This window comes from Pocillopora damicornis, chromosome 1, assembly GCF_964200805.1.
Source record: "Pocillopora damicornis chromosome 1, jaPocDami1.2, whole genome shotgun sequence".
NCBI lineage: Eukaryota > Metazoa > Cnidaria > Anthozoa > Scleractinia > Pocilloporidae > Pocillopora > Pocillopora damicornis.
Window position 1 is genome coordinate 32130732 of NC_142670.1, and position 70788 is coordinate 32201519.

Here is a 70788-nt window from a genome sequence, read left to right on the forward strand (position 1 = left end):
TCACTCTTTCCATTCCTCTTGAGATACACGGATCCAAGATGGTTATTGGAACGCACGGCGCGAAAGTTTTGATCCTGTGCCCATAAAATTAGCTAAAGCCAATTGAATATATCAGAAGCTATCTTTAAGCAACAAGATTCTTTTGTTAAATCGTTTAGTATTTACTGTTTCTTGCTGTCATTTATTGTTCATGAATTTTACTTTTCTAAAGAATCAGTACACTATGGTGGAATACAAAGGCGCGTTGGATGTGATTAGTAAGACTTTCAGGTAAGTTGGAACTTGGTATGAGAACTTAAAGTTTCCGATACGTCACAGACTAGTTTTCCATCTCTAGTTTCAAACCCTCTACATTTAAGAGAGGTACATTTTTTGCCCGTTTAAAACAATTTGACAAAGAAGTGGACCAAAATTGGCGGAGAACTGAAACCAGCCTGTTTGAGTACTGAATCCAATTTTCGGATTGACTTACAGCTTAGTGGTAAAGTCCACATTTTCATGAAAGAAGGTATTCTTCTTTTTCAGGCCTCTTCTCACGGCAGGTTCTTTTCAAAATCTTAGGCATGAAGGAGTAAGAGGATTTTACATAGGATTAATTCCCAGTGTCCTCAGATAAGGCAGAATGTTAAAGATAAATTTGATGATACAACTGAGACTTGCTAATTAGTTTTATGTGTTAAACCGCAAGGTATAATCTAGAATTGGCCAAGAGGGCTTAGTGGGCTCCCATCTTTAATTTTAGGTGGCGCTTTGTAAAGGAAAGGGTCTTAAAGGGAGGGGTACCCCCATAAGGTGTTTGAACTTATTTGCACATTCTAGTCTGTGAGAAACTGGGAAGAAGAGACAGGCAATACTGAGATACATTAAGAGGCTATAAAATTCAGAGTAGGTGTCATGTCATTGTTTTCGTCAGCTATAATTATGTTTGAATACTGTGACATAATTAAGATACTTATCGTTATCACAAGTATTTGTGCGTCAGTGTAAGTTTTAGCGGTTTTCTGTTTTTTTTTTCAAATTTCGGGAATCCAGCAAAGAAGCCCTGTAGAAGAAACCCTGAAACCGTAATCTTTGTAAAAACGTTCATTGTTGACTTAACTGTTTATCGAATGTTTGATTGTTGTTGTTTTTGCTTCTTTTTAGAGTAACACCAGCATGTGCACTCACATTTGTGATGTACGAAAACGTTATTCACTTTCTTCTGCCGGACAGACGACATTGACAGGATAAAGAATGCAATCCGGCAAATGGAGACGATGGGCAATATAACAGCAGATGGTTTTATCACCAGGCTTTATTCTGCAACAGTTCGGACGGATTCATTCATGGAAAAAATATATTAACCATGCGAAGTTAACCGCCCAGTTTGTTTACACATTTTATCGGTAACTTCATTTACCAGCAGCATGTGAATAAGATTTTTTTCAGAGAAATTTATGTACAACAATGCAAGAGGTATCCATTACTATTCTCAGGTCCTAAGGATAACAATGATTTCTCCCATTGTTCTTTTATGAAGAACCCCCCCCCCCCACTTGTCTCTTGCGGGTATCAAATTTATGTACATTCTCGTAGCACTAACAAGGGCATGAAGTACAAGAGATGCCTTTTTGCAAGTTTTTTTTATTACTATTAACTTCAAAATTATTCAAACAATGCTTGTGAAAACTACTTGCAATTAATCAAGAAAAATGTTCAATATTAAGTTAAAAATTACCTTATTTTCCTTTTTCTATTCCTTACGTTAAAATCTTTTTCAATAACTTTCTCCATTTGTTACTGAATCGTTGTGATGTAAAGTTAAACCCAGTTTTGATTTATGGCTCTGTTTTTACTTCACTGCAACATTTCCTTGTTGTGGTTATTATTTTCCCTTGGTTATTGACACCAACTCCAGTAAAAAATGGTGAAAGCTACTCTTTCGCGATTGCTATCACGTGAATTTGAAGAGTCTTTCACAATCTTTCAGCAGATGAGTGGTATAGAGAACCTACTCCGACCCGTGGACTACACTGCCCTCAACGTTTACTGTCGCGTTCGTGTTATGAAACTGAGGTGAGAATAGTCCGTTTAAGGTAAATGTATTTACAAAGAGATACACAGTTTTTGTGAGATAATGAGATAGCATACACGATCCTTCTATTTACACCACTCAAGAATCTGAGCCACAATTGACCTAGCTCATATCACTTTGCTTTAAAAAGTCCACCGACGATTTTTTCTATATTTTGATTCGTTGTTAATAAACTCGTATTGCTTTGCCTCATTTGCTTTGTGTTCAGATCTTTTCTTGTAAACAAGAGACACTTGAACATCAAATGATTGGAAGACTAATCTTAGCTAGAATATTGAAATATCATGCAGTAGCCTTTAGGGATTATGGTGGGGGTGGGTTTCTTTTCTACGCTTCTTATTTTTCATAGGATTCTTTGAATATGTTTGCATTATGAAAAAGGAAAACTTCACAGTGAGAAACTGTGATATTGATTTCAAATCTAACTTTCCTGTAAAATATTTTTGGTGATGTACTTAAACGGTGTAAAAAGTTATTTACAACTTATGTTTACCTAAGCTACTCTAAATACTTGTTTTTAACACATCGCAGTTCTGAATACCTTTCTTTTAGCGTGTAAATGTGATGGGCAAACATTAACCGTTGTAAAATAGGTCAACTTTTAAAAGCTACATGCAGCTTTTAAACTTAATAATACACACATAAATTGCACTCGCCCTACTGCTTCATGCAATTTTTTTGGTCGTTGAAAATTTTCTCGTTCTGTTTTATCCTAAATTGCACTGGAAACACGTGATTATCTGTATAAAATTATTTTAACAAATTTCGTCAAGAATGAATGAAGTACCCGTGCGCTTAGTTAAATAAGCTGTATAGGGACACTTTGAAGCCATTGCGTAAAGATCTTTAACTTGGATTCAAAATAAGCGTGAGATTTAAGCGATCCAATAATTTCAAATGAATTCTGGTCGATTCGGACACATTTAACACACGGTTACGCAGGCTAAACTATTGAATTTTGCTGACTGTGTGTCTGGAAATTGGTTCAACGTTTCAAAATACTGAGTTACTATTATCACGTTAACTTTACGTAATTTCATAGGACATCGGATTTTGACTGTCATCACTTTTTTTTCTACGCCTATAACGAAAGATAGCGCCTTTTTGTATTCCACTGACCAACACTAAAATAACCATGGTTTATAATTACAGCAATAGAAGGAACAAACTAAAAAAAAACATAAAAGGCTCAAAAACCATAAGCTTGAGAGTTTGTGTCTTGCAGATTTTACTTGAAGATTACTTTAAAGATCCTTCGGGCAATTCTCTCTTCAATGACAAAGGCTATCCGATGAGAATCAACATTCTAATGAAATAAATACTTGTTTGCCACCAAAGTTAAAATCTGCTGATAATGTTGACGATAGAGAAGAAAAGTTGAATACGTCGCATGTCAAAACCTTGTACACATGTATTTGCTTTGCATTCAGTCTGTACCACAATATCGTAAGTTACAACTAAATGGGTTTTTAAGTTCGTAAATGAAGTTGGATCCACAGTTTTTTACAAAAATATTTGTTGAGTATCTGCAACCAGTAAGGCGATCACTAAAGCAGACCGTCCTTTGAACCTCACCATCTTCCACTGTGGGATGAGCAGTCATCAGCCAGCCTGACCAGTCTGTACCACATCTGTATGCTGGCACACGTGTTGTTGGCATTTTTGTTCCTGCAGCTCCCACAAAACGATACCATCCCTCAGGGAGTTGTTTGTCACACAATCCTGAACCGTCAGGTGTTACGTAAGTTATCTTTCTATCGGCATCACTTAGGTTTTTATAATGAAAGCAAGGATCGGCTGCGAAGTGAAATGAAATTTGCAAAAGGACTGTAGGTATTAAAATAAATGGTTCAAGATCTTTTCTAAAGTCTTATAATTCTAGCAGCTTGTCAATCAGTGGTGAAACTTGTACTTAAGAAGAAAACTTTACATTAATTAAGGGGCTAAGTAGTACATGTCAAATCCCGGTGTAGCGTAATTGTTCTTTCTATCGTCATCACTCAGGTTTTGATGATAATAACATGGGTCGGCTATTAAAATGAATAAACATTATAAAATGTTGCAGTACCAATGATAACATTTTTTTGTTGTTGACATTTTTCAAGTCAATCAGTTCGATAACAACCAGATAGGACTAGCGTGTTACAAGAACAACTATGCATCAGTAAATCAATTTCAAAGAGAATTTTGCGTTGAACAATAATGATGCACAAAAGAACTAAAATGAAATGATAGTATTGTAAAGAATTATCTTTCCTCTTACTTTAATCGCCCATCAAAGCCTGTAGTTGTTTGTACCTCAACTGAATGCTACCAAATGCGCTTAAGACATTTTTGATCCTCACCTCCCACACAACGATACCAGCCCAGAGGTATTTGGTATTAACACAATTATTTTGCCATGACTGTGTAAGAACTCTCTGCCTATTGGCATCATCCAATTATTTATAGCCATATCGCAAATTGGCTTGCAAAAGTCAAACGAATTTGATTGATTATACCTGTTATTATGGGGGAATCTTTTAAGGTTAGAGTTTCTTAACAGTTTTTTAGTTCCACGTAGTGTGTCATGTCTACATCATGTAAAAGTTCGCGTAAGGTTTTAAAAACATAATCAAAAATTACAAACATTGAAGCGATCTTCGCAGTTTTGAACACTACTAAACTAGCAGTAGCAGTGCACATATATTATTTTCATATGATCACATTAATGTATTCACCAATCAGATGGTTTATTTGTAACCAGCAGCTCCCAGTTAGCCTGTTAGCTCAGTTGGTAGAGCGTTGCACCGGTATCTAAAGGTCATGGGTCGAAATCCCGTTCGAACCTGAATTTTTTCGGGCCTTATTTTCACTACTAGTTCAGTGGTATTCATAACTTTGAGGATCGCCTCTATACTCGTTTCTTCAACCGCAGTGCACATGTATGATTTTCATATATTTATAGTCATGTGTAATCAAAAGTTGTTTCGTTTTTGTGCACAAGGGAGCGTAAAATTATGCCTCCTCGATGTGAATTTCGAATGAAAGTCAGGTCTAAGCCAATTTACTGCTACGTTTAACGTGGGAAACAAAATATAGATTTCATCGCTTTCATGAAAAAACCAAACGAACCTTTACATTCAAAACCATTCCCAATATATATAGGATTGCAAGAACAGTTGTATGAGACCTGGGTATTAGTGCAAGATGAATTTGGATGGAATCCGTTCATTTTGACGGTATGAGCCTTGCTGCATTCGTCAACGTCTGAGAGAAAACAAGTAATTTTCTATGGGTTTATAGGTGCAATCAACGATGGGTTTTTCATGCTTTTGTCAATCATTGATGTAAAGTTCAATTAATAGTAGAATATCAATTATATCAGTCACCAAATTTGTTCATTCAAAAGTCAGGAACATTACCTAAGAGGTCCTTAACATGAGAAAGGGCTGCTTAGTCAAAACGAGTTATGACTGAATGATCAATTATCTTATTTTCTTGCGACGCGGCTGAATGATGCGGCGCTGTTGTCGAACGTATCATGCAGGACTATTATAAATATTATAGCCAAGAAATTAAATTAACCTGTGCAGTTTTGTCCATTTCCAGTATATCCAGGCTGACATTCACATACATGTGATCCAAGGGTGTTATTGCACTTAGCTTTCACATGACAGGAGTGATTTCCTTTACACTCATCAATATTTGAGAAACCCTAAATGCATTTTGCACTTTATTTTCGTCACCTAACGATTTGTAATTACTTTAATCATTTCAAATAATAAGTAAAAGCTTTCACTTTTTCGTCTTTAACGAACTAGACTTTTGAAACGTGCAACCTAGATATTATATTCTCTTCTCTAATGTTTTTTTTTTAATTTCCTAACATAATTTATGGCTCTGAAAAAAACCGGATGTAGATCATGGTAGCTCCTTGGATAAACATGTATGGGTAATGCTGCTCAAAAAGACAAAACTTAACAATAGTAGGACAGTAGTTCCTGCTAAAATTGCGTTTTTTAATGCTAAGGCTTCTCTGATATAGCATACGAGCTATTATTGGTCTATTATTCACTCACTCGATTGCAGATAGCTCAAATGTAAAACCAGTGCTTTTTCGACGAAAAAAAAATTAAGTATTTTACCTCGGCATGTCTATAACTAATTTACCTGAGCACGATGCACTGAGCAGGTGCAATTATAAAACCCAACAGTATTGGAGCAGTTTGCATTTTCGTCACAAACGCTATTGCTGCTTTTACATTCATGGATTTCTAATTGGAAATTAATCGAAGAAAACACTGAGACAAGGTGAAAACATTTCACAAAAGGCAAGGGTAAAGGTAGACCAAACGCTGTGTAAATTCTGTTCTTGGTATACTGACTTACCTTCCAAATTCATGTCGCAGTAAATCAAATTTGAACTCCCGACATTAGTTGGATCCAACCAGTAGTTTTTACTTATGCGGTCTTTACCTTCACTTAATTTTATCTCTTGGCACGATAACACTGGTAATTTAGGAATAGATCCTAAGGGGGCTAATATATAGACATGACTTCATTAATGGTTTAAGGGTAATAGAAGTTGCAAAACAGATTACATCTGAAAATATGTTTGTCCAGGCAAGATAAACATGGAATAACAATAATTAAGAGCGGAGAAGTTTAGCTGTTATCAGTGTATGTATGGAAGGCGAATTTTGCTATAAGACACTGGCCCTATTTAATAGCAAAGCAATCGGACACCAGCTCTCGGAAAGTAGCGAGGTCTTACTAGGAACTCACTGAGAAAGATTTGTATTTAAAATAAAAAAATAAAATAAAACCGGATACATACTTCTACCACTAATGCGTCCCATGTAAAAGCGTAAATCATCTGGTTGAAAATTAATTTAATTTCTGAATTTTCTCAAACAATTTGTTCGTAGTGAAAGAGCGTGCGAAGTTTTAATTTCAGTTCGACAATAAATATATGTGCTTGGTGAGTCTTTCAAAGTCCGTTCAATTTGGACATTTGGACCATAAATTGCACAACAGAAACTGAAGGAATGATTGAGAAAAGGCCGCGTTAAATCCCCTTGTGTCCTGTTGGAGTGTGCCGTTCGAATTTTGTTTTTGTGGAGGAAAGACCAGATTTACATACGCCGTTGCAGCAAACAAACGAGAAAACTCTCACAACTTCAAAATAAAAAATTTGAATTTACTCACAATGACTTTCCTGGCCGTTTACTTAATGAACAGAGGTAAATCTTCGTACATGAATGAATCGTCGATGAGAGTGAAAAATACTTTCAGTTATATCATTGATTGTTTTTGAAGAAAACATTGTCGCGACAGTCCTTGCCAAACTAGTTCCGTTGTTTTTCAAATCTTCTTGCGCTTTTTTTTCTTACGCGCTCTCTAATTGACAGGTGTCAGATTGTGACAGATACTTGTAAAAATAATGTTTCAAACTTTGTTTGGAAGCCTTTTTAATCACCTTTATTTACGCAAGTGAAAATGTTTCAGAACAGCATCTCTCCTTAATTTGTATCACCTTTACTTTAACTACCATTTACTCGCTCAGAAATTGTTCAGTTTATGGAAGATCTTGCCGTATTTATAGCCCTAAATCATTGGGGTTCTTTCAGAATGTGTTTCGTTAAGTTTAAAAAAAAATGTTATTTACCGGCTAAGGGTCGGTCCGTATGGTGAAAAACTGTGACCTCGGCCAGCATTTTCAAGACCTCGGTCATAGTTTTTCACCATACGGACCGACCCTTAGCCGGCATATAACATATATGTATCGCGATATTATTCAATGCCCAAGCACACCATTTCGATCTCCTGCTGCTTCAAGGTAACGTTGTAGCGCTCTTTTGTATTACCAAGCCAAGAAAAAAGCTATAAGCTATAAGTAGACTTGACACACGTAAACAAACTGAAAAGGCTAATATGTCTAAATTTCGAGACCAGAACACGATGTCAATTTTTACAATAAACCGTGCGCATGGTGAAAAGTCAATCATTTCAGAACGGCGCGCGCAGCAAAAATGCCGAGAAAAAACTGGGTCGAGAACACCGTCGCGTTGTGTTGAAAAATGACTTAGCAGTCGTTTCAACAAACCGTCCACGTTATATTTGTTCTTGAATATCCTAACCTTGGCTTTTTCGGATCATTATTAGCCTTGAATTTTCGGTTTCATAGACCACTTGAAGGACAACGAAATTATCCTCTTTGAGAGTGTAACAACAAGCACAAACCGAGGATAGTTTACTACAAGTGAGTTGTTAATATGAATCCACATGGGCGATTAAACTTTGAAATTAGTTCATTTCAGTTAAGTCTCGAGTCTGCAGATTCATCTGTCAAATTTTGAAGCCCACTAAATATTTTTTTTCTAGGATTTGTATCGCTGTCATTTCGTTTCGTGCTTCTAGATTTCAGCACTACTCGTTTTTCTTCATAATTTTGTAAAGTATAATTTGGAATTGAAATCGTCGCCGTTTTTTCCCTTGTTTACTGAATATTCTTCTCAATCATGACAGTACACCTCTTTTAAGCAGGAGTCATGGCGAAACATGTAGTGATCAAGCGACCCAACGATGGAGTTGTTTACAATGAGTTCCCGTTTAACCATGAACGAATGAAATGCACTCAAACTAGTCACCAACGAAACGGTTAGACTGAGGAATCAGACTTCGTTCCCGTTTTATTTATTTATTTTTATTTAATTCTTTTAACGAATAAAGTCGTTGAAGACTGAATCAAATTAATAGATTAAGAAAACCGTGCCGAAATCAAGTTGATTGTTATATTCTTTCGTAGATGACTTTCTTGTCTAAGTTTTCACCGGCGCTGATCAAAACTAAAGACATAAAAAAGTGCAGCCCGAGCTATTCTCAATTTTTTTTTATCTCTTACTTCGATTCGCAGCACAATTTTTAATCACGGTTAAAACGACAATGACAACAAATAATACTGAATAATATGGCAGGTAACCTTGGTGTTGTTTCATTTTGATAAACTTCAACATGAAACAAGTTTAATTTATTGATGAATTCATTCACGATAAAATTAACAGCACCCGTTCTTAGAGTTTTCATATATGGTTTAAGAAAGGTATCAAAGGAAAGCCCTAACGTTCCTTAACGCCAATTACAAAAGGTAACTAGGCCCTAAAATCTTAGATCGCTTGCTAACGATCGTGTTCTCTTTCGGGAATCCAGAATTAATGTGGCGGTAAATTTTCACAAACTCACCGAATAAAACAAAGAAAGGAACCTGGTTATATGGAAATGAGTTCTGAAATCATTCCAAACAGCATTATCTCGTTTATAAGTGCACAATTAACGCAAATTCTCGGCGTTTTGATCACGACGGGAAATCAGCGAAATGACGTCCTGAACTTGATGGGGAGAACGGCAACGCTAACACCGGAAGTCGAAATAGAGTCGTGTCCAGATTATCTGCGCGCTTTCCTGTTCTGAAATGACGTTCCCGTCCTCTTGCTAAACCACTCTAATATCTGAGAAACCGTAAATACATTTTGCACTTTATTTTTGTCGTCTAACGATTTGTAATTACCTTAATCATTTCAGATAATAGGAGAAAGCTCTTTCTCTTTCTTTTTCTTTAACGAGCTTGATTTTTGAAACGTGCAACTTAGATGTTATATTCTCCTTTCCAATATTCTTTTTTATATCTCCTAACATCAAGGCTCTGAGACAAACCGGAAGTAGATCATGGCAACTCCGTGCATAAGCATGTATGGGTAATGCTACTTAAAAAAACAAAACTTAGCACTGGTAGGACGATAGTTCCTGCTAAAATTGCTTCATTTAATGCTATGGATCCACAGATATAGCATGCAAGTTATTATTGGTCTGTTATTCACTCACTCGATTGTAGATGGCAATTGCTTAGAATTAAACATTGTAACTCGCATGTCCTTAACTACTTTAAGGCTTTGAGACTAAAACAGTGATATTGGAGATCCAGATAAACTCATCAGGATCCGAATTTGAGCTCCTTCTTTTTCAGACAATGCATTAAAGGACAGCTCTAGGCAGACTTAGGGCACAACCGGTATCGTTTACATATGAGAAACTAATAATATGGCCACCTCAGCAGCTTCAGGTCACGCCGGGGATTTCTGGCGGATTTTTCGGCCACATTATTTTCCAGTTTTTTCCCCGCCGCCATGTTGGCCGTGCGGAGGTCTGGCGCATAGCCGGGAAATGATTAACTTTCCAGGCTCTCTATGAACTGTGGTTAAATGAAAGCGCGGTAAATTTGGAACCAACATCTAGATCCTCGCAAGAGCTTTTATTCAATACCAAACAAGGCGAAATAGGAGAAATATATTTGGTTTTCCCTTGGTTGAAAAGAGGAGACTGTCATGGCGTCGTGAAGCAAAGCATATTTTTGAGGCATCTTAAAAAGATTTAAGCTTCAAAATGACAAGACGGCCAGAAGCTAGAGACAAAACTATGGAATCATGCGTTCATTGGTAAGGACTTCTCCGATTCAGAATTTTTGATTTTTGTCTCGTTTCCTTGATATCTGAACTTTTTAACGACTACCATGACTAGACTTTCGAGCATTTCGAGGTTTACTGAGCGAGCTACTCTCCCTTTGTCAACAGAATGTGGATTAAGACAGGTTGCAACAGAGTGCAGCGACATGCCACCAAGAAAAGGACAGAAAAATCGCTTCCCTTTGAATGAATATCTAGAGATTAAACGGAACCAAGATGCTCTTCTTGTGTCTGCCCTTGCCCGTGATAAAGAGTTTACGAAAAAGGCAAGGAAATTAAAGCGCCTCGAGTCAAAGGTAAACAACATCGAATATCAAATACTTGAATCTCCTGAACTTGCACGCATACATCTTCAATTGTTGTTAAGAGAAATAAAATATAAATCAGAAGGCAGTTAAATTGCCTTTTACCTCTAAATACGTCGAAATGAGCAAATATTTTGGAAATTTCCACGAAATGACTCGTTTTCCTTTGATTTCAGTTAAACTCGGCTAATACTGTTGTGTTTTAGGCAAAATTGGTGAATGAGGATAACAAAAATGTGAAAGAAAAGGTCAGTACCTTCAATTCATGTGTACTATTTTGAATATTATATTCTTGGAGAAAGCTTTCTCATTCCATGCGAACAGTTTATCAATAGAGTAATTTATGATTTACTCTGGCTGTGAAGTTATGCATTGAAATAAAACTGAAGATTTGCATGGTCAAAATTTTTTGTCTTCCTCAGATCTCTGTTACAGACAACATTGTAGACAGAAGGACCCGCTCTCCAACAATTTTGGGAGATGAAGGGAAGATCTCTGGCCCTGGCCGTAGCGCTAGACGAAGGAGGCTACAGACATTAAATGCTGCAAAAATGTTGCATGGAGCCACTGCTGAGAATATGACACCAGCTTATGCAGGTCTCATAGCAGTTTTGAATGAAAGTGCTCCAGTGTCAGTATTGAGTGATGCAATAATAAAATGTGCTAAGTTCACAAAGAAAGTCATTCCTAAAATTGTGAAACAGAAGATTAATATTTTTGAGAAAAGCCAAACAAATTTTATTAGAAGTGTAAATATTTTGTACAGGGGTGGCATTACAAGCAAGCAGAAGTATAATTCAATAAGGTCATCATTAACAATGGGCTTAGATGATGCTGGGGTTAAAAGGAAGCATATTGAATTCATGAGCAACATTCCAGTACCAAAACTTCTTTCTTATAAAGAGGTACTTAAAAAAATTAATGAAATAGACATAGGTGATTTACATGATGTAGGGGAAACACTTTGTAAAGGGCTCAAGGAAGAAGATATGGTTGATGGGAAGTACAGGGACCTTTTAAAGCTATTGTTGAAAATGGCACAGTTTTATCTCAGTGCCAACAATTACAGGAAGGATAAGCTTAACTGGTTTGGGAAGCAAGAGGGAACTTTTAAAGTTGCCATAGGGGGTGATGGTGCACCCTTTGGAAAGGATGACCAAGCATTGGCTTGGTTAGTTAGTTTCCTAAACTGTGGTCAGCGTGTGTGTAGCTCTGCAGAGAACTTTCTCTTAATTGGGGCCAATTGCTCTGAAGACTGTGAGCCTGTTCGCAGATATGTGGTTCTGCTTGAAAGGCAAATGACTGAAATTGAGGGGAAAATGTTTTTAGTAGAAATTGATGGTAAGGAGAAGTTTGTGTCCTTTCAATTTGAACTGTTACCATATGACATGAAATATTTGGCTTTTCTAGGAGGAGAACTAAGTATATCTGCCTCTTATTTTTCTCCATTTGCAGACATTAACAAAAAAGACATTGCCAACACTCAAGAAAATTTTGGTTCAAAACCACAAGACAAATGGCATCCATGGAAATATAGTCAAAGACTTAAAGTGGCAGCTGCTGTGAAAGAGAAGAAAGAAGAGGTAAGTAAAACAACTCTGAAACCAGCCACAAAGCGTGAGAAAATAACATCTTTCATCTCACAGAAAAAATCCAGGCAAGAGTTTCTTCCTTTGGTTGGTAAATTTATTGATAGGGCCAAAGCAGAACCCCTTCATTTGAAGAATAATGCTTGGCAACAATGGAATTCATCTGTCTTGATGTATTCTTTGTCACGCAGTCATCTTGGTGAATGTGAGTCTATTTCAGATGTTTCTCCGAACAGCTGTTTTGGTAAGTATTATCATACCATTAGATTCAATGTGAAAGCAACACGCTTGGCAAAAAAGATCAGGAAGTGGTTTGCAGGTGACAGAACAAAGAATAAACCCTTGGAATATCGCTTTACAGGTAAAGAGTCGCGTCTTTTTTGTCACAATTTCATGTATATCGTCAAAAGTCTGAAAACTGATGAGGATCAGAATGTTCACACTTTCAAGTTACATGTTTTTGCCTACACAGGTTTGAATCTAAGAGATTCAGTCTCCCTTTTTAGTAGGATCTCAATGTCAAGTGAGCAGGTCCAAAGTCTCAGTCAAGTTTGTTCCAACTATTTCAGAGCTACTGCACTCTTTTTAAAGAGTACCCCTACTTCCTGGACAATTGGCCATGTAGTGCCAGTTCATGCCCAGCAACTCCAGGAAACATTAGGTTTGGGTTTGGGAATAAACACAATGGAGGGAAGGGAAGCAAAGCATGTTACTCTTGCCAAATTTACCAACAATGCCCAGTATAACAACAGATGGAGTCAGGTTTTTAAGCATGAGTACATTTCATTATTCTGGTTACGAGAAAATGGGTGTGATGAAACTGTGTACAAACACACTTCAAATGTGTATATACCTAAAAGGTGTTTCACCCATGACTTTTGTTACTGTGGTCTCCCCAAAGATGGTAATGTAGAGAAGTGTAGTTTTTGTTCCCAGCACTTTCAAAAATTAGTTTCAGACTGTGTTCTTCAAGGGAAAACCACACTTGAAGCTAAAGAGGCAATTAAATAACTTAAAGGTGGCCTGTTATGTAACAGTTTCTTAGAATTTGCAAACTACAGACAAAAATGTAACTATTTTATTGTTATGATAATGTACTCAATATATGGCTACTTATTAGATACTCTTTATATATGCCAACATACAATGTTAAAAGGAAAACAAATTATATGAATACCTGTGTGATAATTTTTCAAATGTTTGCAGATCAATTACCAAAATCAAAGCAGATTGTTCAAGAAAGTTACTTTCTATCAAATGCCTTAGTGTCAATTATCATAAAGGATATGTATCATCTACTAAGCACATATGTTTGGAGTACTGAGAGGAACATAAATTTTGTCTCAATTCTCAATAATCAAAATGATTTCCAGGGTATTGAGGATATATAATTTTATGAGTGATTCAAATGGAAGCAAATTACCAGTAATGCATTGAATATCAATATGAAACGTTTATATTAAAAAAAAAATATATATATATATATTTGTTATAGATATATTCAGAGATTACAAAAGATAATTTACTATTTCAATTTTGCTATTAATATCCTCTAGTGCATTTAATATCAATATGAAGAGTTTACAGAAATATATAGATATGTATATTATCGATATATACAGAAATTACAAGAAAATATTTACTATAATCTCAATTTACATTACTATACAAAACGTTGCGTGCTGAACGTATTGCCATCAGAAATTATTGTTTTTTTGAATGTTACCATTACAATCGTTGATATTAAAAGTATTATACTATAAGGATTGATCGTAGTTACTGTTCATTTCACACATGCTGCGGCCAGTCATGCTCATTCCAGTAGCCATAATGAAAATCAATGGTGATTAATTCTTTTCTGTAAGAATATTTTATTCCAAACTGTTTTTCATAACTAATGATTGCCTCTACGCGCTTGTTGCCTTTGATTTTTCTTTTCAAAAAGGTATTTTTACTCAGGTTTTGATCGGTACAGTCAGAAAATACCTTTCTCACTCTGTCACGAGAGGTGAAAGCAAACACACAGTTCTTTCGTGTTCGGTCAGCTATAACTCCGAAATTTGCCCTCGAAACAATATTTTCCAAAATTTGAAAAAGCTCTCTGTGCAGCTTTTCTTTCACGACCACCTGCCAGGCGTGTTTGACGGAACATCGTGGAGACATTCGTCGCTGAAATGTCTTAAGCCAATCTATGGCTTGCCTTTGAAACATTGGAAAATAATCCCCCAAGATGTGCTTAAATCCGGTTCGGTTATTAAAGTGTCGAAGCGAAACTGGTGCCAGCAACCCTCTTATATCATCTAGGGCTTCGCTTATATTATTACTTTGACCACCTTTGCCCGAAAGTTCAGCCTCTGCAACTACAAGCGCACCACGAACAGTGTTCAAAGACACTCCACTAGTGTCCGCCATGTTTCGTTTGAAAAAAGCCAGTTTGAAGTTAACCGCTGACGCATTACTTGAGCCCGTCGATTTGGCCAAATTAGAGCCGAAAAATCCCCGGCGTGGGTTATATTCGAGCAGGAATATTCTAAATATTATAGCAAAGAGATTAAATTCACCTGTGCATCTTTGACCATTTCCACTAAATCCAGGGTAGCATTCACAAAGATAAGATCCGTTGGTGTTCGTGCAGGTTGCATTCACGTGACAAGAGTGATTTCCTTTACATTCGTCAATATCTGAGGAAACCACATATATATTTGCACTTCATCATGTTTGTCACTTTAAAAATGAGCGGACTCTCAGTCGAGTGATTACTTTGATAATCATACATAATAAAACAATTTTTTCTCTTTTTGTGTTCCACGAATTAGATATTTGAAACGTATATTTTATCACGAATATTTCTGTTTATCAAGCTATCGGCTCTGAAACAACTGGCTTGTTCCTGCTGCTCCCACAAAACGTACCATCCCTTGGGGGATAGGTCGTCACAAAACACTGGACCAAATTGCGGTTTAGCGTAACTACTCTTAATATTGGCATCACCCAGGTTTTGATAATTATAGCAGGTAATTTAGTGTTAACAACCGAGTTGAAAACGTAAATTTGCCACCGTAAAGGGTAAAAAAGCTGACGTTTCGAGCGTTAGCCCTTCCTCAATCACTGATAGCATTACAAAGAGTCATGTTTCCTTTTGCTTTAATCGCCCATTTAAGTCTGAGTTGTATGTACCACTACTATATGCTACCAAATGCGTTTAAGACATTTTTGATTCTCAGCTCCCGCAAAACGATGCCAGCCCCGAGGTATTTGGTAGTAACACAATTATTTCCCAGGAGTGTGTAATTTCTCTCTGCCTCCTAAAGGTTTCCTTTCTTTCCATGAAAAGGGTCAGATAAGGTCAGAGAAAAATATACAATCCCTTCAGGACTTAACCTGCTATTTCTTTTAGATTTTTTTCCTTCCCCAACATTTTTCTTACCTTATCAACTGAATTGATAATGCAAATTGGCCTCTGTAAAGAGTTTCAAATTTACCTCATCAACTCAATTGATAATACTAAATTACCCTGTTGCACTCTCCCACCGACGCAGCACCGCAGTTCTTGTAGAACCTTTATTTATAGCTCTTTCTCTCAGTTTACTTGTGATATAATCCACGATGGATTTTGTCAAAACGAGCTGGAGGCGACTGATCTACTTTTTTTTCGAATGGTTTCCCAACATCTGAAGACGTTTACTACGCTGGTAAACCGATAGAAAGTGCGGTCTGTTACTTTAATAACATATATAAACTTCGATTTTCCACAGGTTTACCGGTGCAATCAACGATTGCACCGGAATTTATCAATCTCACGGCTCTGAAACAAGCAAAATGTAGATCATGCTTGTTGCGATATTGAACTTTGTACTTTCTGTTTGTGTCACGCACATACTGGGGCAAGCGCAGTAGTAATAGTGAGAGGATTACACATGTTCGTTGACTAAACACGTTGCAGTCTTCTTGCTTAGTTTTGATAACTCGACAGCAACTGGGTAAAGCTTCTTCAAACTATGAGAATATTTACAAAAATTAGTTTTATTGGGAAATATAAATAAGGTTATCGTCAAAATTACCTGAACACGAGTGTCCATCGCCAGTGTATCCCACTTTACATGTACATTTGTAAGAACCAAACGTGTTACTACAGTTAGCATTCTCGTCGCAGTCACTGATGTTCAATTTACATTCATCCATATCTAGAATGTAGAAAGAGAAGCAGTGACTAAGTAACAGCAACTTGAGAGAGGCATCCACGTTAGAACTGATCCAAGCCAAATATTACGATAATGATATCCGCCAAAATATGCTTTATAATATTTCATGATATTTATAATTCATTAAATAACTCATGCAAACTTATAGGACTTACCTTCGTTAACCATATCACAGTAAATCAGTTTTGCTTTTCCCCTCCAAGTTGGATCCAGCCAGTACTTGCCGCTTATGGTGTGTTTACCTTCACTCGCCTTTATTTCGCCACAAGACAGCGCCGGTAATTCAGGGATAGAACCTAACGGAGCTGAAGTAAAGATAGGTTTTACGTTCACTTCCTATTCTTAGCTCTTCCAGTTGAGAAGGAACCAGGCTTAGGATGGAGAAGATTTAAAGAAAAATAAAAATAAAAAAAGCCATCGATTTCTTACCTCTGCCGTTCAATCGCCGGATGTAAAACCACGCGGGTGCTGAGAGGAAATTATCTGGTCTTGCCTCTTTGGTGCGGTTATTTAGTTCACATATTTGGTATTTTCGATTGTAGTTATAGCTTTGGCACGTGATCTCTTGTTCACATTTGACATCGCAGAGGTGAGGGGTCGCCACTGACCATCTTTTGAAGACCGAACACCTCAGAGCCTTTCCTTCTATGTATATCGGTCCTACATTGATCGTCAGCTGTGACAAACTCCATGACAGAGGCGAAGAGGAGGAATCTTAAATTTTGGAATTTCCACATACTTTTATTTAATCTGCAAATATTGAGGATAGGACACCAAAAGTAAATGTTTAATTCCCGCCTAATTACGGCTTACTTTGAAAAACTGTCCACATGACCCGATGAATAAAAATAAAACTCATAATACAAAATCATGTCGACCAGATACGAATGGCCCGCCTCAGAATTCACGAGAACGCTTCATAGTAGCTCGATAGGATGCTAATTGGAATGTCAAGAAACAATGTTAAGTACGACTTCAAAGTTCGATCAGAATATCTAAGGTTTTTTGGCTTCTTTCAGCGTTAGTGAGCTGAGAGAAGTGTTGTGAACTCGCGAAGATAGCCTTACCAAATTGGCCGAGTAAAATTTCAAATAGCTGCGGTTCATACATATTTTGTGCCAAACAATTATCTCTTAGTGTGTGTGTCTTCTCCTTTATCTAGTAAAACAGTCCAGTAATCAAAAGTCATATTAAATATTAGGTGTAGAAATAATGATGAAAAGGCTCACTTTGAAAACACTTTGTACTAGGGAAACTAAATCCTAAAATTGATGGTCTGGTCAGTCATAAGGCAGCCGTAATTAGTTTGATGTCAAAAATTTACCAAACCCTATTTTGGGATTTAAGCCAAACTTATTCTATGTAACTCTAGGGCTGCTTAGTATAAGAAATGCGATCCTCAAACACCTGATTGCCATCGAGTTAAAATTTCTCTCTTTCATCAAGGTATTATAACTATGACTAAGATACCAACCATCTGTTTTAAGCCAATGCATAACTTTAACATTAAAAAAGAACTTCATCGTTTCTGTTTTGGCTCCTCGCAAGCAATGAATTCAACAGAATTCGGGCCGGAATTTGAGTAACATAATCGCTCTGTTTGCGATGTTTGCAAACCAATGGCGAAGATACTTGTTTGGTTGATTATAAAGTGAAATTTAATCGGTATAAATTATAAGCGTTTAGGCACGAATAAGGGTTTGGTAAATTTTATCTAAAAACCTACGAAAGCTACTTTAAATTTAGCTCTTAGGAGTGTTTTGATAACACATCCCTATCGTTTTTCCATTTTTCATTGCCTAACTAAAGAAACTCATCCATTAACTCAGAAAAAATATAATTAAACTTGAGGAATGTAAAACTGTCCGTTCTATTTGTCCGAAGTTGTATAATTTGTCTGGAAACTTCGAGAAAATATTGATTATTTGTGATGCAGTTCATTTATGTCAAAGTAAACAAGATTCCATTATTCGCGACTGAGAACGACATACAAAACTTGAAGACACAAATAAAGTTACAATTCGAATTTAAGCTCAGGATCAGGCCAAGTGAATCCAGCAAAATTTTACCGAAATGCAAATAAACTTACAAAATTACAAAAAATTTCAAGTTCTTACTTTTAAGCTTGACACCAACAATTCGCCGATCGTGAAGTTCGTTTAAGTTAATGACGCTTCAATTTTGATAGGTTCCTTTCGGTCATCTAACGTGTTCAAGTTCTTTTTATCCAGGTTGCTCCCAAATTATACCACTCAAGAATTTTTCGCGTGTCTTTCAACCCCTTTTAAGTGGTATAATTCTTACAAGAATTTCAAGCGTTTCTTCGAACCCCTTCGACACCACAAGTGCATGTATAGTTTGTTTTAAAACGAGAGACATAACAGGTCCTAACGGCTATTCATGACCATCATTTGAAGACAAAACTTTTAAACTAACAGAGACTCGCTCCCCTTTTTTCTGGGTTGCTTGTGTTTTCTTACGCGGAGCTGCTCAATCTTTTCAACATCGTATAAGTGTGACATGCGACTGAACAATAGAAGACAGCTTTCGAGCAAAATTTTATTTGAAATGATTTAATTGAGTTGGAATTGAGTGATTCTAACATTTTCTAATCCTGAAGAGTTTTTCATCTAAATTTGAATTTTAGGTGGTCTGAATTCTGAAATTTCAAACCTCTAAGACAAACTTTGGCGCTTTTTCCATGGACGGGCTTCTCTTGAGAATCTTTATATTCTTGTTTTGTTTCTACTGCGAAGAACAAAAGAAATTGAAAACATGGTGTTTGGAAGTAATAGAAAGTTACAGGAAATCGATAAAAAGAAAGAAAAATAAAATGTTTCTCATCCTCTGCTCAAGATTTCAACACTTAAAAGTTTTTTTGTGTCGAGCAGCAATACGTCTGTTATGCTGCGTTGCAAACTTAAAATTGGAGATTTGATAAAGACAGTTTTCATCATTAATTAAAATATTCTGTTTGAACAAATTACTTGAAAAAAGTGGTAAAAAGCCCACGTCATGAATCCATCGACTGAAAAGATCCTTTCGCTCTTAGTTGGAGAAATTAGATATATCGTAGTAGTTCCAACATCTTATCCCATTACATAGCTGCGACGACGGCATAAAAAGAAAATGGATCTGAAGTTTCGCTAACCTCAGGAGAGGGGATTATCTTATCTCAGTTTTTCGGAAAAAAATTTTTCTTCTTCTTTCAGAAATGAATAAGTATCATATTATCTCCGAATGGTTTAAATGAGACGTCTCATTCTCAGATTTTTAACTTGCTAACGGTAAAGGAAACTGGCTCACCTCTTTTTAGCATGTAGCACGCTTCCTCCACAGTTTTTAGAGGGGAATAAAAATCCCTCTAAAAATGATGCTGTCATTGGCACTTGTAACTAAACAGTAGTTGCCGTCACAATAGCCAATATCTCTCATGCTCTTAATAATTTATTTCTTGTTCCTGTTTTGTCGTTGACAATAAAAATGCGCTGTTTTTTGTCCTGAAAAAAATTAGAATCCATCGAAAAATGTACGTTGCAACTTTTTGAAGTTGTAAGAGTGGCTAAAGTGTAACTTGGGGTAAAATAAAACAGAAGGTTTTCTTATAATTTTTTATCAGCCTTTAAGATAAAAACAACGTTCTAGAAATCTTTACAGGGTAATACAATACGCACGCACTTTGCACGGCAGAAAAATAACATGACGTAAAAATGAAATGGAATCACATATTTTGTCCCTCACAACTCATGCATTTATTAGCACCAAAAAGGCGTCCTGCTTTCTTGAAATATGAATGAAAAGAACCCCTGAAGGTGTTTAATTAAGTTCCATTTGTTTCTATTTTTATTTTGGGAACGAAAAATAAATCATCCAATTTTGCACAACTTTAGAAACTTTGATTTTAAAGCGATCATGGCATAAGAATTACTGTAACCTTATTGATTTTCCTTTTCTCCTTTCTTCCTATAGATTCTACAATCCGCCACGGCTGCATACGTTTAGAAGTAATATTTCAATAACCAGTGCGAGGGTTTCATCAGGGTTTACAAACACGAGAAAACTGGCGAGAGCACGAGGCCACAGGCTGAGTGTGTTAATTGTTTTTGAGTGTTTGGAAACCCTGCTGAAACCCGATGGACGAGTTTTTTTAAATAGCATCTCAATCGTTCCTCAGGAATAAAATAAAATGGAAATATTCACGAATTTTTCGCATGTTGTCTACAAGTTTGTTGTCACGAAAACTTTTATTGCTATGGTGATTTGTCTTAGAGTAACTTGTGCATCCAGCTTATTTAACGCAAGTGTGGAAGAGAAGCTAATTAGGAACCAGACTGGTCATCAGTCAAACGCTTTATTGAAGATTGGTGAGGTTAAGTCAGCTGAGGTTTCTGAGGTGTTGGCGCTAAAGTGCAGCACCAGCAATGAAGCAATGACTAAGGACACAGAAGATACTGTTAAAATTAGTAATTCGAAGAGTTTTTGTGATCCGTTTAATGCCTCTGCCTACTTTAAGAACTGTAAAATGAATATCAACGGAAACAAGTGAGCAACGTGATAATGCTATACGCTTTCTTTCGAAAATGTCTTGTTACTTCTTATCAGAGAGGGTGTTAATAAAGGTTGTCTATTCATGTTGGTGTCTTTGTCTCAGGTTTTCAAAGACGGGTTATTAATATTCAAATCAAGAAATGAGTTCACTAGAATCTGATGCTTTATCAAACTCAAGGGTTTGATTTAATATGGAACTCATGGATAGCGCCTCATTCCAGCGTTTCACTGGGGTTTCAAACCACATGCACATGACAAGATTGGCGTGTCTTGGTTGGATGATCACCTTATGAATAGTTATTGAGTTTGAGAAGTTGTATTCTTCAGTGTTGGAGGGTGTTAGCAATATTTGACTATCCAATGTGGAAAGACAACTTCTCATTCCTGAGTAATTCTCGAGATTGATGGTACTATCTATCTTATCTTGGAAGTTTTAAATAAATTTTTAAATGCCATAACAAGCGAAAAAACGCTTCAGTTCAATTTGGGGATTTTAAGCCGCAATAACTCTCAAAAATGAATTAAAAAACTCCATCTTTTCATATATTAATGAAAGCAGGAATTTTTGCGAGAAATGGTCAAACAATGAACACGCAAATATTTCCTATAGCCCCCGCACTTAGCAACTTCACGAAGAATTGATTATCATTTTCTAAGAGCTGTTAAGCTAGAACATGTCGAATCTCTTTTAAAAACATGTGCTCTCAACAAATTTATATTGTATGATTTGCAAGAGATAAGAACTACACCTTGCGTTAAACACCACATACAACTCGTTATAATATAGTGTGATTCAGTACTTCGTAGCCCCTTTACGAAATAAAAAGGTTAAGACCCACATATTAAAAAAAATAATTTATTAGCTTTCCACCCGTGACCAAAAATTACTGAAAAAGTCCCCGCTCGAAATTCAGCCCATATTTTTTCCTTTTGATTTCTTTCAAGGCACCGCAAAACCTCAAAACTGTCGATGGAAATTAGAACCAAAGTGGAATTCGACCGTCATCGTGTTAAAACAAATACAAAGGCCTTCTATGAATGAAAATCACAGGTGATGTTTTAGAGAGAATCCTTAGGGCTACTGTATGCTTTGTTATAAAATGTGTCGAAGTTTCTTTATGCTCAATAAGATAAATTTTGGCCATGTTTTAAAAGTGTGAGATTTTGGAAAGCGATATTTCACCTCCACGATGCCTGAAGGAAAAAAAAAAAAAGCAAAACGATGCACCACAAAGGCCTTCTAAATCTAAGCTGATATTATAGAAAATATTCAGTTTTCGTTCCTTTTCTTTATTATATGGCTCTGCGTGTTTACTACAATGACGTCAATTTTTTTTCCCGCTATAACTTTGAGTCAGATTATAAACTGGCATATTGATCAGTGAATTCACCTTGGCGCAAAATTAAAGATGTGAATTAAAGTGTCCCAAAACTTTGCGCCGTAAAGGAAGTCGTAGAAAGTCGTAGGAAGTCAATAAAAAGAAATGCCATTTGAACTTCTTCGTTCTCTGGCCAGTATTTAAAAATTTAAAGGTTTCCGTTTACCTGTAAAGAATATTATCGCCAGATTGACATCTATTATGCTGCATTGCAAACGTGAAATTCGAGAACTGATACAGAGTATTTCCAATGTGAATTAACTAGTCGTTTTTGGACAGATTGTTTGAAGAAAAATGATATAGAGCTCATATTTTGAGTCCGTCGATTTAAAAATAAGTCCCTACTCTGTTAGTTGGAGAATTAGAAATATCAAGTCAAATTTAACATGTTACCCGTCGGCAGAAAATAGGAAAAGCAAATCCTATACAAGGGCTGTAAAACTCGAAACTAAACGCTGTAAGTAAAGCTTTCTTCAGATGTGAGGGATTATCGCATCGAATTCATTCAGACATTTTTTCACCTTTATCTTTACTCAAAAGGAAGAAGCTGTATGTTCCAAATAGTTTCAATGTAGTTTTTCATTCTTAGAGTGTTCTCTGGTGTTGAAGAAAATTAGTTTACCTTTTAAGATGCAACGCCTTTCCCTTGATGTGCTTATCTAATGGTGTTAACTTGCAAAGTTATCTTTACCAAATTGGCATGACAGGTCCTGAAAGCTATTAATAACCATCATTTGAATAAAATAATCATACTAATAAAGACTCGCTGTAATTTTTTTCTGGTTTGCTTGTTTTTGGTTTTTTGCTTTGTGTTTTGTTTTGTTTGTTTGTTTTTTAACGCGGGGTTGCTCAATCTTTTGTGATCCTAATATCCTAATATCCTCTGGTCCGAAAGAATCTTTTATTTGAATTTGAATTTTAGGCCATGTGGAGGTGGTCTAAATTCTGAGATTTAAAACTTCTCAGACAAACTATGGCGATTTTCCACGGACGTGCTTTTCTTGACAATCTTTATATTCTTGTTTTGTTTCTGCTGCTAAGAACCACAGGAATTCGAAAAAAAAGGGAATAAGAAATGAATTGTGAAATTATTCCGAAAAAAGCATCTGGAACGTTGTGTTTGTCTCAGCCAAGAGACTCGAAGTTTGAAGCGTACTCATTTAGCAGCACTCTCAAGGTCCTGTTCACAGTTCGAGATGTTATCATATGTGCATTCACTTGATGTCCTAGAATGTTTTTAAATTCGTTCTAGTGAGCTGATTAATAATATAAAAATAAATAATTTTATGTTTGGCGAGTAACCGATTGTATTTCGTTATTTTTGAGATTATGTTGAAAAACGTTTTATGTTATATCACGTTGATTTTATTTCCAACGATTAAGGTCCATCTATTTGCTAATCAGAATGATGAATCCAACTTTTAGTGGTCTGGGCCAAGTTACGTGAGAGCAAGAGTTCGTTTTGTTTACTCCTTAACATGAATCTTGTGGAGATGCAGTCTTTAATTTTTAAAGACGCATGGGAGATCCAGTAGAGGAGGCATAAAAGTGTTCTTAGAGAGCAAAATTGAAAACTGTACAAGTGGGCTTATTTGTTTTTAAGTGACCTACTGTTTGGCTCTCTGATTGCAGAGAACCCTAGCTATCTTACAGGTGTAGGTCTGTATGATGCAATCACAAGCATGTCTTCGATATTCACTTTTGAGACTTAATGTAAACACTTTTGATATTATAGTTAGTATGTTTTGGTCACTGAATGTGCACTAGGCCAACGGAGGTTTTTGACGACCGTAAAAGAGGAGGGAAACATTCAAAAAGAGAAAAAGGGAAGGAAAGAGGAAAAACATAGCAGAGGTATAAACATTAGTCTTAGAGGCAGCAAACATGCAAACCTAATTCAGCCTAACTTAAGGCCTCAATAGCTCGGCATAGCTCAAATAATTGCATATGACACCCGCACGGAAAGATACAATGACAGAGGAATTTTGGTACGCGGCTGCGATCACAAAATGAGTAATTGCGCACATAATAATCAAATTAGCAGCCATAAGTTCCCTCATGAAAAAATGCATATATACAACCTTTCTCTAAAAATGTTTAGTATTTCACTGAATTCTTCATTTTCCAAGACTGATAAGAGTGGTATAAATTCTCTTTCAAATTTTGATGCATTGCCATGCAGACAGAAGAATTTATTTTCATTAAAAGAGTTGTGAGTGATTGACCTGAATCTATGTCTTTGGATGGAACATGAACTTCGCTCATATCATTTTATTTTACTTGACCAGGGTTACATTCCGGGTATTTTTGGCGTGTCACACGGAGCACTGCAATTCATGGCCTATGAGGAGCTGAAAAAAGGCAACAGTCAATTTTTTGGAACATCAGTCAACCAGAAGCTGGTGAATACTGTCTGCACGGGTCTGTATAGTTGATTGTAACGTCCGTAAGATCACAAATTCAACAGAGTTAGCGAACCAGAAAATCTTGATCTTAAACCTGGACAAACAAGAACATGTGAAGTGCTTTGACTCTGATCACATTCATAGCTTAGGGTGAATGACTGAAGCGTTGTTATTTGTTGAAAAAAAAAAAAATTTTCTCTTAACTCCCCTCTCCACTCAGAAGGATTGATAAGAATCAACCCTTCGCCCTCCTAAGATTGACTAGCATCTAACTTCTCCTTACAATATCATTTCAGTTAATGGCTGTGTTTCTGGCTCAAATATCGTCTCTTATTTTTGGTAATGGTGGCAGATTAGAGGAAAAAAAATTGTGGTTTAAAGGTAAAATTTTTTTTAAAATTGAAGTTCTAAGACGTGGTGTATATCTAATGAGAACAAACTAGAGTCAAGTGAGACCGAGCTGAAGTATTTTGAGGCTGAGCTAGTGAGATGCAAAGTCAAAACGAGTCTTGAATGATCGATTTGCAATCATTACAACCATTTTTGGTGTCATTGTAGTCGTTGCCACTGTTGTTATTGTTGCCTGTCTTATTTTATTTTTCCTTTAGTCCACTGGCCGTATACACGAACTTACGAGTTTTCTCTACCGCACTCGACTGAAAATAGTCCACTTAGTATAGAGTTATTTATGCCCATATCCCTTCCTTGTGTGAAGACCACCTAAGCTTTTACTTTTTATCAACTTTGTTTTTGATGTTGTTAGCAAACTTGCCTCTGCTTTGCCTCATTTGCTTTGTTTTCAGGTCTCTTCTTGTAAATAGGAGACGAATGAAGGTAAATTGAATGGAGGAGTAGGCTAATACTATTGAAATATCAGACAGAGGCCTTTAAGAGTGTCTTTCCTTTCCTCGGCCTTATTTGGTCTTAATAATGGATTACTTGCATAATTTTGAATACAAAGCTAATCGTTACTACTCTACTAGAGGAGACAAAAATGGAAAATTTCACAGTGTGGAACTGTGATAAAGAAAATTCTATTTTTATATTAAACCTAGCATTCCAGAGACTAAATATTGACTGGGATTTATTGGTAAAAAAAGCTGTTTACAACCTATAAAAATATAAATAAAAGCTCTAAAGCATGTCTTCAACTCATCACAGCTATGAATACTTTTTTTTTTTGGTGTGGTTACGTTGAACCGTTTGGGCTTAAGCTACTGGATTTTTCCTTAGAACGTCTAAAAATTGTTTCAACGCTTTTAACTCCAAGGACTGGTTATTAATTTCCCCCCCTGGTAACTATACATTTCTTTGTAAATTTTTTAGGAGAATTTGGTGTTAAGTCAAAATAACGACTTCTATCTGACAAGTTTGAGTATTACCATTACCTGTTTGTTGGATAATTTAAGCTTGCTCGTATCATTGTATTTTACTAGACCAGGGTTACGTTCCAGGTATTTTTGGCGTATCACGCGGAGCACTGCAATTCATGGCCTATGAGGAGCTGAAGAAAGGCTACAGTTAATATTTTGGAACACCAGTCAACAAGAATCTGATAAATACTGTCGGTACGCGTCTCTATAGTTGATTGTATACGTCACAAATTGAACCGAGTTAGCAAACCAGGCTTGATCTTAAACCTTGAAAAAAAAGAACATGTGAAGTGCTTTGACTCTGATCACACTAAAAGCTTAAGGTGGATGATTGAAGTGTTGTCATTTATTGGAAAGAAATTTACCATCAACTCCCCACCTCACCCAGAAGGATTGATAAGAATCAACCCTTTGCCCCCCCCCCCCCCCCCAAGATTGACCGACATCTAACTTCTCCTTACAATATCACCTCTGAATCACACGTGGAGGTCATGAGAATAAAGGGAATAATCCGCAACAAAAGATGCTATTGATTGTTAAAGAAATTCTCCTTGTCAACACCTTTGGAAATGTGCAGAGAACAGTATGCAGAATATGGATACTGATGTTAGGGTGTAAAGGCTTAAGACGAACACATGTAATGGTCACTGGCGAATGTTAAGGGAGAACATGAGAGAGGGAAGGATGGGGAAGCCTGTGGCTTCTCATCTTGGGTAGTCACAACTGACGCCCAAACGACAACCTTTATTACCTGTTATACACGTGGCTGGTAGGGAGGTAAGAGTAGGATTAGGTCTATTTTTTCTGTAACCGTGAGTCATCTTGGGAATAACTCTGAGATGCTAAAAAGATAGTACAGTTATTTGTATATGAAGTGTTTGCTTTTGAATTTTAATTTTGCTAATTTTCCTTTTCTTCATAGAATTCAAGTGAGTACCTTGTGATGGCTTTGCGGTCAAAATTTCGCCGCAACAGCGACATATCCTTATTAATTGGTTAGAGAAAGACTTAGGGCTAGAAAGGGAGATTCATTAGCAAATTATTAACTTTTTGAAATAGATTTTGTTTTAGTTTTAAACGCTATTAGCTTGAAATAAACTTGTAGTTTAACGCCTTAATTAGTTTTTAGGCTGGTGATGCAGTAGTCTCATCGGTTGGTTTGCTGGACTCCAGGTTGATGTGAAATGTGCTCGAACCTCGAGCCTCAGGGAGGTCATTTTGTCGCTTCCTTGGGAAAAGCCATGTTAGCCGCGCATATCATCCTACCTAGGAGTTCAAACGGGTGCCAACAAAAGGCTAAGAAAACCCTAAGGAAAGGCTAAGGAAACTCTAAAATATGGATGAATATCAAATCTCATGGAGGGAGAGTAGCTTTCACCTTTTTCCACTCTTTCCATTCCTCTCACGAAACACAAATCCAAGATGGCTGTGGGAAAGCATGGCGCCAAAGTTTTGATCCTGTGCCCATAAAATTAGCCAAAAGAGATTGAATATATGTCTCCTTCTGTAATTTATTGTTCATAAGTTTTACGTAGTAACGCCGGCGTGTGACATCATCTTCGTGGTGTAGCAAAACGTCATTCACTTCCTTCTTCCTTCAAACAGATGAAATCGACGGGATAAATAATGTTATCCTCATGATTTTACAACCAGGCTTTATTCAGCATCAGTTCCGACTGTTCCATTTATGGAAAAAAAATATATTAACCGTGCAAAGTTAACCGCCCAGAGCGTTTAGACATTTTATCAGTAACTTCATTCACCAGCGGCTTGTAAATAAGAATTTTTAACCAAGATAGAAACTACAAGAGGTGCCTTTTGGCAAGTTTTTTTTTATTTATTACTATTTAGTTAATAATAATTATTGACAAATAAATTATAACATGAATTCTTGCAATTTAATCAAGAAAGATGCATAATATTAAGTTAATTGTGACATTTTGGAAAAAAAAATACCTTATTTTCCTTTTTTTTGTATCTTGCGTTACAATCTTTTTCAATAACTTTCTCCACTTGTTGCTGATTCATTTTGATGCAAAGTTAAAACCAGTTTTGATTGATTGCTCCGTTTTTACTTCACTGTGTTCTGGTTTCATGCATTCGCCTGAACATTTCTTTGTTGCTGTTGTTGTTATTTTTGCATGTTCACTAAAAAGATGGTGAAAGCTACTCTTTCGCGATTGCTATCAAGTGAATTTCACAAAGCCTTTAAGCAGATGAGTGGTATCGAGAACCTACTACGGCCCACGGACTACACTGCCCGTAACATTTACTCTCGTGTTCGTGTTTTAAACCTCAGCTGAAAATAGTCCGTGTAAGGTTAATGTATTTAGAAAGAGATACACAGTTTTGTTAAATAATGAGATAACATTCACGATGCCATGTATTTACACCACTCAAGATGCTGAGCCACATAGTGACCCAGCTCATATCACTTTCCTTTGAAAAGACCACCAACGATTTTTTTTAATATTTTGTATGTTGTTAATAAACTATCCTCGCTTTGCCCCTTTTGTTTTGTGTTGAGGTATCTTCTTGTAAATTAGAGATAAATGAACATCAAACGACTCGAATACTACTCTTAGAAAAATACACGTAAGATTTCACCCGCTTGTATTCCCTGACTTACGCTAAAATAACCATGGTTTATAATTACAGCTAAAGAAGAAAAACGAAAAACACATAATACGTAAGCTTGAGAGTTTGTTTCTTGCAGATTTTACTTGAAGATTCCTTTGAAGATCCTTCGGGCAACTCTCCTCGATGACAAAGGCTATCTGATTAAGATTATAATTCTAATGAAATAAATAATTGTTTGCCATCAAGGTTAAAATCTGCTGATAATGTTTAAGATAGAGACGACAAGTTAACTACGTCACATGTTATAAACCTTATACACATTTACTTACGGAGCGATTTATGAATCTTCTTACTATGCAAAGTATATTTGCTTTACATTCAGTATGTACCACCGAATCGTAAGCTACAAGCAGGTGGCATTCTAAGTTTGTAGATAAAGTAGGATCCACAATTCTTAACTAAAATTATCATTGTATATTTGCAGCCCGTAGGACAATCGCTAAAGCAGACCTTCCTGTAAAATTATACATATATACCTACAGAGCGAATTATGAGTCCTCTTAATACAAGGGGTATATTTGCTCAAATTCAGTCTGTACCACAGTAGCGTGAGTTACAAAGAAGTGGATGAAGAAGTTTGTAGATGAAGTAGGACCCACAGTTTTTCACAGAAATTTTCTTCTTAAATTTACAATTGTAATGAGGATCATTACTAAAGCAGACATCCCTGTAAACTTCACCATCTTCCACTGTAGGATAACGACCGTCTAACCAACCTGAGTATTTTGTTCCACATCTGTTTGCTGACACACGTGATGTTGGCATTTTTGTTCCTGCAGCTCCCACAAAACGATACCATTCCTCAGGGAGTTGGCTATCACACAACTCTGAACCGGGAGGTGTTTCGTAACTGTTTTTTCTATTGGCGTCACTCAGGTTTTTATAATGATTGCAAAGATCGGCTGCAAAGAGAAATTACAAGGACTCAGGTTATTGAAATCCATGGTTCAAGATCTTTTCTAACGTCTTATAAATCTGACAGCTTGCCAATCAGTTATGAACATGTACTTAACAAGAAAAATGGATATGCAATTGATCAAGTAGTACGTGTGTAGGATATCATCACTTGAAGAGGCTAAAACAGTGATATTGGAGATCCAAATAAATTCAACAGGTTCCGAATTTGAGCTCCTTCTTTCTCAGAAAGCGCATTAAACTCCAGGCAGACGTAAGGCAGAACCAGTATCGTTTACATATGACAAACTAATAATATGGCCTACAGTGGCCACCTCAGCAGCTTGAGGTTAGATTCGAGCAGGATTATTTTAAGTATTATAGCAAAGAGATTAAATTCACCTGTACAGTTATGACCATTTCCATTAAATCCAGGCTGGCAATCACAAACATAGGAACCGTTGGTGTTCGTGCAGGTAGCGTCCACGTGACAAGAGTGATTTCCTTTACATTCGTCAATATCTGAGAAACCATATATAGTTACTCTTCAAAATAGGCGGTTATTACCGTGATATTCATATATAAGAAAAAAAAAATATTTCTATTTTTGCGTTTCACGAGCTAGATATTTAAAACGGATATTTCATCATGATTATTTCAATTTATCAAGCTAACGGCTCTGAAACAAATGGCTTGTTCTTGCAGTTCCCACAAATCGACACCACCCCCCGGGGAGAAAGTCGTCACAAAACACATGACCAAATTCATGCGGTGTACCATAACTGCTCTTTCTATTGGCATCACCCAGGTTTTGATAATTTTAGCATGGATCGGCTTTTGAAAAAAACATCACAAAAAGATTGTAGTATGAAGGATAACATATTTTTTGTTGACATTTTTTCTCGTCAATCAGTTCGACAAAAAGCAGAAGGGACTTGTTTTTTAGAAGAACAACTACGCATTCAATAAATTTTAAAGAAGAATTTGCGTTGGACAATGATGATGTACGAAGTAACTAAAATGAAATTATATCATTATAAATATATATGTTCCTTTTACTTTAATCGCCCACCAAAGCCTGAGTTGTTTGAACCTCAACTGAATTCTACCAAATGTGTTTAAGACACTTTTGATCCTTAGCCCCCACACAACGATACCAGCCCAGAGGTATTCGCTAGTAACCTAATTATTTTCCAGGAGTGTGTAATAACTCTCTGCCATTAGCATCATCCTGTTATTTATAGTATTAACGCGAGTCAAAATTCAGTGAAGTTTGCTTGATCCTAACTGCTTTTGTTACAAGGGAATCTTTGAAGGTTACAGATTCTTAAAGGTTTTTTTTAGTTCCATGAAAAGGGTCAGATAAGGTCAGAGAAAAACACACAATCCCTTCAGGACTCAACCTAATCATTTCTTTCAGATTTTTTTGTCTCTTTCAGATTTTTTCAATTTTTTTTCAATTTTTTTAATTTTTGCATTTTTCATGAATCTGATTAGTGAGATAATTTGTGTTAAGGATACCGAACAAAAGAACAGTTTTTTTTATTAGATCAATTATCAATTTCTTTTCGTGCCTAGTTATGATCGTAGTTACAATGTTTATCTTTTTCCTATTGGCTTGTAATCGGATCTTTTAGCGTCACCACGCACATATAAAAGCTAAGTTAGCGTCCCTTTGAGCCAGAGTTTCGCAAGATTTCGCCTTGAATAGCAGTACCTTCGTTCTTTCCTTCTAAACCGTTGGCACAAGCGGGACCGATATGTAAGTAATTTTGTTAGTTTATTTTCAATGTGTTTAAGTTTAGTTTTTCACCTTGGGCGATAGCGCACGTTTGTACTATGTTGTACAATAGTACAACTAATTAACTTGAAATCAAAAGAGTAATTTGAAAGAACTAGACGCTCAGACAGCAACGCCCACATTTTAGTCTTTAAGCTGTTAATCAGCCGTAAATGTTCATCGTGTAGCCGATCTTTGAATCTCGATTAGTTTTAACTTAGCCTTTTATGATTTGTTTATGTTAATTTACGTTAATTGTTGTTATTTTAATCGCGTCCTAGACATACGCACGTAAAGCATTTCTTTCATGCCTTTCGCACCAATTCAAGTAGATTCATGCATTCGTTATAATATTATTGTAATTTCAGTTTACGATCGTGATCGTCTTTGTGATCGTCTTTGTCTTTGTCTTCGTGATCTGAACAAACACCGTTGACCGTCATCTTGGTTTTCGTGGTTTTACTACGACCTGTAAAATAGTCCCAACATCAGCGGCACTTAGCAAACACGCCTTAGCGACACCCCTCGAAGTTTCGTCTTTCGTCGCAAGCGTCACAATTTGGTTTCATCAACTGAGTTGATAATGAAAACCGGCCACCGTTAAGAGTTTCGAGCGTCACTTTAAAACTCTTTACGGTGGCCAATTTACGTCATCAACTCAGTTGATAATGCTTAGATACCCTGTTATACTCTCACACCGACGCAGCATCACAGTTTCTTTAGAACCTTATATTTAGAACCCTTTTATTCATCACCCTTTCTATCGGTTTACTGGCGAGATAACTCACGGGTTACGTTATGAGAACCCGACAAAAGTTTGTTCTTTCGAGCTGGAGGTTATTGATATACTGTTTTTGTTTTAATGGTTTCCCAACATCTGGAGACGTTTACTACGCTGGTAAACCGATAAAAAGTGCGGTTCATTACTTTAATGACACAAACTATAATTTTCCATAGATTTACTGGTGCAATATCTTGATTATTGTATAAAATTTCATGATAATAATTTCGCTCTCAAGTATATCTTAAGCGTCAACGAAAACGTAGCGCCATGGGAAGTCACTTACATACCCATCATGTGTACATGGTTCAGACCCAAACGAGCGACTTTATTTTGATGCTTTTGTCAATCATTTTTTAAGAGTCCGTTTAACAGCAGAATAACAATGCGTCAGTCACCAAAATTGTTGATTCAAAAGTCAGGAACGTTACCTAAGAGGTCCTTAACATGAGAAACCGCTGCTTTAATCAAACTGACGAGTTATGAGTTATGCGGCTGAATGGTGCGGCGCTGTAGTCAAACGTGTCATGCTGGACTAATCTAAATATTGTTGCAAAGATATTAGGTTCGCTTGTGCAGTTTGGTCCATTTCCAGAATATCTAAGGTGACATTCACGTACATGTGATCCAAGGGTGGTTTCATCAACTGAGTTGACAATGAAAACCGGCCACCGTTAAGAGTTTCGAGCGTCACTTTAAAACTCTTTACGGTGGCCAATTTACGTCATCAACTCAGTTGATAATGCTTAGATACCCTGTTATACTCTCACACCGACGCAGCATCACAGTTTCTTTAGAACCTTATATTTAGAACCCCTTTATTCATCACTCTTTCTATCAGTTTACTGGCGAGATAACTCACGGGTTACGTTCTGAGAACACGACAAAAGTTTGTTCTTTCGAGCTGGAGGTTATTGATATACTGTTTTTGTTTTAATGGTTTACCAACATCTTGAGACGTTTATTACGCTGGTAAACCGATAAAAAGTGTGGTTCATTACTATAATGACACAAACTTTAATTTTCCATAGATTTACTGGTGCAATATCTTGATTATTATATAAAATTTCATGATAATAATTTCGCTCTCAAGTATATCTTAAGCGTCAACGAAAACGTAGCGCCATGGGAAGTCACTTACATACCTAAGAGGTCCTTAACATGAGAAACCGCTGCTTTAGTCAAAATGAGTTATGAGTTATGCGGCTGAATGGTGCGGTGCTGTAGTCAAACGTGTCATGCTGGACTAATCTAAATATTGTTGCAAAGATATTAAGTTCGCTTGTGCAGTTTTGTCCATTTCTAGAATATATAAGGTGACATTCACGTACATGTGATCCAAGGGTGTTTTTGCATCTAGCATTCGCGTGGCATGAATGATCTTCTTTACACTCGCCAGTATCTGAAAAACCGTAGATTTGTACTTTTTCCTTTTTGTCACATACCAAATTGTAATTACTTTAATCATTTCGAATAATAAGAAAGCGTTTTCTCGTTTTTGTCGTTCACGAATTAGATTTTTGAAACGTGCATCTCACACGAAAGACATCATTAATATTCTCTTGTCACCACGAATGTCTTTTTATCTCCCAAAATGATAGCTCTGAAACAAAATGGATGTAAATCATGGCAATTCCATGCATAAACATACCTGGGTACTGCTTTTTAAAAAGGAAAAATCAACACTCGTAGGACAATAGTTCCTGCTAAAATTGCTTTGTTTAATGCTAAGGGTCCACTGATATAGAATGCAAGCTATTATTGGTCTATTATTCACTCACTCGATTGTAGATAGCTGAAATGTATCTCCAATGCTTTTAGGCGAAAAAAAATTAAATATTGTACCTCGGCATGTCTACAACTATCTTACCTGAGCACGAGTGACCATCCCCAGTAAATCCGTCTTTGCAGGTGCAATTATAAGACCCAACAGTATTGAAGCAGTTTGCATTTTCGTCACAAACGTTATTGCTGCCTTTGCATTCATCGATGTCTAATTGGAAATTAGTCGAAGAAATCGCTGAGACAAGGTAAAAACGTTTCACAAAAGGCCAAGGCAAAGGTAGACCAAACATCGTGTTAAGTACTTCTGTCCTTAGCATACAGACTTACCTCCCAAAATCATGTCGCAATAAACCAACTTTGAACTCCCGACATTAGCTGAATCCAACCAGTACTTTTTACTAATACTGTCTTTACCTTCACTTAATTTTATCTCTTGGCACGATGACGCTGGTAATTCAGGAATAGATCCTAAAGGAGCTACGATATAGACATGACTTCATTAGTTGCAAAACAGATCAGAGTTGGAGAATATATTTGTCCGCGTGAGATAAACATGGAAAGATAATGATTAAGAACTGTAAAGTTTAGCTGATGTTAATGTAACATGGACAGCGAATTTTGGCGGGTTTTTACTAAGAACTCACTGAGAAAGATTTTTATGTAAAATGAACTGGACCGAATACATACTTCTACCACTAATGCGTCCCATGTAAAAGCGTAAATCATCTGGCTGGAAATTCTCGGGCCTTGCTTCCTTGGTTCGGGTGTTTAACTCACAGGACTTTTCCCCAATTACATAATTGTAGCTTTGACATATCGTTTCTCTCTCGCAGGTGATATCGCACACATGAGGAGCTGTTACTGGGACCTTTTTGAAGACGAATCCTTTGAGAACCATTCCAGGTACGCTAACTTCTGTCTTGCATGGATTTTTAGCAGTAGCGAAGTCCATGAAAAACAAAGAAGCCAGGAGGATAAGGAAGCTTGAATTCCACACCATTCCCGCTGATGCTGAAATTGGAAATGCAGATTATTTAGCCAACCAGCAGAGAGGTATTTATGACAGCAGATAGATAGACAGACAAACAAACATGAAGCAACGTAGGAATCGATTCTGAATCGACTGCATCTTAGCAACAAGAAAAGTACAAATTATTAGATTTAATCAAAATATATAGAGGTCTCTTTTAATATTCTCCCCACTCAATTGTTTTCGTGACTACTCTTTAATCATGAAACTCTTTATTTCGCCGTTTTAACGAAAAAAGACAATAAAGTCGATACAACGGCAAAAGCCATAAGTTTAAAACAAGTTTTACCCTACGATTTACACGTTTTAAAGCAAATCCCCGAACAATTGGTACAAGTTTTTGGTCATTTAATTGGGTTCCTAGCGCAAAAAGACTTCAAAATCACGGAGAGAAGAAAGACTTTTGTAAATTCAACCATCATCATTCCTAAACTAAGGTGATGTTTAGGAATCATCCCTGTACATACAGTACGCATGAGATGATATTTTGAATGAATGACACAGGCATACTTTGAGAAAAAGAACTTAGAGTGTCTACCCTACGACATTCTGATTACTACTTTTGTTATTCTACCTACTCGTGGCAGGCAAGTTAAACTATGAGCGTGGTGATAAACGTCGTGCACACTGCCTGGATATGAATGTCGAGAGAATGTGATGCTTTCGCACAATAATTAAAATGACACATTGAAGAATTCTCTCCTGCGCAACATTAAAGAAACAAGGTGTTCGAAAACCTTGCGTCACACAGGAAGCCGTAGAAGTTGTAGAAAGTCGATAAAAATAAAGAAAATTTAAACTTTTTTCATTCTCTGCCCAAGATTTCAACATTTAAAGGTTTTCTGTGTCGAGCAGCAACAACCGACTCACGTCTATTATGCTGCATTGCAAAATTAAGATTGGAGATTTGATAAAAACAATGTTCAGCATAAATTAACATATGCTTTTTGAACAAATTACTTGGAAAAAGTGAGAAAAGGCTCACGTCGTGAATCCGTCGAGTTAAAAGATCCTTTCTCTTTCTATTAGTTAGAGAATTAGAGATATTATAGCAATTCCAACATCTTATCCCATAACATAGCTGCAAGGACCGTATAAAAAAAGAAAGAAAGAAAAGTTCCGCTGACTTCAGGAGAGTGAATCATCCGATCTTAGTTTTTTCGGAAAATATTTTTCCTTTTTTTTGTCAGAAAGGAATAAGTATCATACTATATCCAAATAATTTAAACAAAATGTCTCATTCTCAGATTTGTACCTTGCTATCGTCAAAGAAAACTGACTTACCTTTTTCAGCATGAAGCACGCTTCGTCCAGAATTTTTAGTGAGGAATAAAAACCCTCTGAAAAGGATGCTGTTATCGGCACTTGTTTTTTGTAACTGTAGTTGCTGTCTCAATAGTCAATATCTATTATGCCCTTAATAATTAATTTCTTGTTCCTGTTTGTCGTTGATCAACCCTCTAAAACAATGCTGTTTCGGCGCTTGTTTCTTGTAACTGTAGTTGCTGTCACAATAGTCAATATTTATCATGGTCTTAATTTTTAATCTCTTGTCCCTGTTTGTCGTTGATGAACCTTCTAAAAACGATGCTGTTATCGGCACTTGTTTTTTGTAACTGTAGTTGCTGTCTCAATAGTCAATATCTATTATGCCCTTAATAATTAATTTCTTGTTCCTGTTTGTCGTTGATCAACCCTCTAAAACAATGCTGTTTCGGCGCTTGTTTCTTGTAACTGTAGTTGCTGTCACAATAGTCAATATTTATCATGCTCTTAATTTTTGATCTCTTGTCCCTGTTTGTCGTTGATGAACCTTCTAAAAACGATGCTGTCATCGGCACTTGTTTCTTGTAACTGTTGTTGCTGTCACAATAGTCAATATTTATCATGCTCTTAATTTTTAATTTCTTGTTCCTATTTGTCGTTGAGAATAAAAATGCGCTGTTTTTTTGTAATAGTCTTAAAAAAAATTTGAATCTGTTGAAAAATGTTGCAATTTTTGAAAGTTGTATGAGTGTTTAAAATGTAACGTGGCGTAAAACAAAATATGATGATTTTCTTAGAATTTTCATCAGCCTTAAGATAAAAACAACTTTAGAGGAATGTTTACATGATGAAATCAGTCGGGCGCCCTTCGTAGGGTAGAAAAATAACAAAATGGAATCACTCTGTTTTGTCCCTCACAACACATGCATCATTAGCGCCAAAAAGGCGACCCGCATTCTAAACGTGTTTAATTAAATTCGGCTTTTTCTTTTTTTGTTTTAACGTAATAAAAAATGCCTGTTTGCGACATCATCCAAAATAAAGAACGGCTTTGCACACCATGACAACTTTGGAAAACTTTAATTTTTAAGCGATCGTGGTTTTGACAAGGGACAAAAGTAGTGTAATTTCATTTATTTTCCTTTTTCTTCTTCCTTTCCATAGATTCTACAACCTGCCACGGCTGCATGCTTTTAGAAGTTGCATTCTAAAGTGCTAGAAGTTGTTTGCAATATTTGACTTTCCAAATGTGGAAAGAAAACTTCTCAATCCTCTGCACGTTCAAGAATTGAACGATGTAGTCTGATTTTAACCCTTAGTATGTTGAAGCGTTTTTTTTTTTATTTGTTTTGTTTTGTTTTTTCAGTTTTATTGAAAATATTGTAACTTCCAGAGCTGCAGAAATTCTGGCATGGTACTAGATGTATGTGCCCCGTCAGGGAGACTTGATTGTCAGCTCTCAGTAAATTTTTGACCTGAAATTATGTATGTGACTCTCCACGGGGTTTCAGGGAATAAGGTGAACGCACACACACGGCACGTTATAACACGCTCGCACGCTAATGGCTTGACATACTTGCAGTGAAGATATGCGCATAAAAACAATAGATTTGGAAAGGGTGTTCGTAGCCATTCTTCATATCTGGCCAACACGCTAATTTCCTTTGTTTCCTTAACAGACCAGCTTATCTTGTACAACCCAGCTCACTTTGTTTCTTGTAATTGTCAGCTTCTTAATTGTGAGAGTGGTATTTGTGAGGTATATTACTCGCAGAATATAGTCGAAAATAAAGATCTTCTGTCCGATCCGAAAGTTGTAGTTTTAAAAGAAACATTCATGGCAAATCACGGCTCTTTTCTTCAGGATTTTCACAAGGAATTCAATCAGGACGACGAGTTTCATAAGGTCCAGAGGAGCTCAGTTTGAAGACATGAATTACTTTTTAAAACTCAACTCTTATCTTAGAAATAAGAGAGATGGTAATTTAAAAAAAAAAAAATTAACTCTTACCTTGTAAACTATAAATCCTTATCGCTTCACACAGTTAATAAGCCCAGATTTCCGGCTCTTTGTACAAATCGAAAGCAACTTTAACTTTTAAAGGCGTGTTATAAAATTGGCACTGTCACTGTGTTGTATCGTGCAAAGTTGCGAGCAAGATCTCCACACGTTCTTTGCTTCTACCGTGCGAAGCAAGACAATGGCTGCCAGTTGTAAATTAACGAGTTAAGTAACTAACACGCAGCTCACGTGTTAAAGCTAGTCTTTTGAAGTAGCGTGTGAGCGTACCGTGTGCGTGCGTTTACCTTATTCCTTAAAATCCCTTGGAGGGTCACATATTTCACCTCTGCTCAAAAACGAGTGCCCTCAAACATTTCAGAATGATGAGTTAACTTACTAAAGAAAAGTCCCTAAGGTTTCGTGACGAAATATTACGAATTTGAAATTTTGATGAATGAAGGACGTTTATTTTTTTACCATTTTAGAGAATGGAAATTGCCCGAACCTCCTTATGAAGTTTCTATTGTAGGAAAAACGCCCCGTGGACGCAAATCACAACCAACTGAGAACACCTGTGCGGCTTGAAGATAAGTAAGTCCTGAAGATTGCACTTCTAAAAACAGAAAAGTAGTACGATCGGTCAAGCAATTTTAAAGAAGGTAATTTAGTGTTAACAACTGGGTTGAAAACGTAAATTAGCCACCGTAAAGAGTAAAAAGGCTGACGTTTCGAGCGTTAGCCCTTCGTCAGAGCGATTAGAGGAATTGTGGGTTGTGTATGGATTTATATGTAGAAAGTGGAGCTACGCCATTGGTGGGAATATGATGACGAAAAAACAGGAATAAATTAGTTGAATGAAAAGCGCTCGTTGATTCCGTGGGGATTAAGGGTGCCGATTTGAAATATAAATTTTTGTTCTAGTGTTTTACGGCTTTCCGAACTGCCTAAAAATCTCATCATTACTACTCCTAGAACTTCTTGTATTTACTTTTTACCTAAAATCCACAAATCTAACAACCCAGGTCGACCCATCGTTTCTGCCTGCAGTTGTCCCACTGAACTTATTTCAAGCTATTTAGACAAAATTATGGCACCTATCGTCAAAACTCTACCGTCTTACATTAAGGACAGCCAACACGCACTTGAAATTTTTCGTGACTTTAGTTTCCTCGACCAAAACAAACTTATTTTCACCATGGATATAACATCTCTTTACACTGTCATTCCCAATGACGAAGGTCTCCGGGCCCTCAAACATTTTTTCGATCAACGCACTGTTAAGGAACCTAGCTCTGAAACACTACTCCGTATGGCCGAACTAGTACTCACACTCAATTGCTTTTCATTCGGTGGTAACTACTACAAACAAACTAATGGCGTGGCCATGGGTACTAAAATGGGACCCAGCTACGCCAATCTTTTTGTAGGTTTTATCGAACATCAATTTTTTAGCCAATACCACGGCCCAAAACCTCAACTCTACGGCCGCTACATTGACGATTGCATCGGCGCTACCTCCTCTACCAAAGAGGAGCTCACTCAATTTATAACCGCCGTCAATTCCTTTCATCCGGCTCTTAAATATACCTGGGAAATTTCCGACAATTCTTTGGCTTTTCTAGACATCAAAATTTCAATTGAAGGCAACGGCTTATGTACTAGTGTTTACTACAAACCTACAGATTCACATAGTTACTTGTTGTATTCATCCTCACATCCATCACACGTCAAGAACTCCATACCTTTTTCACAGTTTCTCAGACTTCGTCGTTTATGTAGTGACGACTCTGATTTTTCCGAAAAATCAGAGGCAATGTGCCAGTTTTTCGATAAACGCGGCTATCCTGTTTCTGTCGTTCAAGCGGGCTACCACCGTGCCCAACAAATCGATCGACAGGCAGCACTACAAACGGCCGAGAAGGAGAACACGGATCGCATTCCATTTACTCTTACATTTCACCCTCACAACCACGCAGTTAAATCTATCATTCTTAAAAATTTTAAATTACTCCAAAACGATTCAGAGACTGGCACTATCTTTTCGCAACCCCCACTTATTTCATTCAAACGTGACAAAAACATAGGCAACTTTTTAGTCAGGAGTTCATTTCAAACCAATGACCAATCTGGAACTTTTAAATGCGCTCGCTCACGATGCAAAACTTGTCCTTTCATTCACAACGTACAGAAAATATCGGGACCCAAAAGATCCATTAAGATCATTGATCACTTTACGTGTACCTCCGCCAATGTTATTTACTGCATAACTTGCACTTATTGCAATAAGTTATACATCGGCGAGACAGGAAGACGACTGGGTGACCGATTCCGAGAACACCTTCGCGATGTGGAAATAAATGACAAGGACGCATCCAAGCCAGTTGCTAGACACTTTAATCTTCCTTATCATTCTAAACAGCATATGGCAGTTTGCGGCCTTTCCTTACATCTAGGCAGTTCGGAAAGCCGTAAAACACTAGAACAAAAATTTATATTTCAAATCGGCACCCTTAATCCCCACGGAATCAACGAGCGCTTTTCATTCAACTAATTTATTCCTGTTTTTTCGTCATCATATTCCCACCAATGGCGTAGCTCCACTTTCTACATATAAATCCATACACAACCCACAATTCCTCTAATCGCTCTGACGAAGGGCTAACGCTCGAAACGTCAGCTTTTTTACTCTTTACGGTGGCTAATTTACGTTTTCAACCCAGTTGTTAACACTAAATTACCTTCTATACTCTCCCACCGACGCAGCACCACAGTTTCTTTAGAAACTTACCCCTTCAAGCAATTTTAACTTTATCCTCTTACCATTTATTCTCATAATATATTTTTTGACTAAACTCAGTTATCAAAAGTGGAGAGAAAAGTTGTCTCGAATCATTTATCCAAACTGAACCTCATGATTCTGTTTTTGCCGAAACTTACATGAACGCCATCAATAGCTTTTTTTTAAATATGTATGTTAGTCTTAAAGACCGCTCCGCCCTCAACACGTACAGAAAGAGAGCAAGTTCCCTCACGACAGTATGCCCACTTTTGTTTTTCCTTTTGATTTCTTTCAAGGCAACACGAAACCTCAAAAGCGTCGAGGGAAATTAGAACGAAACTGGATTTCGACCATCATCATGTTAAGACAAATACACAGGCCTCCTGTGGATGGCAATCAAAGGTGATATTTTAGAGATGTGCTTACCTGGTGATGCTAACTCGCGAGGATACCTTTACCAAATTGGCTAAGTTAATTGAGAGACGTGACAGGTCCTGAAAGCTATGAATGATCATCATTTGAACACGAAACTTTTATACTAATGGAGACTCGCTCTCATCTTTTTCTGGGTTGCTTGTTTTTCTACGCGGGGTTGCTCAATCTTTTTAACATTGTTTAACTGTGACAGGCAACTGAACTGAATAGGAGGTAAATTGTGAACAAAATTTTATTTGAAATGGCTAATTTAAGTTTGAATTGTGTGATTCTAATAAATTCTAGTCCTAAAGAATCTTTTGTTTGAATTTTAATTTTAGAACTTGCACAGGTGGTCCAAATTCTGAAATTTCAAACCTCTCGGACAAACTTTGGCGCTTTTCCATGGACGAGCTTTACGGGGTAATCTTTATAATCTCGTTTTATTTCTACTGCTAAGAACCACAGATATTGGAAAAAATTAAGAGAAGAATTGTGAATTTATTTCGTGAAAAGTGTCCGGGACATGATGTTTGTCTCCATTAAAAGACTCGAAGTTTGAAGCATTCTCATTAAGCGTCACTCTCAGAGTCTCGTTCACAGTTGAGCGATATTTCACCGCCGCAAATGACTGAAAACAAACAAAAAAAAGTGACTGTGAAACAGCACTTCTAACAAGGGACAAAATAAAACGGTGTACCAAATAGGCCTTATAAATCTAAGCTGATCTCAAAGAAACTATTCAGTTTTGGTTCCTTTTCTAAATTCTGTGGCTCTGTAAGTTTACAAATAACTTGTGCGATCCTAATAACTTCTAGTCCCAAATAATCTTTTATTTGAATTTGAATTTTAGAGCATGTACAGGTGGTCTGAATTCTGAAATTTCAAACCTCTCGGGCAAACTTTGGTGCTTTTCTACGGACGAGCTTTTCGAGGCAGTCTTTATAATCTTGTTTTGTTTCTATTGTTAAGAACCACAGATATTCGGAAAAAATTTAATGAAAGAATTGTACTGTGAATATGTTTCGACAAAAGCATCTTGGACAGGGTGTTTGTCTCTGTTGAGAGACTCGAAGTTTGACGCGTGCTCATTTAGCGTCACTCTCAGGATCGTGATCACGGTGCGAAATGTTATCAGACATTAATTCATTCGATGCCCTTTCCACATTCATTCTAGTGCGCTGATCAATTTTAAACAAATAGATAATTGTATGTTTGGCGAGTAACTGACTGTTTTCCGTTATTTTTGAGACCATTTTAGGAAAAGTTTTAAGTTATATTACGTTGACTTACTTTCCAACGATTAAGGTCCATCTATTTGCTAATTAGAAAGATGAATTAACTTTTTGGTGGTTTGTGCCAGGTAACCTAACAAACCCAATATGGGTGATCAAAACTCACTTATGCCTCTGGTATTCTGATTCCCTTGCTGAAAAAACACAAACACCTCAGTACAAACGAATTTTTGAATAATAAATTGTTTGATACTTTCCTCAATCACAATTTCACTGTGAGGGAATCGAACTGGAATCAAGGTGGTGGTGCATGTAATTGTGCTCACCAATTCCTCACTTACATGAAATCCAGATGCATGACATATTTTGTACTCCTTGATCCTTACAGATGCTCTGTTAAAGTTGTGGAGACATGAGGGGTTGAGAGGTTTATACAAGGTAACCTTGATATGTATCTGTTGACAGCTTTTTGATTGATTGATCAAGTTAAAAATTGAGATTATTTTGACTGTGTGTGCTGGTCTTGTGGTGAAGTATGCAGGGTATTGGTCTCTAATAAAGTCAACCAAATTCAAGAAGTCACAAGTGGTGTGTACCGCTCCATGCGTACCTTAATACCTTGAGCTTAAGTACAAAAAAAAAATAATGGAATAAAATGTAGTATAATAGAGGAATTATTAAATATATATATATATATATATATATATATATATATATATATATATATATATATATATAGTCTTTAGTTCTTAAATGTACATGGGAGATTCAATAGTGGAAGTGTGAAAGTGTTCTTATGGAGCACAATTTTAAAACTGTACACCAATACATTGGGCCTATTTTTTTAAGTGACTCATTGTTTGGTACTCTGATTGCAGAGAACTTTAGGTATCTTACAAATATAGGTCTGCATGATGCAATCCCAATTATGTCTTTGATATTCACTTTTGAGACTTAATGTAAAACATTTTAATATTGTAGTTAGTATGTTTTGGTTGCTGGATATGCACTAAGCCAACAGTGGTTTTCAAACCTCCTTAAAAAAAGGAGGAAAAAAAAAACAATCAAAAAGAGAAAAAGGGAAGGAAAGAGCAAAAACAAAAGAGAAGCACAAACATCATTCTTAGAGTTAAGACCTCGCTATCTTTGCCTAGCTTAGAGTTTACCTGAGTTTATGTGTTTGGATGGAATATGAAGTTTGCTCATATCATTATATTTTACTTGACCAGGGTTACGTTCCGGTAATTTTTTGGCGTATCACACGGAGCACTGCAATTCATGGCCTATGAGGAGCTGAAGAAAGGCTACAGTCAATATTTTGGAACACCAATCAACAAGAAGCTGGTGAATACTGTCTGCACGTGTCTGTATAGTTGATTGTATACGTGTTAAAGCTCACAAATTCAACCGAGTTAGCAAACAAGAAACTCTTGATCTTAATCCTTGACATACAAAACATGTGAAGTGCTTTTACTCTGATCATGTTAATAGCTTAGGGTGGATGATTGTAGTGTTGCCATTTACTGGAACGAAACTTTTCTCTCAACTCCCCTAGCCTCTCCACCCAGAAGGATTGATAAGAATCAACCCTTTGCCCCCCCCCCCCCTCAAGATTGACTGACATCTAACTTCTCCTTACAATATCACCTCTGAATCACACATGGAGGTCATGAGAATAGAGGAAATATTCAGCCACCGAAAAAGTTCTTGACTGTTTAAGAAATTCTCCTTGTTAGTATCTTTTGAAATGTACAGAGAACAGTATGGAGAATATGGATATTGATGATAGGGTGTAAAGGGTCAACACGAACACATGTAATGGCCAGTGGCGAATGTAAAGGGAGAACATGAGAGAGGGAAGGGTGGGGGGCGTTTTTGGCTTCTCATCTTGAGTAATCCATGACGAGCCTTAGCATTTTGAAGCTACAACTAACGTCCAAACGACAACCTTTATTACCTTTGTTGTACATGTGGCTGGTAGGAAGGTACTAATAGGATGACGTTTATTATCATGTAACCGTGGGTTATCTTGGGAATCACTCTGAAGTGCTGAAAATATAGTAGTTATTTTTTTTATATAAAGTGTTTTTCTCTCAAATTTACGTTTTGCTAACTTTCATTTTCGTCAGAGTTCAACTGAGTACCTTCTAATGGCTTCACTGTCGAAAATTTTCGCCGCAACAGCGACATATCCTTATCAAGTGGTTAGAGCAAGACTTCAGGTTAGAATAGGAGGTTCATTAGCAAACTATTAACCTTTTGAGATCGATTTTGTTTTACTTTCGATGCTATTATCTTGAAATAAACTTGTAGTTTAAGGCTTTTTTTAGTTTTCAGGCCGGTGATCTCATCGGTTGGTTTACTGGACTTCAGGTTGATGTGGCCTGTGCTTGATCCTCGAGCCTCAGCTAGGTCATTGTGTCGGTTCCTTGGGAAAAGATTCGTTAGCCCCACACATCCCCTCTCCCAGTGGTTCAAATGGGCACCAACAAAAGGACAGGCAAACCCTACAATGTGGATAAATATCAATTCTCATGAGGGAGAGTAGCTTTCACCCTCTTTTACTCTTTCCATTCCTCTTAAGAAACACGGATCCAAGATGGTTATGGGAACGCACGGCGCGAAAGTTTTGATCCTGTGTCCATAAAATTAGCTAAAACCAATTAAATATATATGGAGCTGTCTTTAAGCAAGTCTGTTTCGTTAAATCGTTCAGTATTTACTGTTTCCTGCTGTCATTTATTGTTCATGAATTTTACTTTTCTAAAGAATCAATACACGATGGTGGAATACAAAGGCGCGTTGGATGTGATTAGTAAGACTTTCAGGTAAGTTGGAACTTGACATGAGGACTTAAAGTTTTCGATACGTTATAGACTAGATATGCTTTGCCCGTTTGAAACAATTTGACAAAGAACTGGACCGAAATTGGCGGAGAACTGAAACCAGCTTGTTTGAGAACTGGATCCAATTTTCGGATTGACTTACGGCTTAGTGGTTAAGTCCACATTTTCATGAAAGAAAGTATGCTTCTTTTTCTGGCCTCTTCTCACGGCAGGTTCTTTTCAAAATCTTAGGCATGAAGGAGTAAGAGGATTTTACAAAGGATTAATTCCCAGTGTCCTCAGGTAAGGCAGAATGTTAAAGAGTAAATTTGATGATACTAGTATATTTGGTAGTTAGTTTTAGGTGTTATACCGCAGTGTATAATCTAATAATATTAATAATAATAATAACATTTATTTATACCGCGCAAATTCAACTATGCAGTTTTCAAATGCGCCTAAAATTGGCCAAGAGGGCTCAGTGGGCTCCCATTTTTAATTTCAGATGGCGCTTTGTAAAGGAAAGGGTCTTAAGAGATGGGGTACCCCCATAAGGTGTTTGAACTTATTTGCACATTATAGTCTGCGAGAAACTGGAAGAAGAGACAGGCGATAGATACATTAAGAGGCTATAAAATTTGGAGTAGGTGTCGTGTCATTATTTTCGTCAGTTACATGTTCGAATACTGTGAAATAATTAAGATACTTATTCTTATTACAAGTATTTGTGCGTTAGCGTAAGTTTCAGTGGTTTTTTTTTGTTTTTTGTTTGATTGTTGTTGTTGTTGTCTCTTTTTAGAGTAACGCCAGCATGTGCACTCACATTTGTGGTGTACGAAAACGTCATTCACTTCCTTCTGCCGGACAGATGACATCGACAGGATAAATAATGCAATCCGGCAACGGGAGACGATGAGCAATATTACAGCACCTGGTTTTATCGCCAGGCTTTATTCTGCAACAGCTCCGACGGATTCATTTATGAAAAAAAATATATTAACCGTGCGAAGTTGACCGTCCAGTGCGTTTACACATTTCATCGGTAACTTCATTTACCAGCAGCATGTGAATAAGATTTTTTTTCAGAGCAATTTATGTACAACAATGCAAGAGGTATTCATTACTATTCTCAGGTCCTAAGGATAACAATGATTTAACTCCCATTGTTCTTATTGTTCTTTTATAAAGCACCCTCCCCCTCCCCCCCCCCCCCTTGTCCTTTGTGGGTAGCAAATTTATGTACATCCCTTAACACTAACAAAGGCATGAACTGCAAGAGATGCCTTTTTGCAAGTTTTTTTTTTTTATTACTATTAACTTAATAATTCAAACATTACTTGTGAAAATTACTTGCAATTAATCAAGTAAAATGTTCAATATTATGTTGAGAATGACCTTATTTTCCTTTTTCTGTTTCTTTACGGTAAAATCTTTTTCAATAACTTTCTCGATTTGTTACTGAATCGTTGTGATGTAAAGTTAAACCCGGTTTTGATTGATTGTTCTGTTTTTACTTCGCTGGGTTCTGGTGTCATGCATTTTCCCAAACATTTCCTTGTTGTTGTTGTTATTTTCCCCTGGTTATTGACATTAACTCCAGTAAAAAATGGTGAGAGCAACTCTTTCGCGATTGCCATCAGGTGAATTTGAAAAGTCTTTCACATAACCTTTCATTAGATGAGTGGTATCGAGAACCTACTCCGACCCTCGGACTACACTGTCCTTAACATTTACTGTCGTGTTCGTGTTATGAAACTCAGCTGAAAATACTCCGTGTAAGGTAAATGTATTTACAAAGCGATACACAGTTTTTGTTAAATAATTAGATAACATACACGATGCCCTTCTATTTACACCACTCGAAAAGCTGAGCCACAATTGACCCAGCTCATATCACTTTGCTTTGAAAAGTCCACCGGCGAGAAATAACCTGTGCCACCCAAGCTTCGACTCGAATGTGAAGTACGAATCAAATAACATAACTGCTTCATCTTTGCAGTAATATCACGCTGGTATTGTGATTTTCAGATCGACAAGAACGGTGATCAGAATCGGTCGGTTTGTTTACCTCATAGACGTGACCGCTGACCAGCTGCTGAGTGAAAACAGTACGGTTCAGTGGCGAGGGGCGGGGTGAGGGGTGGGTGCGGGCAGATTATCAGAAGATTTTTGGGAACATCCGAACATATGCATTAAAGTATCATGATAAACATTAGGATTCTCAGCCTTAATGCGAAGGCATGCTTCGTGTTGCAACACACCGGAATTGAAAATTCGTCGTAAAATCGCACGAACCTTAGAATGAGTGCAGGCAACTTTGACTTCTGGCGAGATTAAGTGGATTGTTCAAAGGACCCCCTGAGATTTTTTTCAGGACTATAACTGAGATTTGTTAATAACTATGATAATCGTCATCATTAGCAGACGGTGCTTTTTGCCCATTGTTGTCATCATTATCGTTATCACGCCGGAAGAAGTATAAAGTCGGCATGTCGCCTTACCTAGCTACAAGTCAGTCAAAGTAAAGCTCAGTAGCATCCATCAGGAATTAAAAACCGACATGCACTGTTTACTTTTATTATTCTTAATCAAATAAGGGGTGTTTTAGTCTGAAAATTTAATTATACTGGTAAATGAGAATCATACAAACTGAGGAAAACTGACCGCAAATAATTGTGAACCGTACGCATGAGTAAGTATATTGCGTTGTCAGGTGATTTGATCTTCTACAAAAACATTATTGATTATCAACCAAGCAATATTGTACATATTTCCATCTGTAATTAAAAGCACTTACACATAGATCCCTTTTTTTTCAACGTGATGTGTACTTAAGTACCTTTCATCTAATAAAGAATTTCTTCTCTTTTCGAGCAGATATGTCACGTAACAAAAATAGATAACAGAAAATGTTACTGAAGACTACCTGATTCAACTGGAATAATAACTCCAAACAGCTTCTAAATGTCCTGAGGCATATGCAAGGTAATTATATCTCTGCCTTGGATACGCTTCCTGACACCATCATGATCAGGATACTGACATGTTACCTTCTCCCCAGAGTGTGGCGATGTCTATAGCAAATCCACATTTTTTTGTTTATCCTCCTGAGCGAGGTGAAATCTTTAGACAGGTGGCAGCTTATCAAATGATGTTTTACTTCGTCATTGCATTCAGACAGTCGTACCAAACCACTTAAGCCACACGATGAACCAAAGTTTTTTCCATCTTTGCTATTCAAAAAGGAGTCCTGAGACATAATGAACGTCTCGCTAATGAACGACTTCTTCCTGTACTTGTAATTGTTTCCAACGCGATACAAGTTCGGGAGATCTAAATGAACTCACTATAACTTTATATATTCGATACGATTTCAATTTCCGCGTCAAAGGAGAAGCCTATTGTAATTCGTGAGTGGTCAGTGGTTACGCTCGTGAGGTAAAGAATGGGTTTGTGACTTTCTCACTCAATTGAAGACTCGCGTCACTGTTATTAAATGGTTGAACGGAATACAGACTTCGAGCAGTCTCTTATTTTTCTTAAAGATAGTGAGGTCACGCGTATCCTGTGAGCATGGAGAAGCCGCGAGACACGAGACTCGTATCTCGCGTCTTTGCCGCTCCACGCTCTCAGAGTTGGGCAAAGACAAGACACGTTATTTCCGGTGCGATACAAGAGGTTCAATAGTTATCTCGATTATCTAAACACATTTATTTACGTGGTAAAGATTTGTTTTTAAATCTATGAACTGATGCTAGTCCTATTTGGAACGAAATGCATTTGAAATAATGCAACACGAAGCATGCCTTCGCATTAAGGCTGAGAATCCTAATGTTTATCATGATACTTTAATGTATATGTTCGGTTGTTCCCAAAAATCTTCTGATAATCTGCCCGCACCCACCCCTCACCCCGCCCCTCGCCACTGAACCGTACTGTTTTCACTCAGCAGCTGGTCAGCGGTCACGTCTATGAGGTAAACAAACCGACCGATTCTGATCACCGTTCTTGTCGATCGGAAAATCAAAATACCAGCGTGATATTACTGCAAAGATGAAGCAGTTATGTTATTTGATTCGTACTTCACATTCGAGTCGAAGCTTGGGTGGCACAGGTTATTTCTTGCAGTGGAATCGACGAGGGGGATTAAAAAAGTTGTAGTGTTTGAATTGTTGGAATAAATGGTCGCATGGGGATGGTAAGTTTAACGAACAATTTCATATTTTGCCGCTTGAATTGAAAGTAAAGTTCATTGAATTGCTTTCGTATGTATTTCTGACGGTTTAAATCTACCTGCTTGATTTATATCGGTTACGCTTCATGTTGACAAGTCCCTCAAAATGGCGGCCAAACTTGGAGATTACCGAAAATTAGGTAAGTTCACGGAGTTATAAAGTTCTCGTAAAGGTCGGGCCGCAAAGTTTTTTTCTGTAGTTACCTTTTCTATGGCACCTACTTCCTAGCTATGTTAGTTGGATCAGTTAAGAACGCCTCACTTTTTCAAAAATTTACCTTGAATCTGATCGGTTTTGGCGTGTGTGATTTAGGCGAACTGATAAGGTGTCATTCAAGTCTTCCTGTTTCCTTGATTGACACGTGATGTTTACGAAAGTCGCCTCGATAGATAAGATAGAGTTAATATACATGGCTGTGGTATTCTTTTTTTTGCTGAGTTCCGTAGTTTTTTGTAAATTGTCCTCCAAAGTTGTATGAAATTAAAGTCTTGAAAAGTGTCACGACAAGCCTTCGCTCGAGTGAAATTTAATTTCCGTAAAACTCTGAAAAATAAAGAGATCCGATCAAACTGATTGTGGTTTTAGCATAGGTACATGAATGTCTTACAACACACGAGAAACGAGCGAAATCCGTGTCTCAAGCAAAATCGACCGGACCGCTCTTACAGAGACACTCTCTTAAGTCTGTAGATAAAGTAAGACCCACAGTTTTTTACAAAAATATAGTTTGTGTGTTTGCAACTTTTGACACGATCACTAAAGCAGACCTTCCTGTTAACTTTATCGTCTTCCATTGTAGGATGAGCATCATCCAAGCAGCCTGAGAAATCTGTACCACATCTTAATGCTGGCACACGCATTGTTGGCATTTTTGTTCCTGCAGCTCCCACAAAACGATACCATCCCTCGGGGAGTAAGTCGTCACACAGAGATGGTCCATGTATCGGTGTAACGTAACTGCTCTTTCTATTGGCATCACTCAGGTTTTGATAATTATAACATGGGTCGGCTAGTAAATGAAATAAACATTACAAAAAAGATTGTAGTGACAAAGATAACATTTTTTGTTGAAATTCTTTAAGTCAATCAGTTCGACAACAACTAGATACAAAAACAGGAACAACTATGAGTTAAGTAAAATTTAAAGAAGAATTTGGACTGGACAATGATGATGCAAATAGGAACTAAAATGAAATGATAGCATTATAAAGAGTTATCGCCAGTACCGGTCAGCGGTATCTGGGTTGAGCATGCGCTTTTGACGGCTTTTCTCCTCGTCGCGTCGGCCATATTGTTTGTTACTCGTTCGGAGTCTAGTTTCCCTGTTGCGATTAAAGCCTTTCACTATCTGGACGTGCCTTGGTTCATTGTGTTAACTCTCCTACTGGCGTGGTGGCAGTGTTCGGTTCTACCCAGGCCATATTTTCGCCGAAGAAGGCTATTTTTCGCCTCGTCCACGTGAGCCAAAACAGTGTATCCTTCGCCGTGTCAACACGTTCCAGAGCCCTAAACGTGAAATATGGCTGCAACACACCGTGCACCGAAGCAGTGGTGCCTCTCCAAAGTGGAATCTATCAATTCCTTTGAAAACTGGAAGCAAAACCTCATTTACACTCTTTCTTTGGACAGCAACTTCGCCCCCTTCCTCGCAGATGGATTCACATGGTTAAAAAAGACCAGGGGTCAGCCGCTTCGAGGTCTTCACAACGATGGCGAATCAGTGCCATTAGCTCGTCGCCTGACAGCCCGCCAAAAGGTTAACTTCCTCGAGCTGATGTTAGGACAGATCGCCAACTATTGTCCAATTATCTCTCGAAATACTCTGGTGAAAAACTCTACATCCCTCGAGTTCATCTGGCAAACCATCAGACAGCACTTTGGTTTCCAAGTCACCGGGGCTCAGTTCATTGACTTTTCCGAAATACACCTAGCTGCTGATGAGCGCCCCGAAGATCTGTACCAGCGCCTCACAGCCTTCGTAGAAGATTCATTGCTACGTGCCAACGGCTTAACCCACAATGGCCAAGCAGTGCAGGAGGATGAGGAGTTAACCCCTACACTCGAAAACTTTGTGGTCCTCACTTGGTTACGCCTCATTCACCCCAGTCTCCCACGACTGGTTAAGCAGCGCTATGGTACAGAGTTGAGATCCCGTACTCTTGCCTCGATCAAACCTGAGATCTCGCAGGCCCTCAATTCCTTACTCGAGGAAATCCGCACGTCGGATGATGCCAGAATCCTGCGTGCTGCTGTTGCAGACGATTTTCGTCGCCCTCGTCAGAGTAACAGGGGTGTTCCTAGAGCCCGTCCCAGACAACCCCGCCAAGACAAGGTCTGCCCTCTATGTAAACAGGCTGGCCGTTCTATGACAAACCACTTCCTCAGTCAGTGTACCTTCCTCCCCGATAGTGACAGGCGTTTCATGGTGAAAGCACGACAGATCGCCAGCATCCTTGACAATGACCAAGAAACTGAGACCAGTCCTGATTCTGATTCACCAGACCCTGACACAACATTGCCAGGCCCGGACATGGTGGCCTACCGTGTGCAGACCCGCCAGTCCCCTTACATGGATGTCTTTCATGATCATCGAGTCGTGCGCGTCACCCTCGACAGCGGTGCAACTGGAAATATGATACGCCGTTCAACCGCGAAACACCTCGGCTGTCCGATAATCTCAAGTGCCCAGTCCGTCCAACAGGCTGATGGCTCGTCTCAGCTCCAGGTGATAGGAGAAATTCTTACCACCTTCACCCGGGACCACACAAACTTCGCGTTTGAAGGTCTCGTAGTTGAGAATCTTGATGTTGAGGTACTTGCCGGTACCCCCTTCATGGAGACGAATGACATCGCTGTCCGACCCGCTAAGAGAGAGGTACTACTAGGCAATGGCTCCGTCTACACGTATGGGTCCAAATCCCCACCCAACCCTCATGCAACCGCACGTAGAGCATTTGTCCTACGTGCCCCTGCTCCATCCCAGACAGTGTGGCCTGGAGAGTTCATGGAAGTACGTCTACCAGACGATGCACCTTCTGACTCGGAGTACGCACTAGAGCCTCGCATCGACGCACCCAGTGCACACAATCTGAAGCCATCCCAGTTGTGGCCACAACCTGGTGTCGTTTCCAGCGTTGCCCGAGCCATACGGATTCCTAACCTATCAAGCGTACCCCGCACTCTCAAGCGCCACGAACACTTCTGCCAAGTCATCCCTGTTTTTGAGCCCCCCGAAGTCCCATCATCACCCCCACCTACTGCTCAGCGCCCGTTGCCGCCCTCCAGTACACGTTACTCTGCCTCCGTTCAGGTTGATCCAGACAACACCCTTCCCCAAACCGTTCGTGCAGACTTCCAATCACTACTTACAGAGTACGACACTGTATTTGACCCGCAATTCCCTGGATACAATGGAGCCGCTGGCGCATACAAGGCCAAAGTCAACATGGGTCCTGTCGAACCTCCTCAGCGGAAGGGTCGCCTCCCCCAATACGCACGGGATAAGCTCATCGAGCTCCAGGAAAAGTTTGACGACCTAGAGAATCTTGGAGTCTTCCGCCGCCCCGAAGATGCGGGTATCACCATTGAATACCTCAATCCATCTTTCCTTGTAAAGAAGCCTAATGGTGGTTCCGGTCTCGTCACCGCCTTTTCTGATGTGGGCAGATACAGCAAACCACAACCATCCCTGCTACCCGATGTTGACTCCACATTACGGCTCATCGCCCAATGGTCACACATAATTGTCACTGACCTTACAAGCGCTTTCTACCAGATCCCGTTAGCCAAAGAGTCCATGAAGTACTGCGGTGTCGCCACCCCCTTTAAAGGCGTACGGGTGTATGCCCGCTCCGCTATGGGAATGCCTGGCTCAGAGACTGCTCTAGAGGAGGTTATGTGCCGTGTTCTAGGCCCCTTACTTCAAGATGGAGCCGTGGCCAAGATCGCCGATGATTTATACTGCGGGGGCAACACCCCTCAAGAGTTACTCCACAACTGGAAGAGGGTCCTGCAAGCTCTTCACAAATGCAACCTGCGTTTGTCAGCCCACAAGACCATAATCAACCCCAAGTCAACCACTATCCTTGGTTGGATTTGGTCTGCCGGTACCCTGTCTGCCAGTGCCCACCGCCTCAACACCCTCGCCACGTACCCTGTGCCAAACACCGTTGGTCGTTTGAGATCGTTCATTGGTGCGTACAAAGTCCTGTCTCGTGTTATCCCACGGTGCTCTAGTTATCTAACCCCGCTGGATGCCGTCACGGCTGGACGTACTTCACAAGAATCCATCACCTGGTCTGATAGTCTCAGGGCTGCATTCCATAACGCTCAGAAGGCCCTATCCTCAGCCCTCTCTATCACCTTACCTAGACCTGAGGACCAACTATGGGTCGTCACCGATGGCGCAGTCAAGGACCCAGGAATAGGCGCCACCCTCTATGTGACGCGCAACAACAAGCTACACATCGCAGGTTTTTTCAGCGCTAAGCTGCGGGGCACTCAGACAACGTGGCTTCCATGCGAAGTAGAAGCCCTCTCCATCGCTGCGGCTACAAAGCACTTCAGTCCATACCTCATCCAGTCATCCAATAAAGCCTGTATCCTAACGGACAGTAAGCCATGCGTCCAGGCTTATGAGAAGCTATGCCGCGGCGAGTTCTCCGCAAGTCCTCGCGTATCTACTTTCCTGTCAGTTGTCAGCCGCTACCAGGCCTCAGTGCGACACGTCTCCGGCGCCTCTATCCTCCAGTCAGACTTCGCGAGTCGAAACGCTGCCCCTTGTGAGAACGAAACCTGTCAGATTTGCCTGTTTATCGCCTCAACCAGAGATTCTGTTGTCCGAGCCGCGACTGTCCAGGACATCCTCCAAGGCAATGCCCGCCTCCCTTTCACCAGCCGTCCGGCCTGGTTGGCCATACAGTCTGAATGCCCAGACCTACGCCGCACGCACGCACACCTTGTCCAAGGCACAAGGCCTTCCAAGAAGCTCACAAATATCAAGGACGTCAAACGCTATTTGCAGGTCGCCTCAATCGCAAGTGATGGCCTGCTCGTCGTCCAACGTCATGATCCCTTGTCACCGACCAGAGAGTGTATTATTGTCCCTCGCCAGGCCTTGGATGGCCTCTTGACAGCCCTTCACATTCAGCTCAGCCACCCTTCTTGTCACCAGTTAAAACTGGTTGCCAAGCGCTATCTGTTTGCCCTCGACCTGGACAAGGCAGTCTCCCGTGTTTCCGATGGATGCCACTCCTGTGCAGCAATTCAGAGATCACCAACAGCACGAATTGACCAGTCCACTTCGCCTCCACCTGAAACTATTGGGCAGTCCTTTGCGGCAGATGTCATAAAACGTTCTCGCCAACTTATCTTTGTACTCCGTGAAACAGTGACCTCTTACACGTCCAGTCTCTTTCTTGAGAACGAACGCCACCAAACTTTGCGTGATGCCATTATAAAGCTTTGCGTGGAAATGCGCCCCATGGATGGTCCACCTGCTGTGATCCGCACCGACCCTGCTCCCGGATTCAAGGCCCTTGTCAATGATTCACTCTTACAGAAACACAGAATCACAATTGAGCTTGGCCATGCCAAAAATCCCAACAAGAACCCCGTTGCAGAGAGAGCAGTCCAGGAATTGGAGAATGAGCTGTTACGTCAGGAGCCTCTCGGTAGTTCTGTCTCTCCCCTCACCCTCGCCGTAGCCACTTCAGCCTTAAACTCACGTATCCGTTCAAGAGGGCTTTCCTCTCGAGAAATGTGGACCCAGCGGGATCAGTTCTCAAACAAGCAGTTACCCCTCGCAGATGACCACATAATTTCCCTCCAGCATGAGCAGCGTCTCTCCAACCATCCCCTCAGTGAACGTTCCAAAGCTCCTGGTCAGTCAAGGCGTCCTACCCCCCTGATCGATATTGGTGATCTTGTGTACCTTCATTCTGACCTCAACAAGTCTCGTGCTCGTGACCGCTATCTCGTTGTAGCCATTGATCCTCCATTCTGCAACATCAAAAAGTTCATTGGATCCCAGTTGCGAAGTTCATCGTACCATGTCAAGCTATCTGAGTGCTTCAAGGTCCCATCTGACTTGGGTGATCCCTTCCGTGCCTCTCCGACCCTACGCAAACACTACTCTGATTCTGACGACGAAGATGGTCCTACTACAACGACTCACCCCCCCCCCCCCCTCTTTGCCTGCCATCCCTGAGGCCATCGCAGCTTCCACACACCCACCAGTTGTCAACCCTCAGTCTTACAGTCCAGCCCCTGCCTCTCCCGTTGACCATACCATGGATGATTTCGCTACACAGTCGCCCTGCCCTGATCCTCCCCCAGTGGAGTATGCAGCCACCTCAGCGGTGCCTTCTCCGCCTGCCCTACGGAGATCATCGCGCACCCGCCGTCCTCCTTCTCGTTTTGCAGATTATGACACTGAACTTTGAACACCGATCTTTAAACTCTGAACTTTGACTCGCCCGCGCGTGTCAATTTGTTAGTTAGTCTTAAGTGTATGTTAAATTGTTTTTAGTTCTTGTTTCTCCTTAAAAAAAAAAAAAAAAAAAAAAGGAAAGAAGTCACGCCAGTACCGGTCAGCGGTATCTGGGTTGAGCATGCGCTTTTGACGGCTTTTCTCCTCGTCGCGTCGGCCATATTGTTTGTTACTCGTTCGGAGTCTAGTTTCCCTGTTGCGATTAAAGCCTTTCACTATCTGGACGTGCCTTGGTTCATTGTGTTAACTCTCCTACTGGCGTATGTTAACTCTTGCTTTAATCGCCTATCAAAGCCTGTAGTTGTTTGTACCTCAACTAGATGCTACCAAATGCGTTTAAGAAATTTTTGATCCTTAGTTCTCACACAACAATACCAGCCCAGAGGTGTTTGGTAGTAACACAACTAAGTCCCAGGAGTGTGCAATGACTCTCTATTTATTAGCACCATCCAATTATTTATAATCATAACGCGAGTGAATGACTTGCCAGTAATCGGATCCTTACGTTTGTACAAAGATTTCTGGGATCGCCACGGGGGAAACATTGCAACTCGCTGGAAAGAAATGTATGGTAAAAGGTTGTTTCGATGTCCAAAAAGCCCTATTTTGGAGAGAGCTCAACGCTTTTTACCGCAGTTTTATGATAAATAGATTAAGATAATGTTGATACGAGGAAAGTGTAGTTTTTGTAAAAAGTTCGTGTAAAGTTGTTAAATCATTTAAAACACAATGAAAAAGCGATTCGTTTTTGTGCACAAAGTAGCGTAAAATTATGCCTCCTCGATGTGAATTCCGGATGAAAGTCAACTCTAAGCAATTTACTGCTACATTCAACGTGGGAAACAAAATACAAATTACATCGCCTTCAAAAACCAAACTAACCTTCACAATTAAAACCATCTCCAATAAACATAGGATTGCAAGAACAGTTGTACGAGCCCTGGGTATTAATGCAGGATGCATTCGGATGGCATTTGTTCATTTTAAAGGGATGGGCCTCGCTGCATTCGTCAACGTCTGAGAGAGAACGTACATAGTAAAAAAAAAGTTGTTGAAGACTTGGTCAGATAGGGTCAGAGAAAAATATACAATCCGTTCAGGAGTCAACGTCTCATTTCTTTAAAAGTTTTTTCCTTTCCCCTTTTCCCTTTTTTCTAATTTTAGCATTTGCCACGAATCTTATTCGTGAGATAATTTGGTTTCATCAACTGAGGTAATAATGTAAAATGACCACCGTAATAGTTACGAAGCTGGCGTTTCGAGTGTTAGCTTTAAAACTCTTTACGGTGGCCAATTTACGTCATCAACTCGGGTGATACTACCTAATTACCTTGTGATACTCTCACACCGACGCAGCACCACAGACTTACCCCTTTATTCATCACTCTTTCTATCAGTTTACTGGCGAGATAACCCCCGCGGGATGTTGTGAGGACACGAGAAAGTTTGTAATTCCGAGTTGGAGGCGATTGATTTCCTTTTTTTTTCTTTTTTTTTTCGAATGGTTTCCCAACATTTGGAGACGTTTACTACGCTGATAAACCGATATAAAATGTGGTCTGTTACTTTTATAACAAAAACTTCAATTTTCCATGGGTTTATCGGTGCAATCAACGGTTGTTTTTTGACCAATCAGGGCGCTCGTAGTATCTTGATTATTTTACAAAACTTAATGATAATAATTTTCAAGTAATAGTGTAGTTTGATCGTCCGGGTGAGTGTAGTGCTGAGAAGGACTGTTGTCGGTGGTGGTGACTGACGGAAGTCATCATCAGAGTCAAGTGATTTTCACCAGGCTGACATTCACATACATGTGATCCAAGGGTGTTATTGCAGGTAGCATTCACGTGACAGGAGTGATTTCCTTTACACTCGTCAATATCTGAGAAACCGTAAATGCATTTTGCACTTTATTTTTGTCACCTAACGATTTGTAATTACTTTAATCATTTCAAATAATAAGTAAAAGCTTTCACTTTTTCGTTGTTAACGAACTAGATTTTTGAAACGTGCAACCTACATATTATATTCTCTTCTCCAATTTTTTTTTTAATCTCTTAACATGATGGCTCTGAAAAAACCGGATGTAGATCATGGCAGCTCCTTGCATAAACATGTATGGGTAATGGTGCTTAAAAAAACAAACCTTAGCAATAGTAGGACAGTAGTTCCTGCTAAAATTGCGTCGTTTAATGCTAAGGCTTCTCTGATATAGCATGCAAGCTATCATTGGTCTATTATTCACTCATTCAGCTCAAATATACAATCAGTATTTTTCAGGCGAAAAAATATTAAATATTTTACCTCGGCATGCCTGTAACTATTTTACCTGAGCACGAGCGTCCATCCCCAATAAATCCTTCTTTGCATGTGCAATTATAAAACCCAACAGTATTGGAGCAGTTTGCATTTTCGTCACAAACGTTATTGCTGCCTTTACATTCATCGATGTCTAATTGAAAATTAATCGAAGAAAACACTGAGACAAGGTGAAAACATTTCACAAAAGACTGGGGCAAAGGTAGACCAAACGCTGTTTAAATTCTGTTTTTGGTATACTGACTTACCTTCCAAAATCATGTCGCAGTAAACCAACTTTGAGCTCCCGACATTAGTTGGATCCAACCAGTAGTTTTTACTGATGCTGTCTTTACCTTCACTTAATTTTATCTCTTGGCACGACAGCGCTGGTAATTCGGGAATAGATCCTAAGGGGGCTAATATATAGACATGACTTCATTAATGGTTTAAGGGTAATAGAAGTTGAAAACCAGATTAAATCTGAAAATATATTTGTGTGGGCTAAACATGGAATAACAATAATTAAGAGCCGAGAAGTTTAGCTGATATCAATGTACTATGGAAGGCGAATTTTTCTTTAAGACACTGACCCTATTTAATAATAAAGCAATCGGACACTGGCTCTCGGAAAGTAGCGAGGTCTTACTAGGAACTCACTGAGAAAGATTTGTATGTAAAATAAACTAAACCGGATACATACTTCTACCACTAATACGTCCCATGTAAAAGCGTAAATCATCTGGCTGGAAATTCTCGGGCCTTGCTTCCTTGGTTCGGGTGTTTAATTCACAGGACTTTTCCCCAATTACATAATTGTAGCTTTGACATATCGCTTCCCTCTCACAGGTGATATCGCACACATGAGGAGCTGTCACTAGGACCTTTTTAAAGACGAATCCTTTGAGAGCCATACCAGGTACGCTAACGTCTGTCTTGCACGGATTTTTAGCAATAGCGAGGTTCATGAGATACAAAGAGGCCAGTAGGATTAGGAAGCTTGAATTCCACGCCATCGCCACCTATAAAATTGGAAAGTGTATGTTATTTAGGAATATGCTTTGAAAGTTTTTTTCTGGACCATAAATTCAACGCACACCAAACGAAACAAGTAAACAAACAAAAATGCCCTAAAAAAAGACGGAGGGAGAAATAAATGAAAGAGAAATGCAGAAATTCATTCTGAATCGGCTGCAAGTCAACAACACGTCAACCAAATGTTTTACTGTCTGAGTCTCTACACCTTTGTTCATCCGCTTCTTCGATATCGGTAACTATTACATCTCTTGCAGTTATTTGGGAATTTTAAAATTTGTTTCTCAGATAGAATCGCAGCTGAGATGTTGATCGGCCTCACGACTAACAGATGAAAATGAAACGAGTGAGGCAAGCATCTAAATATTTGTTGAAATGTCTTGATCCATGTTGTTATGAGCTGCGACATTTTGGCGATATTTTCGTGACCATTCGTGACCATTCGATTTATGGTAGAGAATATTGAAGTGATGGCAATTTGATAGGAAAACAAAGGTTAAATAAGACTCTGTTTTTTACTTATCTTATTGTGCTTGCAATTTTCCGTCACCCTTGTTAAACAACGAGGCAGAACTTTCGCGCTAAAGATTCGGTTTGAACAAAATGATTCGATTTCTCCTTCATATCAGTTTAAGAGGTTGAACTTGCATTGTGAATTCGTCGATTGAACTGAGGCTTTTCAATTGAAAAAGGCCAGTTTAATTGCGGCAAATCTTTGGCTCGATTTTATTTTTAACGTTATACAGTGAAGAACTCTTTACATGATTTTTGTACCGTTCACACGAATCTCTAATTTGTTGTTTAGCGGTAAAAAAATTGCCATGTCGTAGGTTGTGTTGGTAAAAGATGAGTACTCACTTCTTTGAACCCCTCAATAAAATATTTTGTACCATATGTTGGAGCTCAAACGCTTGCAATTTTTTCTTTAATGTATCAACACACGGATGAAGCACATTCAATTTTACCGTTTTATTAGCACATGAAACAACATTATTTCTCATCCTAATGATAACAGAAAATTTCACTTACCATGAAGAGGAATAGCGAATGATAAACACGCAATTATTCATTAGAGCCCCACACTCACCAACGTCAGGGAGACTTGGTTATCAGCTCTCAAAAACTTTTAAGCCTAAAAGATAAATAATTCACCTCTACTCAAAAACTAGTGCCCTCAAACATTTCAGAATGATGTGTTGACATACTTAAGAGAAGCCCTCCAGAAATTACATCCGCACTTTGCGTCAAATTGTTGTCAGGTAGCTTCGTTACTCATTGCACAGCCTTTGTGCATGAAACTTGAGTCCCAGATAAGAACACCTGTGTGACTTGAAAATAATTAATTCCTGAAGATTCCACTTCTCAAAGCAGAAAAAAAGTACGATTTTTCAAGGAATTTCAAATTTATTCTCTTACTATTTATTCCCAAAAAACATTTTTTGATTCAGTTATCAACAATTGAGAGAAAAGTTGTTTCGAATCATTTATCCAAAATGAACCTCATAATTCCGTTCTAGCCGAAACTTATATGAACGCTATCAATTGTTTGTTTTAATTGTTTAGATAGTCTTAGAGACTACTTCAGCCCTCTATACATAGAGAATAAAGTAAGTTCCCGCATGACATTTGCCACAATTTTTTTCCGTTTAATCTTTTCCAAGGCACCGCAAAACTTCGAGTTAAAAATGCTGTTTTTCATCAAGGTATTAAAACTATGATTACGATACCAACCGTTTGTTTTAAGCCAATGTATAAAAATTAACATTAAAAAAAAAACTTCATCGTTTCTGTTTTGGCTCCTCGCAAGTATTGAATTCAGCAAGATTCGGGCCGGAAGTTAAAATATTATAATCGTTCTGTTTGCGATGTTTGCCAACCAATAGCGAAGATACTTGTTTCATTAATTTTAAATGAAAACTAATCGGTATAAATTATTAGCTTTTAGGCACGAATTAAGGTTTGGTAAATTTTAACTACAAACATACCAAAGCTAGTTTAAAATCAGCTCTTAGGAGTATTTTCATAACATATCCCTCTGATTTTTTTCATTATATATTGCCTAACTAAAGAAACCCATCCATAAGCTAAGGAAAACATAATTAACCTTGAGGAACGTCAAATTGTCCGTTCTAAGCAAAGCAAATATTGATGATGTGGGATGCAGTTAATTTGTTCATAATAAACAAGATTCCATTATTCGAGAACGACATAAAAACTTGAGTGAAGAGATGAAGCTACAATTCGAATTTAAGGTTAGGATCAGGCCAAGTAAATTGCAGAAATATTCTACGGAAATGCAAACAAACTTACGAAATTCCGGAAAAATATGAATAATTTATTACTCAGCCTGACACAAACAATTGGGAGACTGTGAAGTTCATTTAAGTTAATGACGCTGCAAATGTGACAGGTTCTTTTTTGTCATCTAACGTGTTCAAGTTCTTTTTATCCTTACCTTACTTAATTTATGATGTATGTTGCTCCCAAATTATACTTACTGAAGAATTCCTAGCGTGTCTTTCAACCCCTTCGTCACCACAATATGATATTGTATCGTATAGGTTGTTTTAAAATGAGAGACTTGACAGGTCCTAACAGCTATTAATGACCATCATTTGAATATAAAACTTTTATGCTAATAGAGGCTCGCTCTTTCTGGGTTGCTTGTTTTTTGTTTTGTTTTTTTTTTTTTACGCGGGGCTGCTCACTCATTTTAACATTGTTTAAATGTGACATGCGACTGAACAATAGAAGATAACTTTTTAACAAAATTTTATTTGAAATGACTAAATTGAGTTAGAACTGTGTGATCCTAATGTCCTCTAATTCTAAGGAATCCTTCAATTGAATTTGAATTTTAGACCATGAACAGGTGGTCTAAATTTTGAAATTTCAAACCTCTCAGTCAAACGTTGGCGTTTTTCCATTCGTGCTTTGTTTCTACTGCTAAGAACAACAGAAATTCGAAAAAAAAGTGTAATAAAAGAATAGTGAAACTATTTCGAAAAAAGCGTCTGGGACACGGTGTTTGTCTCAGTCAAGAGACTCAAAGTTTGAAGTGTACTCGTTTAGAGTCACTCTCACCATCAACAAATCGATAATCTTATGTTTGGCGAGTAACTGATTATGTTGCGTTATCTTTGAGATTATGTTGGGGAAAGTTTTGGAGGTTTGGGCCAGGTTACCTGAGTGCAATAGCCACTTTTTTTTCACTCATCAACATTTGTGGAGATATCAGGTGTCTTGATTTTGATAGAAGATAACGATCTCTCAGCCTAGAGCAAAGTCACTCTCATTTCACCGGTGAGGCTCAAAGTAAAGCTCAAGACAATCTCTGGGCTTAGAATGCCAACTGATTGGCAATTCAACTCTATAATAACAATAACCGTAACGTATCAAAGAAAAAGTGACGGTTGAAAAAGCAATCGGTATTTTAAGGTATTTTCATCTCGTTGGTTTGGCAGAGGCGAAAGAAAATCCATATGTTTGACTGGACAGAAGTCGGCGGTGCTCCATCTGATATGTTAGTGTAAGTTTTTGCAGTTTTCTGGTTTTTCTTTCTTTCTTTTTTTTTTTTTCGAATTTCGGAAATCCAGCCAAGGAGCGCTAGAGAAGATATCCAGAGACAGCAATCTCTGTTAACACGTTCATTGTTGGTTTTACTGTATTTTTTCGTTTGATTGTTTGTTTGTTCTTTTTAGAGTAACGCCAGCATGTGCACTCACATTCGTGGTGTAAGTTATTTACTTCCTTCGGAAACAGATGACATTGACAAGAAAATAATGCAATCCAGCAATGGAAGACGAGGGGCAAAATTTCAGCGCGTGGTTTTATTACCAGGCTTTATTCAGCAACAGTTCCGACTGATTCCATTTATGGAAAAAAAAATTGTTAAGGTGCAAAGTTAACGACCCAGTGCGTTTGCACATTTTATTAGGAACTCTTCATTCACCAGCATCATGTGAAGATGAGTTTTTCTCAGAGCATTTTATGTACAGTAATGCAAGAGGTATTCATCACTATTCTTAGCCCCTACAGGTAATAATATTTTATCCCTTTGTTGTTTGATGAAGAACATTCCCCTCCCTCACTCTCCCCCCCCCCCCCTGTGGGTAGTAAATCAATGTACGTTTTCTTAGCACTAAGAAAGGCAGAAACTACAAGTTAGAGATACTTTTTTGCAAGGCTTTTTCTAATAACTATTTACTAAATAATAACTGACAATTGAATTGTAACATTACTTGTGAAAATTACTTGCAATTTAATCAAGAAAGACCTACGATACTAAGTTTCTCTATTTGTTACTGAATCGTTTTGATGTAAAGTTAAAACCAGTTTGATTGATTGCTCTGTTTTTACTTCACTGACTTCTGGTTTCATGCATTTGCCCGAACATTTCTTTGTCGTTGTTGTTATTGTCATTTTTCCCTGGTTATTGATATTAAGTCCACGAAAAAAATGGTAAAAGCTACTCTTTCGCGATTGCTATCAAGTGAATTTGAAGAGTCTTTTACATAACCTTTCATGAGATGAGTAGTACCGAGAACCTATTCTGGCCCATGGATTACACTGCCCTAAAAAAGTCGGCTTAAGTTAAATGTATTTACAAAGAAATACACAGTTTTTGTTTAATGACGAGATTACACACGCGATGCCCCCCTATTTATACCACTCAAGAAGCTGAGTCACAAAGTGACCCAGCACAGATCACTTTCCTTTGAAAAGAGCACGAACGATTTTTGGGTAGTTTGATACGTTGTTAATAAACTCGCCTTGTTTTGCCTCATTTGCTATGTGTTCAGGTCTCTTCTTGTAAATTAGAGACAAATGAACATCAAATGATTCAAAGACTAGTCTCAGAAAAGAAGTGGCTCTTGCGGGTTTCTTTCCTGTTCTCATTATTTTTCATAGCATTCTTTAAATATTTTTTCAGGATAAAACAAGGAAAATTTCATAGTGAGAAACTGTGATTTTGATTTCAAATCTAACATTTCTGTGAAAAGTTGTTCGTGATGTGCTTGAACGGCGTACAGAGTTATTTACAACATCTAACAACGTACCCATACTACTCTAAGTCTTATTTTAGCACATCGCAGCTTCGAATATTTTTCTTTTTAAAAACTACATGCAGTTTGTAAACGTTATCGTACACGTGCACGTTGCACTCTCCCTAATGGCTTATGCAATTTATTAAGCCTTTGAAAATTTACTCGTGCTGATTTCTCCCAAACTGCACTTGAAACACGTTATCACCTATACAAATTACTGAAGAATTATTTTTTAACGAATTTCATCTTGAATGAATGAAGTGCCTGTGCGGTTAATTGAATAAGCTGCTTGGGTACAATTTGAAGCAATTGCGTAAAGAACTTTAACTTTAACTTTTAACAAAATCAGTCTTAAATGTAAAAGATTCATTTCGAATGAATCCTGGTTGATTCGGACACATTTGACGCACGGTTACGACAGGCTGAACCATTGAATTTTGTTTACTGTGTGTCTGGAAATTGGTTTAACCTTTCAAGATACTGAGAGATACTGTGTAGGACATCAGATTTTAACTGTCTTTCCTTATTTTTTTTTTTCCACGCCGATATCGTAAAATAGCGCCTGCTTGTATTCCGCCAACCTACGCTAAGATAACCACGGTTAATAATTATAGCTAAAAAAGGGTTAAAAAAGAAAAATAATCTAAAAAAAAAAAATTCACAATTAAAACGCTCGAAAACCATCAGCTTGAGATTTTGTTTCATACAGATTTCACTTGAAGATTACCTTGAAGATCTTTTAACTCTCTTCGATGGCAGAGGCTCTTCTGATGAGAATTATCATTACAATGAAATAAATACCTGTTTGCCACCAAGGTTAAAATCTGCTGATAATGTTCACGATAGAGAGGAAAGGTTAACTATATCACACAAAAACCTTATACACATATACCTACGGGGCGATTTGTGAGTCTTCTTACTACGCGAAGTATATTTGCTTAACATTCAGTCTGTACCACAGTAGCGTGAGGTACAACTAGGTGGGTGAAGTATGTAGATGAAGTAGGATCCACAGTTTTTTACTAAAATATTTGCTGAGTATTTGCAACCAGCAGGGCGATCACTAAAGCAGACCGTTCTGTAAACTTCACCATCTTCCAATGTAGGATGAGCACCATTCAACCAGCCTGACCAGTCTGTACCACATCTGTATGCTGACACACGCGTTGTTGGCATTTTTGTTCCAGCATCTCCCACAAAACGATACCATCCCACAGGGAGTTCGTCGTCACATAACACTGGTCCAAATGGCGGAGTTGGGTAATCTTTGTTTCGATTGGCTTCAGTCAGGTTTGAGTAATGATAGCAAGGATCGACTGCGAAATGAAATGAAAATTTAAAAAGGACTTAGGTTACTAAAATTGATGCTTGAAGATCTTTTCTGACGTCTTATAATTTTTAACAGCTTGCCAATCAGTGGTGAAACTTGTACTAAACAAGAAAATTGAACATGCATTAATTAAGGGGTCAAGTAGTACATGTGTAGGATATCAACACTCGAAGAGGCTAAAACAGTGATAATGGAGATTCAAATGAATTCAGCAGGATCGTAATTTGAGCTACTTCTTTCTCAGACAGCGCATTAAATAGAAAGCTCTGGACAGACTTAAGGCACGACCAGTATCGTTTACATGTGACAAACTAATAATGTGGCCGACAGTGGCCGCCTCAGCAGCTTCAGGTTAGATTCGAGCAGGAATATTCCAAATATTATGGCAAAGAGATTAAATTCACTTAACTAAGGTCACATTCACGTGACAAGAGTGATTTCCTTTACATCAGTTAATATCTGAGAAACCATATATATATTTGCACTTTATCATGTTTGTCACTTTATAATGGCAGACTCTCAATCGTGTAATTACTTTAATAATTACAAACAATAAAACCAATGCCCTCCTTTTTTTTTTCGTTTCACAAAATTAGATATTTAAAACATATATTTCATCGCGAATATTACAATTTATCAACCAGACGGCTCTGAAGCAACTTAGTAGTAGTCAAACGTGTCATGCAGGACTATTCTAAATTTTGTAACGAAGAAATTAAATTCACCTCTGCATTTTTGGTCCATTTCCAGTATATCCAGGGTGACATTCACATACATGTGATCCAAGGGTGTTATTGCATGTAGCATTCACGTGACAGGAGTGATTTCCTTTACACTCGTCAATATCTGAGAAACCGTAAATGCATTTTGCACTTTATTTTTGTCACCTAACGATTTTTAATTACTTTAATCATTTCAAATAATAAGTAAAAGCTTTCATTTTTTCGTCTTTAACAAACTAGATTTTTGAAACGTTCAACCTACATATTATATTCTCTTCTCCGACGTTTTATTTTAGTCTCCTAACATGATGGCTCTGGAAAAAACCGGATGTAGATCATGGCAACTCCGTGCATAAACATGTATGGGTAATGCTGCTTAAAAAAAAAACAACAATAAAACGTAGCTCTAGTAGGACAGTAGTTCCTACTAAAATTGCGTTGTGTAATGCTAAGGGTCCACTGATACAGCATGCAAGCTATTATTGGTCTATTATTCACTCACTCGATTGCGGATAGCTCAAATGTAATTCAAGTGTTTTTTAGGCGAAAAAATAATTAAATGTTGTACCTCGGCATGTCTGTAACTATTTTACCTGAGCACGAGCGTCCATCCCCAGTAAATCCTTCTTTGCAGGTGCAATCATAAAACCCAACAGTATTGGAGCAGTTTGCATTTTCGTCACAAACGTCATTGCTGCCTTTACATTCATCGATGTCTATTTAAAAATCAATCGAAGAAATCTCTGAGACAAGGTGAAAACATTTCACAAAAGGCCAGGGCAAAGGTAGACCAAACGATGTGTAAATTCTGTTCTTGGTATACTGACTTACCTTCCAAAATCATGTCGCAATAAACCAGCTTTGAGCTCCCGACATTAGTTGGATCCAACCAGTACTTTTTACTGATGCTGTCTTTACCTTCGCTTAATTTTATCTCTTGGCACGACAGCGCTGGTAATTCGGGAATAGATCCTAACGGGGCTAATATATAGACATGACTTCATTAATGGTTTAAGGGTAATAGAAGTTGCAAAACAGATTAGATCTGAAAATATATTTGTGTGGGCTAAACATGGAATAACAATAATTAAGAGCTGAGAAGTTTAGCTGATATCAATGTATGCATGGAAGGCGAATTTTGCTTTAAGACGCTGACCCTATTTAATAATAAAGCAATCGGACACTAGCTCTCGGAAAGTAGCGAGGTCTTACTGGGAACTCACTGAGAAAGATTTGTATGTAAAATAAACTAAACCGGATACATACTTCTACCACGAATGCGTCCCATGTAAAAGCGTAAATCATCTGGCTGAAAATTCTCGGGCCTTGCTTCCTTGGTTCGGGAGTTCAATTCACAGGACTTTTCGCCAATTACATAATTGTAGCTTTGACATATCGTTTCTCTCTCGCAGGTGATATCGCACACATGAGGAGCTGTTACTGGGACCTTTTTAAAGACGAATCCTTTGAGAGCCATACCAGGTAAGCTAACTTCTGTCTTGCACGGAATTTTGCCACTAGCGAAGTCCATGAGATACAAATAGGCCAATAGGATTAGGAAGCTTGAATTCCTCGCCATTGCCACTGATGCTGAAATTGGAAAGTATACGTTATTTAGGAATATGCATTGAGCGTTTTTTTTCTGGCCCATTGATTTAACACAAATCAAACCAAACAAGTAATCAGACAAAATGCCCCCCAAAATAGGCGGAAGGACAAACAAGCGGAAGAGAAATGAAGAAATCCATTCTGAATCGGTTGTAAGTCAACTACATGTCTATTAAATGTTACTACTGTTGGAGTTGCTACACCTTTGTTCATCCGCAGCTCTTTGATATTCTTAACTTTTACATCTCTTGCAGTTATTTGGGAATTGTAAAGGTTGCTTCCTAGACAGAGTTGCAGCTGAGATGTTGATCGGCCTCAAGATTAAAAGGTGACAATGAAACGAGTGAGGTAAGCATTCATATATTTTTTGATAGACTTGATCCATTGTTATTTTGAGTTACAGCATTTTGGCGATGCAAAACATATCGTGACCGTTTGATTTATAGGAGAGAATATTAGTTCATGTCATGGCAAGTTGATAAGAAAAAAAAGTTCAAACAAGACTCTGTGCTTTCCTTACGTTAATATTACTGTGCTTGCAATTTTTCGACACCCTTATTAAACAATGCCGCACAACTTTTGCGCCAAAGATTCGGTTTGAACAAAATGATTCGATTCCTCCTCCATATCAATTTAAGAGAGGAGATGTGAGGTTGAATTTGCATTATTAATCCATAGATTGAAATGAGGCTTTTTAATTGAAAAAGGCCTGTTGAATTGCGGCAAAACTTTGGTCTCGATTTCTCTATTGTTCTTTAGAGGTGAAAACATTTTTTTGTCGTAGGTTGTGTTGGTAAAAGATGAGTGCTCGCTCCTTTGAAGTCCTACATAAAATATTTTGCACCATATGTTGGAGAGCAAACGCTTGCAATTTTTTCTTTAATGTATCGACACACGGATAAAGCACGTTCGATTTTACCGTTTTATTAGCACAGAGAACAACATTATTTCTCATCTTAATGATAACAGAGAATTTCACTTACCCCGAAAAGGAATAACGAATGATAAACACGCAATTATTCCTTAGAGCCCGGCACTCACCAACGTCAGGGAGACTTGATTATCACTTTTCAGAAACTTTTAAGCCTAAAAGATATATAATTTAGCTCTGCTCAAAAACGAGTGCCCTCAAACATTTGAGAATGATGTGTTAACATACTTAAAAAAAGCTCTCCAGAAATTAGATCAGCACTTTGCGTCAAATCGTTACCAAGTAGCTTCGATTCTTAATGCACAGACTTTGTGCATTGAAATTTAAGTCGGAGATAAGTCCATAAAAAATATATATATATTGTTTTTAAGTATAGTTCCGTGACCGAAAATTACGAATTTGATGCATTAAGGACATTTATTTTTTTATCAGTTTAGAGAATGAAAATTAGCCGAACCTCCTTATGAGGTTTCTATTGTAGGCCGGAAAGACGCCCCGTGGACGCAAATTAAAACCGACTGAGAACACCTGTGGGGCTTGAAGATAATTAAGTCCTGAAAATTACACTTCTGGAAGCAGAAAATAAGTACGATCGGTCAAGCAATTTGAACTTCATTCTCTTACTATTTATTCCGAAAAAAATATTACCCCAAAAATATTTAGAGAAAAGTTGTCTCGAATCATTTATCCAAAGTGAACCTAATGATTGCTTTGTTGCCGAAGCTTACATGAACGCTATCAATTTCTTCTTTTTTTTTATGTTGAAGTTAGTCTTAGATACTACTCCAGCCCTCTGAACATGCAAAATAAAACAAGTTCCCGCACGACTTTGTTACAATCTTTTTTCATTTGATCTCTTTGAAGGCACCGCGAAACCTCAAAGCCGTTGAGGAAAGTAGAACTAAAGTAGAATTCGACCATAGTCGTGTTAAAAACAAATACACAAGCCTTTTATAGATAACAATCGAAGGTGATATGCGGAGCATCCTAACAGCTACTGTATTTAAAAAAAGTGTCCCTATGGAAATATCATTGTTTTTTTATGTTCTATGTGATAGATTTTGGTCATGTTTTGAAACTGAGATTTCGGAAAACACTATTTCGCCGCCACAAATGCTGAAAACAAAAGTGCTGTGAAACTGCCCTTCTTATCAGCGGGAAAAGAAAACGGTGCACCAAATAGGCCTTCCGCGGTGACTTTAAGTCAGATTTTAAACTGGCATATCGATGAATTCTCTCTCGCGTAAAATTAGAGAAAGAAAAGTGTTCCAGAACTTTGCGCCG

At 38.1% G+C, this 70788-nt stretch overlaps 7 protein-coding genes and 1 pseudogene across 12 annotated transcripts in view; 4 read left to right on the forward strand and 4 right to left on the reverse strand.

Moving 5' to 3' along the window:
• LOC149053346 (solute carrier family 25 member 32-like) overlaps positions 1-1222 on the forward strand; it is a 1633-nt gene extending 411 nt beyond the window's left edge. Inside the window, exons 2-3 of the mRNA XM_089182832.1 lie at positions 212-270; positions 1144-1222. Of these exons, the coding sequence (XP_089038958.1) occupies positions 212-270; positions 1144-1222 (138 nt within the window). The remainder of the gene's footprint in view (positions 1-211; positions 271-1143) is intronic.
• Positions 1223-10183: 8961 nt separating this feature from the next.
• LOC149053347 (uncharacterized) lies at positions 10184-14233 on the forward strand. Of its 5 annotated transcripts, XM_089189598.1 has the most exons (5): positions 10184-10548; positions 10684-10871; positions 11087-11128; positions 11303-12463; positions 12661-14233. In XM_089189598.1, the coding sequence occupies exons 2-5, from the start codon at positions 10722-10724 to the stop codon at positions 12670-12672; spliced, it is 1365 nt and encodes a 454-aa protein (XP_089045724.1). In that variant the 5' UTR covers positions 10184-10548; positions 10684-10721; the 3' UTR covers positions 12673-14233. The 5 variants fall into 5 exon arrangements, with proteins under 5 accessions (XP_089045724.1, XP_089045715.1, XP_089045707.1 ...); XM_089189589.1 differs by having other exon boundaries at positions 10184-10871; positions 11303-12221; positions 12336-14233; XM_089189581.1 differs by having other exon boundaries at positions 11303-14233.
• On the reverse strand, positions 13536-14881 carry LOC149053348 (uncharacterized). Its single transcript, XM_089190355.1, has one exon. The coding sequence runs from the start codon at positions 14879-14881 to the stop codon at positions 14258-14260; it is 624 nt and encodes a 207-aa protein (XP_089046481.1). The 3' UTR covers positions 13536-14257.
• A 28-nt stretch (positions 14882-14909) lies between these two features.
• Positions 14910-17004, reverse strand: LOC149053349 (mucin-like protein). The gene is made up of 4 exons (XM_089182838.1): positions 16827-17004; positions 16531-16653; positions 14991-15150; positions 14910-14916 (listed from the first exon to the last, which is right to left on the reverse strand). Exons 1-4 carry the CDS (start codon positions 16837-16839, stop codon positions 14910-14912), a joined length of 303 nt encoding a protein of 100 aa, XP_089038964.1. The 5' UTR covers positions 16840-17004.
• Positions 17005-29544: 12540 nt separating this feature from the next.
• Positions 29545-35256, reverse strand: LOC149053350 (uromodulin-like). Its single transcript, XM_089190098.1, has 5 exons — positions 34944-35256; positions 34584-34733; positions 34342-34464; positions 30313-30432; positions 29545-29918 (listed from the first exon to the last, which is right to left on the reverse strand). Exons 1-5 carry the CDS (start codon positions 35254-35256, stop codon positions 29545-29547), a joined length of 1080 nt encoding a protein of 359 aa, XP_089046224.1.
• A 6336-nt stretch (positions 35257-41592) lies between these two features.
• LOC149053351 (solute carrier family 25 member 32-like) lies at positions 41593-47200 on the forward strand (annotated as a pseudogene). Its single transcript, XR_016179853.1, has 9 exons — positions 41593-41735; positions 42089-42170; positions 43077-43213; positions 43369-43420; positions 44212-44326; positions 45112-45204; positions 45752-45810; positions 46060-46110; positions 46607-47200. The product of XR_016179853.1 is annotated as a solute carrier family 25 member 32-like (transcript).
• A 4059-nt stretch (positions 47201-51259) lies between these two features.
• Positions 51260-56756, forward strand: LOC149053352 (uncharacterized). The gene has a single exon (XM_089189486.1). The coding sequence runs from the start codon at positions 51562-51564 to the stop codon at positions 56248-56250; it is 4689 nt and encodes a 1562-aa protein (XP_089045612.1). The 5' UTR covers positions 51260-51561; the 3' UTR covers positions 56251-56756.
• Positions 56757-64085: 7329 nt separating this feature from the next.
• Positions 64086-68544, reverse strand: LOC149053353 (uromodulin-like). The gene is made up of 5 exons (XM_089190110.1): positions 68232-68544; positions 67797-67946; positions 67559-67681; positions 66979-67089; positions 64086-66238 (listed from the first exon to the last, which is right to left on the reverse strand). Exons 1-5 carry the CDS (start codon positions 68542-68544, stop codon positions 65859-65861), a joined length of 1077 nt encoding a protein of 358 aa, XP_089046236.1. The 3' UTR covers positions 64086-65858.
• Positions 68545-70788: the final 2244 nt, after the last annotated feature.

What these genes read in the sequence shown, in the direction of transcription:
- LOC149053347 (XM_089189572.1), top strand. Translation starts at nt 10,623, where the DNA reads ATGACTAGACTTTCGAGCATTTCGAGGTTTACTGAGCGAGCTACTCTC. An exon ending in TAAAGCGCCTCGAGTCAAAG is followed by an intron (nt 10,872 to 11,086) that starts GTAAACAACATC and finishes GTTGTGTTTTAG; the next exon opens with GCAAAATTGGTGAATGAGGA. An exon ending in ACAAAAATGTGAAAGAAAAG is followed by an intron (nt 11,129 to 11,302) that starts GTCAGTACCTTC and finishes TGTCTTCCTCAG; the next exon opens with ATCTCTGTTACAGACAACAT.
- LOC149053348 (XM_089190355.1), bottom strand. Translation starts at nt 14,881, where the DNA reads ATGGCGGACACTAGTGGAGTGTCTTTGAACACTGTTCGTGGTGCGCTT.
- LOC149053349 (XM_089182838.1), bottom strand. An exon ending in CGATGGACACTCGTGTTCAG is followed by an intron (nt 15,151 to 16,530) that starts GTAATTTTGACG and finishes TGGTTTCCTCAG; the next exon opens with ATATTGACGAATGTAAAGGA.
- LOC149053350 (XM_089190098.1), bottom strand. Translation starts at nt 35,256, where the DNA reads ATGGTGTGGAATTCAAGCTTCCTTATCCTCCTGGCTTCTTTGTTTTTC. An exon ending in TTGCGACATGATTTTGGGAG is followed by an intron (nt 34,465 to 34,583) that starts GTAAGTCTGTAT and finishes ATTTCCAATTAG; the next exon opens with ACATCGATGAATGCAAAGGC. An exon ending in AAATGGTCATAACTGTACAG is followed by an intron (nt 29,919 to 30,312) that starts GTGAATTTAATC and finishes TTCTCTTTGCAG; the next exon opens with CCGATCTTTGCAATCATTAT.
- LOC149053352 (XM_089189486.1), top strand. Translation starts at nt 51,562, where the DNA reads ATGGCTGCAACACACCGTGCACCGAAGCAGTGGTGCCTCTCCAAAGTG.
- LOC149053353 (XM_089190110.1), bottom strand. Translation starts at nt 68,544, where the DNA reads ATGGCGAGGAATTCAAGCTTCCTAATCCTATTGGCCTATTTGTATCTC. An exon ending in GGGACGCATTCGTGGTAGAA is followed by an intron (nt 67,947 to 68,231) that starts GTATGTATCCGG and finishes TCTATATATTAG; the next exon opens with CCCCGTTAGGATCTATTCCC. An exon ending in TTGCGACATGATTTTGGAAG is followed by an intron (nt 67,682 to 67,796) that starts GTAAGTCAGTAT and finishes ATTTTTAAATAG; the next exon opens with ACATCGATGAATGTAAAGGC.